The sequence below is a fragment of the Gymnoscopelus braueri genome (assembly GCF_963280865.1).
Source record: "Gymnoscopelus braueri genome assembly, chromosome: 11".
NCBI lineage: Eukaryota > Metazoa > Chordata > Actinopteri > Myctophiformes > Myctophidae > Gymnoscopelus > Gymnoscopelus braueri.
The window spans coordinates 27,589,026-27,661,114 of NC_137613.1; the positions used below are offsets into that span (position 1 = coordinate 27,589,026).

General features: G+C 41.9%; 4 protein-coding genes across 4 annotated transcripts; all 4 read left to right on the forward strand.

The window, feature by feature from the left end:
* Positions 1 to 6,434: 6,434 nt before the first annotated feature.
* Positions 6,435 to 7,703, forward strand: LOC308095771 (mannose-1-phosphate guanylyltransferase regulatory subunit alpha-A-like; the record flags this gene model as incomplete). Its single annotated transcript, XM_080442817.1, has 1 exon — positions 6,435 to 7,703. One exon carries the CDS (start codon positions 6,435 to 6,437, stop codon positions 7,701 to 7,703), a length of 1,269 nt encoding a protein of 422 aa, XP_080298943.1.
* A 6,215-nt stretch (positions 7,704 to 13,918) lies between these two features.
* Positions 13,919 to 14,272, forward strand: LOC308094722 (gamma-aminobutyric acid receptor-associated protein-like 2; the record flags this gene model as incomplete). The annotated part of the gene is made up of 1 exon (XM_080441535.1): positions 13,919 to 14,272. The coding sequence occupies one exon, from the start codon at positions 13,919 to 13,921 to the stop codon at positions 14,270 to 14,272; it is 354 nt and encodes a 117-aa protein (XP_080297661.1).
* Positions 14,273 to 22,843: 8,571 nt separating this feature from the next.
* On the forward strand, positions 22,844 to 42,104 carry scin (scinderin). Its single transcript, XM_080443283.1, has 16 exons — positions 22,844 to 23,163; positions 25,592 to 25,746; positions 26,205 to 26,366; positions 28,029 to 28,178; positions 29,755 to 29,847; positions 30,060 to 30,192; positions 30,802 to 30,890; positions 31,944 to 32,159; positions 33,874 to 33,995; positions 35,893 to 35,983; positions 36,357 to 36,527; positions 37,030 to 37,207; positions 38,914 to 39,035; positions 39,707 to 39,784; positions 40,088 to 40,148; positions 41,320 to 42,104. The coding sequence occupies exons 1-16, from the start codon at positions 22,974 to 22,976 to the stop codon at positions 41,481 to 41,483; spliced, it is 2,175 nt and encodes a 724-aa protein (XP_080299409.1). The 5' UTR covers positions 22,844 to 22,973; the 3' UTR covers positions 41,484 to 42,104.
* Positions 42,105 to 44,221: 2,117 nt separating this feature from the next.
* Positions 44,222 to 47,409, forward strand: arl4ab (ADP-ribosylation factor-like 4ab). Its single transcript, XM_080442263.1, has 2 exons — positions 44,222 to 44,357; positions 45,535 to 47,409. The coding sequence occupies exon 2, from the start codon at positions 45,643 to 45,645 to the stop codon at positions 46,246 to 46,248; it is 606 nt and encodes a 201-aa protein (XP_080298389.1). The 5' UTR covers positions 44,222 to 44,357; positions 45,535 to 45,642; the 3' UTR covers positions 46,249 to 47,409.
* Positions 47,410 to 72,089: the final 24,680 nt, after the last annotated feature.

The following is a 72,089-nucleotide window of genomic DNA, read 5'->3' on the forward strand; positions in this document are numbered from 1 at the left end:
TGATTGCCGATTGTGTATTTTATTTGACAAGCACTGTACTACAGCCCAGTTGGTATAGTTAAACTGTATGGCTGTATTTGATGTGTTAACAACGAAGAGGGGCTACATGCATTGAATGTGAGCATTCACCCTGTATGCATTTGGCCTCTGTTGTGTGTGCCTAATCTTTCTGCTTGTCTTTCCTTCTTGAGGGGGACCTGACGGCGGTGTGGAGTCCGTTCACATAGGCTCTATATATGTCTATGTGATTGATGATTATCATATACTTGTTTTGTTATTATCATTGTCATTGGTCCTGATCATATCGTTGTATTGTGTTTAGGTACGCTCCCCCGTTTCGTTGTGACACTAGGGTGCCACAAAGGGGGGAATATAGGATATTTTACAAGCTACATGTTACGTAGAACATAATGTGTGTGTCCCACTTCAACATGTGACTAGGCCTGTGCAACAGGCATGAGATCATTCTATAGGTTATTAGATCCCGTGTATGCAGGTTATTAGATTAGATCTAAACAGTATGTCCCATGTATGCATACAATTGTATTATGCAGGTTATTAGATTAGGTCTAAACAGTATATGAGCAGGCTACAACTGCTGGTCGCCAGACAGACAGCTGCGAGATCCTCCACGATTCGACCCACGGACAACATCTCAAGTTTTTGAACTGACTGTCTCCTTCCTTGACTGTAACAATGATGGAAGCTAAATAAAACTACGCAACTGCTCATCAACTTTGATCCTCTGAGTCCAAGTTCATCTTTTTCTACAAGCTGTTGATAATAACCAATAAGCTGTTGAAAATAACCCATAATACATTCAAAAGTGCAAGCCTATGTAGAAATAAACCAGTGTGGTGTGGGTGGTGGCTGATTTAGGCAATCACACCTGGCCTGAGTCAAAACTAATAGGCTCTATGCACAGCAGACATATTGGAAAGAAATTGGGCCTCTTCCTTACTTGCTTCACAGGCATTACCAATGATGCTAATGAAGGCTCTGGTCCATTTAGTGTAGCACAGTGGTTCTAAAACCTTTTAATTTCAAGGACCCCCAAAACTTTGAGAGAGTACAAATGGAACCAAATGTACCCTTATTTGTACACTGTCAGTGTTACACACCTGTAATGGGCCATTTGGAACCCTCTCAATAAACCATGAGGGTCCCAGGACCACACTGACCCACTGGTGTAACAGAGTGTTTCCAGTGAGCCAACATGCACAATATCAGCACCCTGACTGTGTTTGACTAGAATGGAACAGAGCCTTCATTAGGATCTTTGGAAGGGGCCCAAAGTTTTTCCAATATGGCTGCTGGGTGCTTGATTTGAGTGTGGTGCAACAGCACAAATGTTTTGGAGTAACACTGTCTTATCTGGTGGTACGCTACAAAGCATTTCCATTTTGGATTCAAACACAGGAAAACCATGCATTTCTGGCACCTTCATCTGGACACACCCTTTGGACAGAGTATGAGTTGTCCCTGCTTGTCACAGCAAAGTGGTCAATGTCCACAGTTGTCATAGTGCACATCTGGTTGTGGTTGTGATGGTCTTGTTTAGCGTTTCTTCTGAAAGGGCACCTGTGGTGGAGAGGAAGATGATGGCTTACCAACTATGAATGCTGGCTTGTTGACTTGCTTCAAACTGTGGACAATTGCCAGCCAGAACCTTTTGAGAGACATTGGTTTCCCGTTCAGTAGAACACAATCCCACTTGTAGAGGAATTTGAGATGCACAGGTGAAGGATGTATCCAAACAGGGGAAAGTACCATCGCCTCGACTTGGCTGGGCCTGGGGTCTTGTACCAGAACGTCAGAAAGATCAATGTCTCCCATTATGTTCCCCAGTCTCTTCTGCTTGTTAGAGTTGATCAGCATCATCTGTTTGGTCATCTTCTTCATCACACAGATCATCAAAATAGTCCATTTTTTATTTCAGCACCACTGCCTTTACCATTAAATGACAATTCAACCATTTGGTTGAGCATGTTTTTTTAGATAGGAATAAAATCATACTAATACATTTTTTTCAACATAAATATAATGAAATAACATTATATGTATTATATTAACAACACTGAATTAGCAAAAGCCCTATTTATCCATAGCAAATAGTACATTTTAATTACTTTAGTTTAGCTTCACTACTTTTACCATAAAGTGACAAACAACCCGTTTGGTAGAGCAAGTTCCGCTCCACCGCCGGCAGTCACTGCCGGCAGCTGTCGCTCCTCCACCGGCAGTTCCGCGGCAGTTCCGCGGAAGCTTCCGCTGCCGCAAAATGCACTCGCTCCTTCTGCATTGATTTTCACTTCCTAAAAAGTGGCTACCTGAGAATCCATGTGACTGGGAAACAGTGACATCTGGTGGACCTTTTTTTGCCATAACATACCTCAACCAAATGGTAGAAAGGGCTCAATCAGGTTGAGTTAAGTTCAGCAATGTTGTCAATGAGAAATAGTGACTTAAAATGTGCTCTACCAATTGGTTGAGTAGACTGTTAAAGGGTTAAAGGCAGGTGGTATGAATCCATCTTGAAACTATGCTCACACCTGAGAAAATCTGGAGGAAAACTGTCTTACTACATGCCACGGTCAGGGAGACTTTAGGAGGGTGAGACTGCATTTGAAAGCTTAGTTTGGAGAAGAAGGAGACTGCAAGAATGTCCTATGCTGGTGGAGGTTGATCCTGACAGGTTTAACCACACCAGTTTGATCACAGGAGAGTCCAAACTAACAACAGCAAAATCTCTTTCTTTGCAATGCTGCCAGTAGTTAATTTAGTCAGGAAATGAGACACAATATGCACAAAAAGATGCAATATAATCTGATCATTAACTAGAAAATTTGCTCCTCGGAGCACAAGTCTCCGCCAGCAGACCCGTGCTATAGATGGGTTTCCGCGCGACGTCATCACAGAGCAGAGTGTGCAATCTGCGCATGCGCGGGGGAGAACGAACCGGAAGCGCCATTCACTCTATTGTTATTTTCGGGATTTAGATAGGCATAATGCTGCTATTATAGGCATAATAGGCATAATGCTGCTATTATATACAAACAGATCCAACTTCCGACAAATCATTTTTATTGAGTAAAGAAGATATTACAAACTGCATCATTTAATCTACTTTCATTAAACCTGGTGAAGACCATTTATTTTATGGGTAATCGGGTATAGGATATTTTTAGGGTAATAGCGCCCTCTACAGGCTCATCCCGCCACTGCGCGCGCATCTTCCTCTCATGTTTACAAACAGGAAACCCATCTATTTTAATCAAATGAAATCACCTACCCTATCTTTAACCATAGTTCTCTAGGAATGTTCTAATTTACCTCATTTTGCCAATAGGCTGGTGAACCTCTTGTGTTTTTTAGGAATTTGAAGGCTATGTCTGTGAACAACATTGTTTGTACATTTTGTTGTGATTTGAATATGCCAGCATTAACCCTTTGATTTTGGAATGTCTGACCGCGGCTTTGTCGTAGGGATATCTGAATTTGATCTTTGACTTGTTGTGCTTCCACCATGTACTGAGCTGCCAGAAGATAGTCTATGTCTTTAGCAAAACGGCCATCATAATGCAAAAGGCGTTGGTTTCAGGAAGTCTTGGCAATAATTTGATAATAGTGTCTAGGTTAGATGGCACATTGACTGCATTACCATGGATTGCCTTTTGTCTGCCTCTTGGCAAGCCAACAAGTTTCATGAAGGCAATACGTTGACTTATCAACCTTTCTTCTAACGGGTGCAAGTCCTGCAGTTCTCGGGGTATGGGGTCGAGTAATAAGTTGTTAGCCCAAGCCTGTGTAGGGAGTTTCCCAAGTTTAATGGACCGATGACACGTGTGGCACATCCAAGTGTTGTTTTGCTTGATTGCAGTTGGGTCTTTGTCTAGGAGACTTACAATATCTATCGTTCCTGTATACTTTCCAGGTTTAAACTCTGCCACTGATTCTCTGTAGAGCATTCGTTCACAGGAACCACAGACATAATTGGGTCCACTTTCTGACATCTTCTTTAAGAATGCGAGAGCAGCTTCATCAACTTCTAGTTCTTGTGATCTGTACCGTCTCTTCTTACTGGTGTTATGTGCTTGTTGATGTTGTCTTTCATTACTTGAATACTTTGACCAGTTCCTTTTTTTCCTTTCAATGTTCTCTACAGACTCTTCTACTTTTTCTTCCAGAGATTGTAGCAATCTTTGCTGTGTCATATTGTCAGCATTTATGGCTAGTCTTCGTCTTTTGTCATTTAGCGATTCTTTGTCTCTGATTAATTTCATTCTTTCTCTATGTTTCTTAGCTCTGTTTAATTTCATTCCTTCTCTCTGTTTCTTAGCTTTGGCCTTCTGCGCCTTTGCGTCTTCATCAGGTTTCAGATGCTCATTTGTTGCTTCTTTAGTTTGCATAATGGGAGTTAGTAACATTGTGTGATCTCAGCCTCCTATTTATATATTTATATTACATATTGTGATGTCACGTAAAACTGACCAATGTTAGGTGTTCTCAGAGGAACACACACACGCACGGACGGGTGATTTGTACTGCAAGGTACTGTTGGTAGAATGTGCGTGGTTTTTGGTGTTCTGCAGGGGCGACTGAATATGTAGTGTTTGCATCTAAAGAATGTTCTTCTTGAAGCAATGTGTCATATGGGAGTCGTCGTAATTGACTGGTTTGTTCAAATACTTGTCTGTCTTCTTCATCTTCATTGTCTTGAACAGTTTCAGCAGTTGATTGGTGTGTTTGATCTATGTCAGTTTTCTCTAGTGCTACATAATGTATTTGATCAAGGTGGCCAATTGTTATAGTATTAAGACTTCGGCCTTGTTGTGGGATCAATTCAACTCTATAGTCCTCTTCTGTGTTACTGTTGTAGATGAGTATGCTTTCTTAGCTTTGGCCTTCTGCGCCTTTGCTTGACCAATGTTAGGTGTTCTCAGAGGGACACACACACGCACGGACGGGTGATTTGGACTGGAAGGTACTGTTCCAATCAAGACTGATTGATCCTGTCTTACCTCACAGTGTCTTACCTCACAGTGTTTGCATCTAAAGAATGTTCTTCTTGAAGCAATGTGTCATATGGGAGTCGTCGTAATTGACTGGTTTGTTCAAATACTTGTCTGTCTTCTTCATCTTCATTGTCTTGAACAGTTTCAGCAGTTGATTGGTGTGTTTGATCTATGTCAGTTTTCTCTAGTGCTACATAATGTATTTGATCAAGGTGGCCAATTGTTATAGTATTAAGACTTCGGCCTTGTTGTGGGATCAATTCAACTCTATAGTCCTCTTCTGTGTTACTGTTGTAGATGAGTATGCTTTCTTAGCTTTGGCCTTCTGCGCCTTTGCTTGACCAATGTTAGGTGTTCTCAGAGGGACACACACACGCACGGACGGGTGATTTGGACTTGAAGGTACTGTTCCAATCAAGACTGATTGATCCTGTCTTACCTCACTTCAAAAAACATAAGCGGCTTTTTGAAGTGACACACCTATTTATAGGATTTTATTTCGTCATGCGTCCCTCTAGCCAATCAAAGGCATTGGTGTCAACATATTGACACGTGTCACGTGGAGCTTGACCAATGTTAGCTTCGCTAGGGGCCATGCTCACACACGGCGGGACGAAGCGAAAACATACTCTCCACCTACGGCGGAGACGATAATGGTATATAATACTATGGTATACAAGTAGAACATTCACAAAATATACACAAATGCAATTAATTAACAATACATACACATTCTATACACTCTAGCCGCCCGGGATGCTACAATACATAAACAAAATTTGGACACTAAAATAAATCGTTTATACATGGAGCACTTGTTCAAATGCAGCTTATTTTGCAATAATAATAGCATTCCACTATGCATTGTACAGTAGATGGTCCAAGATCCAAAAATATGCAAATGTGTGGAGTAAGAGAGAATCAAACAAAAATCTATTTGTACAAATAGTAACTGAAAACTTTAAAACAACCAACTATTTCCCTGCATACAAATACAATGCAACATAACTTGTACTGTAGTTCTTTGTAACTGTTTCTCAATAATCCCAAGTGGGGAAGGTTTCATAAAGGATTTCCCAGCCTGACAACAGTGCACAGTGTTAGACATCCTATCCTACTGTATATCAAACTGCCATCAGTATGACCCAGTATAGTAGGCCTATGACCCTGGGGACAGCAGGATACTTTCAGGTATTATGGAAAATGTTTTGTTGGGTGAGAACATCTAAGCCAGTTTGCAGGTGCCAGCCAATCCATGTAGACCAGGGTGCAGATTACTAATTTGGGTAGTGACGTCACTCAGCTTATATAAGTAAAAACCTGCAGAGTAAAATATTAAACAATTGTACTTTTCCTATTAAGGGGCTTCTGATGAAGCAACAGCTGAGTTTACTGTCACTGTCATATTTGTAAATCAACATGTGGAAGGCAGTGATTTTAATTGGAGGTCCCCACAAAGGCACAAGATTTAGGCCGCTGTCATTTGAAGTTCCCAAACCCTTGTTTCCACTAGCCGGAGTGCCAATGCTCCAACATCACATTGAAGCATGTGCCAAGGTACCAAATATGAAGGAGATCTTGCTTTTCGGCTTTTATCAACCAAATGAAGAACTGACCAGGTTCCTTACAAATGCACAGCAGGAATTCAAAATCTCCATTAGATATTTGCAAGAGTACGCTGCCTTGGGCACCGGAGGGGGCATCTATCACTTCAGAGATCAAATTCTCTCAGGCAGTCCAGAGGCTTTCTTTGTCATGAATGTTGACATCTGTTCAGAGTTTCCTTTGCCAGAGATGCTCAACTTTCAAAAGGAACACGGAGAAGCTGGCAGCTTTGTTATCCTGGGGACAACAGCAAACAGAAAGCAGTCTATGAATTATGGCTGTATTGTTGAAAACCAAGAAACAAACGAGGTCTTGCATTATGTGGAGAAGCCAAGCACGTTCGTGAGTGACCTCATCAACTGTGGAATCTACCTGTTTACCCCAGACATCTTCCAGCACATCGGTGCCATCTTCCAGAAGAATCAACACAACATTTTGTTAGAGGAGCCCTCTAACTGCCGGCACCGGGCTGAAGCCATCCGGCTGGAACAAGACGTTTTCCCTGCCCTGGCAGGACAGGGCAAGCTCTACGTTTACAAAACCATCAGCTTCTGGAGCCAGATCAAGACTGCCGGCTCTGCAATATATGCCAGCCGTCTGTACCTCAACCAGTACCATACAATTCACCCCAAAAGACTGGCCTCAAACGAAGGGAGCGGGCCCGAAATAAGTGGTAACGTCTATATTCATCCTACAGCCAATATAGACCCCACTGCTGTGTTGGGTCCCAATGTCTCCATAGGCACCAGAGTAACTATTGGTGCTGGAGTTAGAGTGCGAGAATCCATCATCCTGCATGGTGCAACTCTACAGGATCACAGCTGTGTTTTGAATTGCATTGTGGGATGGGATAGCACCATTGGCAAGTGGGCGAGAGTGGAGGGAACTCCAAGCAATCCCAACCCCAATGACCCCTATGCAAAGATTGACAGTGAGACCCTGTTTAGTGAAGGGAAACTCACACCTTCAATTACTGTTCTGGGATGTAACGTGGCCATCCCTGCCGAGGTGATTATTCTCAACTCCATCGTCCTTCCGCACAAAGACCTCAACTGCAGCTTCAAAAACCAAATTATTCTCTAGTTCAGTTATTCCCATACAGTGTGCTCCCATACAAATGGTGTTCCTCACTTCCTTGGGATTTTGAGACAACATACAGTATTATTGCAATATTAACCTTTAACCTTTTATTTTTTTTCAGATGCAAGTCTTGTCTCGCTGCTTGTCGCTCCTAAAAGATGCAAGTAGACTTTTTGATACACATACTGTGCCAGTGGTTAAAACGTTTCTGCCGTAGTGGGCTAAAACATTTCCCCTGTCTTATTTAATTTTCATGATAATGTGGTGATAAAGGGAGCTGAACCCTAACCCTGAGGTAAGTGGAGAACATAGAACCCGGGGAACATAGGGATGACACCGTGATAAACTTGTTGTCACTGGTTGTTGAACATTTTCATGGAGCCATATTGACATGAAATGGTAAACACAGGTGTTTATCCTCCTATAATTTGCCAATGCTCTGTAGTGGTATGTAGGTAGGGTGGTGAGACCATCGCCATGGTTACGGGGCTGCCCAGCTGTGGGATGGCCCCGCGAGCTATGGGACGAACTGCCTCCCGGGTTGCCAGATCATGTGCCCATATCCCCCCACGGATGTGTCGACCGGGTTGGACTAGTTATTAATACATTATACTAATGAGGTTCCATTAGTGTAGCAGAGCCTTTCCAGTGAGCCAGCATGCACCATAGCAGCACCCTGGCTGTTTGACCTGGAACCATGGAACACAGCCTTAATCATCACCTGTTTACCCTAATATTTCTTGTCAAAATGGCTGCTCTGAATAAAGTCTGTTGTCAACTATGCTCTAATGCTATTAGCTATGTAAATCTTAGTCTATTGTAACTCTGTAGGCTTGAGTATGAAGTCAAAAAGTGATGTCAAATGTTGTTACAGTATGAAAAGAAAGAAAGTCAACAGCGCAATTGCGATTGTGCACCAGTTCCACCACACACTGAAAACAGATCATCAAGCAGACAAACACACAACGTGAGTGTGGCAACACTGGCGTGCAGATCTAACTTGACACTGGCAGGTACATACATGAGGTGACAGCTTCAGCTACACACAGTTATGTAAAAGCCTATAGTTCCGGATTTATCTTTAGTAAGCACTTATTTCTTTGCCATGATAATATCAATGACTTTATGGTTAATGTTGAAAAAGTGTCAATTATATGTGTAGAAGTACACCCTCGTCATTTAATTCATTGTCAATTATGTGTAGAAGTGCAGTAGCCTAGTCATTTCACTTAATTGTCATCTGGGATGGCCTAATGATTTGTCACACACCACTTAGGTAGCCTACTAAACTCAACATTATCTGCTTTCACTTAGGATGTTTCATTTTTGCTATACTGTACAGTGGCTTATACTTACTTTCTTATTAGAAGACCCACATGTGTGAAAAAGCTAAATATGACTCATTTGAAATGCAATTAAATTGATGCAACTGTTAAACCAGGTTCAACCATGTCGGGCAGGTATTCCGGGTAGAGTCCAGACAAAAATCAGCACCTGGCCCTCCAGGTTGGGGGTTGGGCGTGGGGCCAACGACCCCACCCCATAAAAACAAAACATGTTACGCAAACTAAGATGATAAATAATTCAACGGACCTAGCAGTGGACTTGAGCCAACCCATTGGCAGCATGAACTCTCCTGATGAAAGCTTCCAGCAGGAAGTCAGGACTCAGGAGGGGGATAGTCTACTCGGGCCCAAAACAAACATCCGCCTAGGTGCATGGAATGTCCGCACCATGTTCGAGACATCCAAAACAGCACAGATCATTGGCGAAATGAGGAGATACAGGCTGGACATACTGGGAATTAGCGAATGCAGATGGACCAGCTCGGGACGCAAAGCAATGAGTGATGGCTCAGTTTTCCTCCACTCTGGGCATAACGATCAACACATCCGCGGCGTGGCCCTCATAATCTCAAAGGAGAAGGTCAACACCTTGTTAGTGTGGGAACCCCTCAGTGACAGGCTAATCAGAGCCCGCTTCAACTCCAAGCATTGCAAACTCTCCATCATTCAGTGTTATGCACCAACTAATAAGCGGAGGAAAAGGAAAAAGGGAACCAGGAGACCTGGTACTGCCAGACCCCTAGTGGTTGAAAGATCAGAGCACTACGTCACGCTAAGCTTGGCCAATCAAAAAGAGGACAGAAGACAGACCTCTTTTATGCCCATGTATGGACGAAACCGTTTGGAGAGGGGGACCGACAAAGCCTCATGTAGGCCCCCCTCTTTTATGCCCATGTATGGACGAAACCGTTTGGAGAGGGGGACCGACAAAGCCTCATGTAGGCCCGACGGCCCCCCTCTTTTATGCCCATGTATGGACGAAACCGTTTGGAGAGGGGGACCGACAAAGCCTCATGTAGGCCCGACCCCCTGGGTCTGGCAAAAAGATAACTGGTACGAGGAGTTACAGCAAGCAGTCAACAAAGTTCCTCAGCATGACCTGCTACTGATCATGGGGGATATCAATGCCAAAGTTGGCAATGACAATACCAGCTAGACCCTCAAAAATGTGATTATGCGATCGCAGAATTTACTGCATAATCAGCAAAATGGCGCATAATTATGCAGGGGTAACGTTTTTCAAAAAGGCCGCATTACATCGCATAATATGCGCTTCGCATCGCATACATCGCAACTTTTCGCATATCACATATTTCGCATATTGCCGCATATTTCCGCATATTTCGCAACTTCCCGCAATTTCACCGCATAAAATTGCCGCATATTTCATCGCAAAATCAAGGATTTTAGCCTGCATAATCAAGAGTTTTAGCCCGCATAATTAAGGATTTTTGCCCGCGTTTTTCTGGAGGGTCTAACCAGCTGTGAGAGAGCTATGGGAAGGCACGCTATGGGAAGGCACGGATGCGGTGTGATGAACGACAACGGTGAACGCCTTGCTGACTTCTGCCTGAACAACAATTGTGTCATCGGAGGCACCATCTTTCCACACAAAACAATACACAAGCTCACATGGAAGTCACCTGATGGCTCCACAATCAACCAGATCGACCACATCTTGATCAATGGAAAGTGGCGCAGGTCTCTTCAAGATGTCCGAGCTTGCCGTGGAGCTGATGTCAACAGTGACCACTACCTTCTAACAGCCATTATAAGGCTGAAATTAAGGAAAGTGGCAAAGCAGAGCCAACACAGAAACAACTCGATGTAGCCAAGCTGAAATGCCCTAACACCAACAGAGATTTGGGATTGGAACTGAGAAAACGCTTCAGTGCTTTGGACGGACTCTACAGAAGAGGTCCCAGATATCAACAGCAAGTGGGAGGCCATCAAAAAGGTCTATGTAGAGATCAGCCACCAAGGTCCTTGGCTACAGAAAGAAAAATAACAAGGAATGGCTAACTCCTGGAACCTGGCAGAAAATAGAGGAACGTAAACAAGATGCTGAGCACCAAATCACCCAGGCTCCTAGAACGGGTCCAAAATGCCTACAAAGAGAAGGACAGACAAGTGAAGAAGAGTGCCAAAAGTGACAAGAGGGCCTTTGTAGAGGATTTAGCAGATAAAGCAGAGCAAGCTGCTGCAAGGGGCGAAATGAGTACGATCTACAACATCACGAAGAAACTCAGCGGCAAGTACACCAGCCAGTCAACCCCTGTCAGAGACAAGGATGGCACCATCCTCAGGACAGAGCACGAACAGGCCGCAAGATGGGTACAACATTTCAGCGAAGTACTCAACTGTCCAGAGCCAGATGACCCTGCTAACCCTCCACCAGCAGAGGATGTCCCCAACATCGACACCAGTCTCCCAACCCATGAAGAGGTAAAGCGTGCTATCCAAGCCATCAAGAGTGGGAAAGCTGCCGGCCTATATTCCATCCATGCCGAGATGCTGAAAGCTGACCTTACCACTTCAACAAAGGTGCTCACGGAACTCTTCAGAAACATCTGGGAAGAGGAAATAATACCTGAAGACTGGGACAAGGACCTGATTGTTAAACTGCCCCAAAAAGGCAATGTCCAAAACTGTGACAACTGGCGGGGATCACACTGCTGTCAATACCATCGAAGGTCTTTTGTAGGATTCTACTCGGCAGAATTGAAGCCGCCGTCGACCAAAACCTGAGGCAGGATTCAGGAGAGGCTGCACAGACCAGATCTTTGCTCTGAAGAACATCCTCGAGCAGTGTGTAGAATGGAACGCCCCACTGCACATCAATTTCATAGACTTTCGGAAAGCCTTTGACAGCCTGCATCGTGACACCCTATGGAAGATCGCAAGAGCATATGGAATTCCTCCAAAAATGGTCTCGCTGATAGGGTTGTTCTACCATCACTTTGAATGTAGTGTCATTGTCAATGGAAAAACATCTGAGCGCTTCAATGTAGAGTCTGGTGTGTGGCAAGGGTGCACCATGTCTCCCATTCTCTTCTCTTCCTGATGGCCATTGACTGGGTGATGAGGAAGACCACGGCCGATAAACCAAGGGGCATCCAATGGACTTTGTTCTCTGTTCTCCTAACTCGAAGACCTAGACTTTGCCGATGACCTTGCTGTTCTCTCCTCCAAATATATCCACCTGCAGGAGAAAACTGACAGACTAGACCAGTATGCAAAACAAACAGGGTTGAACATCGATGGTTCCAAAACACAAGTGATGTGCATTAATGCCACTCCAGATGCACCAATCATTGTGAATGGGGAAACCCTCGACTTTGTCGAAGATTTCACATACCTGGGAAGGAGAAAAAAGGACATCAGAGCAAGGCTAGGGAAGGCTCACTGTGTTTTTGCAAGGCTCCATCCTATTTGGAAGTCGAAGCAGTACAGCCTAAAAACAAAGGTCCGACTGTACAACAGTAACGTAAAATCAGTGCTGATGTATGGCTCGGAATGCTGCCGTGTGACAACACTTGACATGAACAAGATCAATGCCTTCCACAATGGATGCCTCCGTAAAATCTGCCGCATCTTCTGGCCTGAGAAGATTTCAAATAAAGAGCTGCGCAGAATGACCAGGTGCTCCAGTGTCGTGTCAGAACTCAAACGCCGCCGTCTACGATGGCTGGGACATGTGCTCTGAATGGCCCAGGATCGAATCCCAAAGGTTTCACTGAGATGGACCCCAGTAGGGAAAAGGAGTCAAGGTCGACCCAAAACCACCTGGCGACAGCTGAGCTTCAGGAGATGAACCTTACGTGGGGCGAGGCACAACATGCAGCACAAGACAGGTCCCGATGGAGGCAGATCGTCGAAGCCTTATGTCCCACTTGGGACGAAGAGGATTAAGTAAGTAAGTAACTGTTAAATTCCCTGTATTGCTTCAGGTGTGAGTCAACCACTCACACACAGACAATGGTACTGACAATGAGAAGCATTCAGAAGCAGTACCCTACCATGCATTATCACCATGTCTGTGGTTGAAACCTCATGAACACGTGGTGTGGTGACCAAATGTTGGTGGTGCGCTGACTCTTTGGTCTCAGTGGGAACTCTCTGGCCTCAACAGCCAATCCACGTAGAGGTGGGTGTAGCCTGCCCTAACCCGTCTGATATCTGGTCTAGAGGGGCGGATTCAAAATCTCCGGAGAAAACATCCGCGGGCTCCCATTGGTTCACCGATCTGTGCGCGCGCCCCTCCTCCTCCCCCAATGCGCAGCATTGAGAGCCCTGACGTCACAACATTTGGAGCGACGCCCACTGCACTCTGGTTGGTTGGAGAGATGAAAGGTTGACTCCCACCTCCTATGCCAGGAATGTCAACAGCCTGGTCCAGGCTCTTATTTTTGAGAAAAACATGAAGGAAAATAAAAGCCTGGAGATCGAGGCTAAGGTGGGTGTGACGTTGTACCAACTAGTGCTGTACCGTCATCCAAGCACTCGTGACCGGCAGAGCTTTTTGAAGCAGACTCCCCAAAAAAGTCCTGAAACTATATATATATCCGTACCTGTTATCAGAGTACTTTGAGGCCAGCCTACAGTACAGTATATGACGTCTGTCATGTATGACTTCAGTATTAAAATGTCACAATACTGATGTCATAGTACTGACATCAAAGACAGATAGATTGGGTAATGACATCGTATATAAGAGAAGGCCTGCTCATTCTTGGCACACATAGGTAATTATTCCACAAACCTAGGTTGTTGATGACTTGTTTATGTTCATTTAACATCTTTCCTAAGACCCAACTGTTTATCTTATCAATTTCCTACGACATCAAGCAAAAGAGTCCAGAATCAGCAATCATGAAAGGGACATTCAAAGAGGAACATTCCCTGGAACATCGGTGTAAAGAGTCAGCCAAAATGCGTGACAAGTGCCCAGATAAGCTTCCGGTTATTATGGAGAAGGTGTCACAGATGGTGGACATAGATCTTGATAAGAGGAAGTACCTGGTTCCCCCTGACATCACAGTGGCTCAGTTCCTCATGACATTCAGAAAACGCATCCAACTGCCTCCCGAGAAGGCCATATTCTTGTTTGTTAACAATATGGTGCCTCAGTCAAGCATGACAATGGGACAACTGTACGAGAACGAGAAGGATGAGGATAACTTTTTATATGTGGCGTTCAGCGGGGAGAACACCTTTGGTCTTTAAAGCCCATGATTGTAATCTGCATTTCCTCTCATGGAGTCACATGGCTGCCCAGTATTTTTATACTGCGCGCAGTATTGCTACTTTTACCTAAGTGATGTACTCCCATCACTGTTTGCAACTCATGAGTGCCTTAGCAGCCAATCAGCATATCTCTGCTGTCGGGCAGAAACCAGCTAACTCCAAAATACTAATTTTTCAGGAAATGAAAAAACAAAACAAAAAAAATTCAGGAAATGAATAAAACCTTATATATTTAAAACAAAGCAATACTTCCTCATCAAAGTTGGTATTGTGACTTAATATATTGTCAGATACCTGCATGTGTCATTATAGTATCACCACTTTACCCAAATCCAGCTCAAGTGGAGTTAGGAGTTTTGTCCGTCATTGATAAGAACAGCTGACAATAGCTCCAATCGCTCTCCAAGCTCATAATGCATCACGTGTGAATTTAGGGTTAGGTTTAGGTTAGGTCCTATATTCCCCGCTCTCCTAGGAAAGCGGGGAACATAGAACCTGGGGAACATAGAACCTGGGGAACATAGGTACGGTCCCGTTTTCGTAACATTAGCGTCAGTGCTAAGTTTGATAAACAGGTACACTGCATAGTTTTAACAGACTACAGGGGGAAAAGCCCTGCCTCGTTAGAGTTTGTTTATCTGCCGCTCCGCAGCAGGTCTTTCCTGTCCTCTGTGTGAGCACTGCACTGTGGAACGGCAGCATGGAGAGGAGAAGGGGTGGAGTTGTGTGGTTTGACCGACAGTTTGAGGATCCAATGGAGTTTGGAGGTTTTGTCAAAAGTTCAATATTGGTTCATTTATTCAAAACCTTTTTTTTGACAGACGTAAAGGGTGTTCAATAGCGTTGATTTATGACGAAAAAAAAGAAGCTGAAAATGGAGTTGGCTGGTTCCCGCCTGACAGTGACGTAGCTGTGGTGTTGTACTACTTGGGTAGTGACATCACAATCATATATATTTGTGAAAGCCCACTGTCTAGCCATTCACTGTTATCAGGAAACAAGGGGGAGAATATTTAACAGATGCGTCAATTGGACATGGCAACATCACAGCACACATCCATGGCTGATCTCAGACATGCCCATATGGTGTCTCAATACGACAAGATGAAGGATAGGAGGACAGTTGTGTCATCTTCCTCTGTAAACGTGTCTCATGACATGTTTATGTCTGATCTGATGAAATGGGCCAACACGCAGGCTAAACGTGACAATGAGATCCTTAAGGAGGTGTCAAAAATGTCACCACGCATCTCTGATCTTAAAGGTCAGTCCATTGTTGAGGCTGAAAAGGAAAAGCAGCACCTACAGCAACTGGATGACGCTCTGAACAAGAGCAACGCCAAACTTACAGCTCAGCTGGCGTCAAAACAGAAGAACCTACTCATCCTGGAGGAGGACTTGAAGGAGACTAAGGCAAAGGAGGAGCTCCTCCTTATAAATCAAAAGTTGCTGGAGGAGAAATGCACCTTGATGGAACAGGAAAGGACCGCCAGAGAGATTATTTGGGCAAGTGAGCGGAAATTGATGCAAGACAACTTCAAGAAAGACGTCGCTGTGAACGAGCAGAGCTTTAATGAATATATGGAAACTGTCAAAAACAAGTTCACGGCAAACGAAGAGGCCCTCCTCTCACGTCTAAAGTCGCTGGAGATTCAATGCAGTTTGATAGAAGAGAACTTCAAGGGAGAAATGGCTGTGAGAGAGCAGAGCTTTAATGAACAACTGCAGTCCCACAGTGATGAGATAGCTGCGAAAGAGCAGGCCTGGGAGAAGGAGAGAAAGGGACTTGCTTCTCAGCTGGCATTAAAACAGATTAAGGACAATAACATGGAGCTTATCATGGAGCAGGACAATGCGATAGACCCAATGGATACGAAAACTGCAGGCCGAAAGATACGAAAACTGCAGGCCGAGGTAGATCAGGGAAGAAGTGTGTGGAAAAGATGTAAGGCTGCAATTAACCTGCCTCGACTGTTAAGTCAAGTCAAGTCAATTTTATTTAAAAAACCACAAGAACAACAACAACAAGAACAACAAAGCCATAGTCCTGGATAAAAATAAAAATATAACATAACTATCCACTGCGCCTACCCAGGGCTGTGTGAGTCATGGGTTGCAGATGCCATGACCTGAGGAAGCTGTGGGGGGAAATAGCATTTCTACAACATAACGGTTCAACCTTTTGAATATTGGTGCCCGCATCGCGGAGCCTTGGTGTTTAAATACACTGCGGTGCATCTGGTTTGATGTCTATGAACACAATTGGCCCGTGTTCGGGAGAGAGAAGTCAGGCACTGACGGTGATCTATACTCTATGGGCTGGGAAGGTGCCTGTCAGTGGAGAATGTAGGATGGAGGCCCTGCGTCCTCCCGGTGGGGGATCCTCACTGACAGGTGAGCCACAGAGCTAGTAGGGTACAACAGCAGTGGCAACACAGAACATAACAGTGTGGGGAGGAATGATGAATTGGCATTACAACTACATTGGGAGAAAAAAGGGGTAAAGAAGTAATGGCTACTGTAAAAAAACAAATGAATTAAAAACATGTGTGGAGGCCCCTCAATGTGTTATTCAAATTTGGAGTCAATCAGACGATACTTTCATGATTTTTGTAACATCGAGCCCTCCCACAAACATCGAGTGGTTTTCCGTGCTTTTCCGTGCAGCCCGGATTGAGACAGGGGTGCATCATCTCTCCTTTTCTTTGTTGCCATAGACTGGATCACTACCAACACCACAGCAGACAGATCCAGAGGCATCCAGTGGACTCTTCTTTCAGCGGGAAGATCTTGACTTCACAAGACAGGTTGGACTCGGTATCAACACCTCCAAAACTCAAGTGATGTGTGTCAACTCCATCCCCACACTGTACCATCCTTGTTAATGAGGAACCACTTGAGTTTGTGGTAGATTTCCCGTATCTGGGCTGCCTCATCAGTAAGGACAGCAGGGCATCAAAAGACATCAAAGCAAGGCTGGGAAGGGTGCCTTCTCCCAACCCCGTTCCATCTGGAGGTTTAAGCTATACAGCCTTAAAACAAAGATGCTCCTATACAACAGCAATGTCAATTGTAAAGTCTGTTCTGCTGTATGGTTCAGAGAGCTAGCGAGTGGTCAAAAAAGACACGAGGAGAATGGAAGTGTGTTTCACAATGGATGCCTCGGACGAATATGATGACGACCAGATCTTTTGGCCTCCAACAATGAACTGTACAAGACAACAGGGAGCCGGAGCATCACCAAGGAGATTACGCACAGACGTAATCTCCTAGGACATGTGCTGAGGATAGAGCAGGACCGCACCACACAGGTCGCCCTAAGATGGACACCACCAGGAAAAAGAAAATATGGGAGGCACAAAACCACATGGTGCAGAACTGTGACACAAGAGCTGGAACAGTGCCTTATGTCCCAATTGTAGCCAATAGTTTTTTTGACAGATTCTGTAGGAGGTAGACGCAAAAAGTGTGTTTTTTGAGGAGAACGCAAAATGACAAGTTCTCTAGTTAGGCAGAAATAGTTGTGGCTTGTGGTTCAAGGGTTCCTTGGCCTACTGGCAGCATGCACAAAATAAATTGCAGCTGATCAGTTAGCGAGATTGGCTCCAGACACGCACGCACGCACGCACGCACGCACGCACGCACACACGCACACACACACACACAGAGAAGAAAATAACCTTTCTAATTCATGTTAAGTCATTTACATATTGATTATATAAAAAGGAAACTGATATTGCTGTCTAGATATTCTGTATCTGAAGTTGTACTATTCCACTACCTTTATTGAGTCACCCTTTCCCCACGTATTATGCTTCGGCGCATGATGAAGCTGCAAACGTTTGATTTTTTTATATTATGCATATATAATACAAATACACACATAAATCAAAAAATATAAACACAGCAAACCCAAAGGCTTATTATATCCATTGTGGTTTGTTGGTTCATGGTTAAGACCTAGTCCAATACGCCAGACATTCTGCCTGATGCTCTGTCCACAACACCTGTTTTTGTTACAGGTCGCAAAAACACAGGTGCAGCTTCATGTTGGTGCATGTGGAAATTCATGTCAACATGATTACTCCCAGTGGCAGATTTGCTGTACAAACAAATTGCACAAGAAACTGGAAAAGACAGTACTACCACAGATCGTGATAGACAGTGGTGGAGTAAATGTACTTGAGTACTGTACTTGAGTACAGATTCTGAGGATCTGTACTTTACTTGAGTATTAGATTTTTTTTTATACGTATTACTCTTACTTGAGTACATTTCGAAGACAAATATTTTACTTTTACTCAAGTACATTTCTAGGAAGGCTATAAAGTACTGAGTACTTTTAAGCCCACTCCACATCCACAACAATGTTTCGCCATGCAACTCCTTGCAACATGCAACTACTTGCAACCATTAACCCCAATGGCAGTTGCAAGGAGTTGCATTGGTGTGGTTGACCTTAAAACAGTTTTTTTGGAAGTTTTTTTTTTTTTTTTTTTTTTTTATCAAGCTTTTGCAGATACAGGCTTTATGAAAAAAACATTCAAAGAACCTATCACTGATCTGCAGCTACTCAGTCAGGGGTATGTATAAACTGAATGTTTGATGATTTAATGTCCTTGAGCTTCATGGGATTATAGTCACATACTACTGAGGAGGTGTTTGTTCAGCCTCTTCTTAAAGGCATGAATACTACTTGATGTAATGTCTCCAACAACCGCAGGGGGAAGGCTGTTCCATGTTGTGATAGCAGAGTGGAGAAAGCTCCTATCAAGGCATTTGGTGTTTGACTTGAGGATGGTCAGAGCGTGGCTTGGTGATACGACCTGGGATGTGAGCTTGGGTTAGCAGTGCTTTGAGATCCACTGGACAGCTGGGAGTGTGCATCTTATAAAGAACAGTTGTTGCTGCAACTGTTCGACGATGACTCAGCTTACTGATGGCATATTGCTGTAGGGCAAGGTCCTCATCCACCCGATGATTTTAGAGCCTTTTTTTGGATGATGTCTAGCTGCCTGAGAGTGGTCTGAGAGGCATTCATCCAGGCTAGGCAGGAGTACTCCATAATACTCCTGACCTCAATAAATCACATCTCAGACACCATTACAAGCAAAGAAGAGATCCAATGCTGATCTGAGACATGCCAACTGAACCAGGGCAACTATTAGGAACAGATATCTTCCATAACATATATATAAAACTAGAAAAAGTGCTCCTCTAGCACAGGTCTCCTCCAGGTCAGGTAGGTTAGTGTGGGCCAGCAATGTTTTGCGTTGCGTGATGTTTGGACACCATCTGTAGGAGTACTGTAAAAAAAAAAAAGTTTTGCAAAAAGCGGCCTCCTGGTGGCGCTATAACAGGCCCATGTGAAGAATTGGGCAGAGGTTCTCAATTGGCATCCAGGGAGTGTGTGTGCAAAGTTTCGTTGCGATCAAGCCAACAGCGCCAGAGATTAGCTGTTCACAGACAGACGGACGGACAGGGTGCAAAACATAGTCTCGGCCATGCCTTTCGGCCTGGCGGAGACAATAAAAAGATATATGCAAATATTCCCTGCCCCATATATAGAATATATACAATATATGTAATCCCTCTGCATAAAATATATTCAAACATATACACAGTAATCCCTGTGTAATTTCTGTTGGCTATATAATCCCATCTGTTTCTAAAGAGCGCTCTCAGGTGAGTAGGCGGTTCCTGCACTGAAACTGCAGTTTCAGCCAGAGCCAGAAACGGCTGTTTTCAGGATTTATCTGGCAGTTCTCCAGCTCTGCAGGAGGAGGTTAGCTCCTGCAGAGGGCAGCAATGTACAGCTTGATGAGAGCAAAGTAGGGCCAAAGCTCCATTGCAACCAAGTGCAATAGGATGCTGAATGAATGAAATTGGAACAAAAAGAAGGGGGGAAGAGGAGAGGAAAAACAGTGGCCAAATGTAAACATTAAAGCTTTACAGGGAGCTGGACAACAGGGAGGTTACAACTTCAAGTACAACAAAAAATGGCTCCTAACATGACAGCTGACTTATATGTACTGTCCAAACATCTCAGACTCACAGCCAAAACTTAACTGTGCATTTATTTTCAAGTCAATGAGGAACCTAGGCTGAAGGAGGGAAAGAAGACGCAGCAACGCTATTGATGTGTGAGAAGACGAGTATAGGACACATCATGAATGCAATATGGTCACCCCAACCCTGTCTGGTTGGGCAGATAGTGGTGGAGGAAGTAACCCTCCACGCAAAACTATTTTGGATACTGGGAACCGAAAACAGGTAATAAGTATTGTGTCACCAACAAAGTTTCAGATTTCTGCTTTAAAATTATGGCCCAATTTGAAGATGTGATACCAGCCTTATATTATGCAAGACCAGTCAAGGCATGTGATTAATTACCAAATATCATTCACATGCTTCTGTTCTGTTCCATTTCTGTGTGTGTGTGTGTGTGTGTGTGTGTGTGTGTGTGTGTGTGTGTGTGTGTGTGTGTGTGTGTGTGTGTGTGTGTGTGTGTGACTTCTTTTTACTCAATTTGAGATTATTTTAATCTTCCTTTGCCTCATGCTATTTATTCTGTTTTATCTCTGATACTACAGCCATTCAATGTCTCCCCGGGGTGCTAGAAGTGGAATTTCAGTAATAACTTACCGTTGGATGTAAAAGTGATGACAGGAATATTTACGATTTGTCGGCACTTTGTTGGACCTGCTGATCTATGAACTGCATAAGCCCACATTATTATCATATTATATCAAGGGTCAAAGTAGTGTTTCCCACAGTCAAATGATTTGTGCTTTACTGCTTAGATTTCCTCTTGAAAGAGCGGTAGAAGTTTGGTCTCCCACGCAAGAGACCCAGGTTCACATGACATTAAAGTAGGACATGACATTAAAGGATTGCAACTTTAATATAACATGGACAGCATATGACTGAAATTTCCCTGCGGCTGAATTGAGTCAAATTTAGAATGTTCAGATGAAGAGATTTGGCGAACCATTGTCACTGGTTGCACTAAACATTGCACAGTTATTTGGCAAGATGACAAGGAAGTGAAACCTTTAACTGTCAGTGAGATTCTGTGTTATGGCTTAAAGGAGGAGTTCACCCAAAAAACTGATTTATTTTCTATCAATTGCACACCCCATGAAGCCTTGAATACATGGATTAATGTTTGTTTTTGTCGCATTCCTAAGCCAATAATTTGATGCCCGGGTGTATTTCCGGTAGGAGACACAAATAATCTACTTTGTGTCTCCTACCGGATACATTAGCCGGTAGGAGACAGGAATCAAATTATTAGCTTAGGAATGCGACAAAAACACAAATAAATCCATGGATTCAAGGCTTCATGGGGTGTGCAATTGATATAAAATAAGTCATTTTTTGGGTGAACTACTCCTTTAATCCATTAACACGGCATAGATGACGACCGGTTGTGGAAATCAACAGCTCCACAGTCTTTATTACACCTTCAGAATGTAGCATTGGTGATGTGCCAACAATTGGGTCAAAGTCCAATACAGCACCTCACTTGATCTTACCAGAAGTTCAGTTTTCACGTTTCCCGGTTTCTTCAGCCTGATAAGAAGAAATGTTAGATATACAGTAGAAGATATTTAACATTTGGCAAATAGATCAGACTGGCAAAGAGATCAGATGGTAAAGAGATCAGATGCTATTCGTGTCATTAAGCCTGATTTATACTACTTAGTTACACAAAACAGAAAATAGCTGATCTACAAGCTCACAAAGCACTTGTAGTCCAGCAATTTTCATTACGGCAACTAAGGCTATAAATGATTGCCTATAAATCAGGCATTAACACAGTTAATTATCTCTCGTGACTTCACACAGCACAGCAATCAACTCTGCCCCCATTACAATTAAGATGGTAGTAATCCTGGAAATGACTGGGATCTGTCATAATGACTGTTTGTTCTTCCCCCTTTTGTTCCACATTGACTTTGTCATAATGGTCTATAATTCAAATAACCAGTTAAATAACCAGTGGTGGAAGAAGTACTACGATTCACTAGCAATACAACAAAATAAAATAAATAAAATGTTTTATTTTTGAATAGCCGGAGTATAATATAAATTTGTTTCATTCAGATAAGGACATCAGTTTAACAAAGGGAACTTACAGGACATAAATAGGTTTAACAAAGGGAACTTAAATGTCAATGTGGTTTTGCTTTTTGCAACCATGTGACATAAAGAAAACTCACCAAAATATAAATACAGTTGAAATGTCACGGAGGAGTGAGTAATTTCCCATATTTTTAGACTGTTCCATTTTGTGTGTGTGTGTGTGTGTGTGTGTGTGTGTGTGTGTGTGTGTGTGTGTGTGTGTGTGTGTGTGTGTGTGTGTGTGTGTGTGTGTGTGTGTGTGTGTGTGTGTGTGTGTGTGTGTGTGTGTGTGTGTGTGTGTGTGTGTGAAAAACATTCTGAGCTCCACTGAAAGCATACATGTTTGTGTCTGCGTGGATGTGTACTTTGGCATAATTTAGACACACCCACCCCTAAGCTCAGTGAAAGCAAAAGCCCTGCACAGTGGCTCTTTACAGTCAGTCAGTTCCTCAGGAACAGAAGCAGCACTGTGCCTCTCCAACACGACCCTCTCTCTCCTCTCACCACACCTGGGTTCCACATTCATTTTCTCTCCACCACCCCGGCTGCAGACATGGTGCACCACAAGGAGTTTGACAAGGCGGGCAAGACAGCAGGCCTGCAGATCTGGAGGATCGAGAACATTGATTTGGCTCCAGTCCCTGATGGTTTACACGGGAACTTCTACAGTGGGGATGCTTATGTCATTCTGAAGACTGTCAAGGCAAAGAACAGTGATTTCTATGACCTGCACTACTGGCTGGGTGAGTTGATGAGTTGATGCAACTTACCTGGCTGTATTCTCTGGGAATTGATACGGTGGAGGTGATAGATAGATAAGCATAGCACAAAAAGTTCTGATTTTTTTGTTTGGTAGATTATTTCTGTGTTTGCAGCTGTTCTGTTATACCATTAAAGCATGTTTATTTCCCTTTTAAATGGTGCTCTGTTTGTGGGATACATGCATTTGTGGGATGAACAGCTGAGTGTGTTGCGCCCATGATAAATGGGCACAACCTTCTCTGCCAATGCCTTCTCTGCCAAATGAAAAGCAGCTTATTCTGCTGTTGCTACGGACTCTTGTTTTGAGCTTCCTACCCAGGTGTCCCCAGGTATATACCTGGGGACACGGAGGTCCTATGCTGTTCCCCTATCCCCTCTCTGGGGAAGACCTCCATAAAATCAGAGGGACTCAGGGCAACAGGTGTATGTGAAAATGCAGGCATGTCCCTCGGATAAGATTAGTGGAACGGCCCCTTAATGGCCTGTAGGTCTGTTGGAGTGAGATCCTATGGGGAGACACAGAGTCCCCCAGCCATCCCATGTACCCCGGTGAGTTGTCATAATGTGTTTCATAATATTCAGTCTTCATCGATTGATTGATTGGTTAATTGATTATGGGCTCATTACGCTATGTCAGCATGTGTTGTACGATCTGGGTCTAGAATGAAAAAGAATAGTGATTCTTTTTCATTCTAGTCACAGAAAATGTAATTACAGTTGTCTTTACACTTTTTCAAATGAGGGCCTCTGGGAAGAGCAAAATGAGCGGGCACTGGGGACATTATTAGGATGAACCATATAAACCATATGAACCAAGTTACTTTCAAGTTATTACATGGTTCCAGTTTCATTTATCTTTCTTTTTCTTTTTTTTTAGTAGAATTCCAATTATTTTTACCCCTTTTTCTCCCCCATTATGCCAATGAATTCCTCCTCACACACATTTCTGTGAGTTGTCAATGCTGTTGTACCCTACTGGTTCACCAGATGATATGTATCCAGAGGTGGGTACATCTCTGCTCCTTTTCTGCAATACAGACTTGTTTGAGTGTACAGTAGTATTACTGTGTGATACCTGATGTTCCGCATTCCACAATGAGTGACTTTTGTATAGAGGCAGAAAAGTGATGAAAAATGAAGTCATGCTAGTTTGTCATGCTTGACACAAGAACATAAATACATTATGATTCATACTGTGTAACTGACAGCTTCCTGCACCAGAAGGGGATGGCCTGAGATATTAATCATTTCTAACAAGGAATAGGACCTTTAGGCAATATGTGGTTATGCATATATGCTGTTAACTTTACATTTTATTATGTTATAAGTATGGACATAAAAACAGCTTTTGAAGAAAGAACAGATTGTTTTCCTGCAGAGAACACCTGCTAATGTACTGAGAAGAAATGTGCAACACTGCTGAGCAGTGATCAGTATTCAGCAGCCACTTCCTTCCTGTAACCACTTAAGCCCTATATAGTTTGTCTTACGACGAATAGCACAAATAACTGATCTACAACCTCACAACATGCCCCAAATAAGGATGCTGAAAGTGGTTAATGCATCTCTCTGTCCATCCCTCTCACTATCTCTCTTTTCATCTTTCTCTCTCCACTTCCTTTCCCAGTACCAGTTCAATACCACTAAAATGTTTTATATAGTCCCTACTATCTTCTTAAAACCCACCCAGCATGAATCATTAACCATCTGACATGCAAATGGACTTCTAATGCACTTCATTTCCATCACAACGCACTTTACTCCAACGAAACACCATATGTCCACTTCTAGTGAATGTATTCACCCTCATAATTAATATAACGATAATGAGTGTATGAGGCTGCTGCTGAGAGCTCCACGAAGCTCCAGTGCAGGCCAGATGTTTGTCAATGTTGGGGTACCCACCTGCTCTGCTGTGCTTCGCAATCTTATGTATAGATTTATGTGTAGGGCATCTGAGTCAGTATGACATCATTGCTGTCATAACAAACCCTATACGTAGTTCTGTCAGGTTCTCCTCTAGACTGTGGAACCATTGGCGCACTTGTCCGTATGTTCGAAACTGAACATGGTGGAAGTCTTTTATTGTATTTCTTATTCTGTTATTTTTCTTTTTATTGTGTTGTGTTTTTATTGTGATATGAATCTCCCTTGGGTCTGAAATGAAGATTGATTTGAATCGAATTGAAGACATTTGACAGAGAGGGTAACGGCTGGATGAAAAAACTGCTGGAAATTCTCACTTTGTGAGTTGTGAGATGGCAAAGAACTGCTGAAAAGTCACACTTTGTGATCTACGAGATGACTGATAGTGTCTCATGAACATACTGCAAGTGTGATTCTCAAGCAAATAAGTGGTGGTAAGAAGCACTTCCTCATCTCACCACTTCCGTTTTTGTACTTGCACAGGCAAGGAGTGCACACAGGACGAGAGCACAGCCGCAGCCATCTTCACCGTGCAGCTGGATGAGTTCCTGGGTGGAAAGCCGGTCCAGTACAGGGAAATACAAGGGTTCGAATCCACATCCTTCACCAGCTACTTCAAGGGAGGGATCACATACAAAGTATGGCACAATCCCATTCCAGTGATCTCAAGTTATGGCAAATTTCACAATAGCATGGATCGTATTTCATACTGCTCAGGCTCATTCACTGTGGTATACTTGCTTTTGATAACATCTATTTTTCCTTAACCTCTTAAAACCTACTTTGACTGACTGGGGTCCCCCAGGGGTCTATACTAGGCCACCTCCTTTTTCCCCTCTATACCAAAACTCCTTGCCGAAAATAGCCGATTCACTGCTTGTAGATTTTCTATTTTTGCCAAAGGTTCGCCTCAGAATATGGACGCTACGGTCCATCATGAACCGTTCATGTGGTTAAAATGTGTTTTGATTCCACAACATTATGTTTGGCCATGGCGGGCGGTGACTCATGGAATGGAGCGTTAACTTGAGAGCAGGGGAAAAAGAGGAGCAATGGAAGAACATTAACAGCATGTGTGTGTTTCTCTTCCACACAGACTGGAGGCGTTGCATCAGGCTTCCATCATGTGGTCACCAACGACCTCTCCGCCCGGAGACTCTTCCACATTAAGGGCCGGCGTGTTGTCAGGGCCACAGAGGTTCCCCTGAGCTGGTCCAGCTTCAACAAAGGAGACTGTTTCATTGTTGACCTCGGAGCTGTAAGAGAACCTGCCGCATGCGTTTCTCATTCCACTGAATTAGATGAGCAATTATGAAACACAGGATAGATAAAGAAAGATAGACACAGCAAGGGGTAACACATAATATACTAATTTAGAAAATAAAAAATAAAATCAGCAGATAGAAATGCACGGTGACTTGCACTTGTACGACTTAGGAATTAGCTTGGTGAAAGAGCTTTTAACGTGTGTAAAGATATACAGTAAGTGCAGTCAAAGTGCACTAACAGATGTATGTATATAGATGTATATAGACCACACATGGGCAACATACGGCCCGGGGGCCGGACCCGGCCCTTTGACCATCTTAATCCGGCCCGCCAAGTCCTCAAAGAAAAACAAAATGACCCCCACCAAGAATGTACATTATAAAAGGCTGCTGTAAATGTTTTTTAGAAAAAAATATTTAGCTAGACTCCAATTAATAGTAATTCATATTTACCATTTGAGTACTATAGGCTACCTACCTGCATTTCTCCATCCGTATGTACTCAAATATTTTGTTTATAATGTAACAGTCAACCTTGAGTCCATATTTATAACATAATGCAATGTGTTTGATCAGTGACCTATGGAGTGGTGCATATCAGATAAGATCCTGTATACATTTATAGGCTCATTTAAAAGTTGATACGGCATTGACATGGATTGTTTTATGCAAGTCATCTTTTGTAAGGCCAGTACACCAGAGTGATACAGTATAGCTGTAAAAAAAAAAAAGGAAATGAACAGAACAATTTTCAGTTACAACATTTTGTAACTGAAAATGATTGTTGTGAAAGCAAGTACCTTATTGTAAAGTAGTCTGGCATGTCTACCAAATCCATGCAGTTTTAACATAATTCAGCACTATGTGTTTCAAGTTTCAATTCAATTGTACAATGTGTGGCCCCTCACTCACTTTATGGAAGTCAGTATGGCCCCCTGGAAAGAAATCTTGCCCACCCCTGATATAGACGGTATACCCCAGTAATACGTGTAGAACAGAACAGTCAGTCTACAGTGCATGGACAGTGAGAAATTATCTTTGTGAGACAGTGAGTCATTGTTATCTTTAATGGTACAAGGTACTTTGTAAACATCATAATCCAACATGATGCCCCCTGCATCTGTGGTATCTGTGACTGTCATTGAAACATTGATGCCCTCCTCTTTGTACACAAGCCCTCTTACACAGACTCCTCCTGCTGCATGTTTACGAAAGGAGGGTTTATTTGAGCTGATAGTTTCTTTACAAAAACAACATAGGGCTGCAACAGTCAATTGTTTTCTTAGCGATGGCCTTGTTTGATTAACCGAATAATCGAGAAGCGTATTTTTGAAAATATTTCTTTGTTATTTTTTTTATATATATCAGAAATTTCAGATATAAGTAGCAGATCAACAAGCTCACAAGGCGTCACATCGTGACATGTTGTGAGCATGTAGATCTGCTATGCTCACTAATTTTTACATTTTGCCTATAAACACATGCCCAAAATAGGGATTGATTATTAATTGATTCTTTTATTATTTAAATCAATTATCGATTGATTTAATCGAATTATCAATTATATCAATTAGTTTGATTAACTGTGGCACCCCTAAAGCAATATTTGCATTTGTCTGTGCTCTTGTCTGTCTGTCTGTTTGTATCTTCAGGTGATCTATCAGTGGTGTGGATCCCTGTGCAACAAGTTCGAGAGGCTAAAAGCAGCACAAGTGGCTGCCGGCATCCGTGACAATGAGAGAAATGGCCGAGCCAAGCTTGTGGTTGAAGAAGAGGGAAGCGAAGCCTCAGAGTTGATCACGGTTTGTTACACACAACACAGTGAGGCCTTTCCAAACATGACTTGAGCTTCTTGCATGTCACAGTATATAAGAATTCTAAAAAGAAAAGAAGGAATTAAAGAGATTTTACATTTACATGTTCTGACTTTGGAAGTCAGAATGTTTTTAATCCTATATATTCTATACAAAATGTAGCCACTCTAAATATATTTTAATTTGTTTATTCTTTCTAAAATATATAGTATGCATTAAATAATTGTTTTTATTTAGAGCACATTTAAAAGAAAATAGAACTATTGCTCAAAGTTCCTTAAACGTAGTTAAAGGAGAATTTTGGACTAAAGTTTTCTTACCTTTTCTATGACGTTATGATATCTTAGGATGAATGGTACAGTAGAACATTTTCATAACTCCACCCCTGAGCCGCCACAGCTTAAAAGGTGCGCGGATAGGCCTTAGGTTAGATCACATATTTTAATAGCTTTTTTTATTTATTTATTTTGTGAGATCTGACGTTCATAGTGACAGAACACTATGCAACCAAAAAAAAAAAAAAACAGAAGTCTCGCTAGACGAGACTGAAATCTCGAGATTTCAATCTCGTCTAGCGAGACTTCTGTTTTTTTTTTTTTTTTTTGGGACAGTGTTCTGCTTTTTTTTAAAAAGCTATTAAAATGGAAAGTACAGAGGACCCAAAAGCAGGACTCGAGGCAGGCAGGATAAACTCAAAGTATGCAGTAGGTGTTTATAACTTCTGAAAGCTAACTACCAAACATAGACTCTCCAAACATTAGGAACATTGCTACAAAATAAGAACACCAAGGCAACAACAGAGTAACAGAATGCAAGACTAATACAGAACATACTGAACAACAGAAACAGGCCTAATAAGTCCAAAAACAGTCAAAGTTCAAGGGCCGAGGAGCGGACCCTGACAACCGATAAAAATAGCTTGTTGTGTGTGTTCTGCAGAACTACTCCCTTTATCAAGTTATACATTAATTTGATGTTTCTTGTATGTGTAGGATTAGGTTTTGTGAATTATACTATGACATTATGATATCTTAGGATGAATGGTACAGTAGAAAAATGTCATAACTCCACCCCTGAGGGAAAAAAAAAGAAAGAAAACAGAAGTCCACCCCTGAGAAAAAAAACAGAAAAAAAGTCTCGCTAGACAAGATTGAAATCTCGAGATTTCAATCTCGTCTAGCGAGACTTCTGTTTTTTTTTTTTTTTTTTGGGACAGTGTTCTGTCACTATGAACGTCAGATCTCACAAAAAAAAAAGCTATTAAAATATGTGATCTAACCTAAGGCCTATCCGCGCACCTTTTAAGCTGTGGCGGCTCAGGGGTGGAGTTATGAACTTTTTCTACTGTACCATTCATCCTAAGATATCATAACGTCATAGAAAAGGTAAGAAAACTTTAGTCCAAAATTCTCCTTTAAATATGCTCCAGCAGGACCTTAATAAAATAAATGCTTGTGATGACGTTTTTATTTCATGTAGGGGGTTCAACCCTCATTTGTCTTGGTTTGCCTTCCTGTGGTTTTAAGCGTTATTTAAGACTACCTGCTCCTACTGGTTTCAACAGGTCCTTGGCACTAAGCCAGAGCTCCCAGATGGAGATGACAGTGATGACACAGTAGCAGACATGTCCAACAGGAAACTGGCAAAGCTTTACATGGTACAATATCTACAACTACTACTACTACCCCACACACACACACACACACACACACACACACACACACACACACACACACACACACACACACACACACACACACACACACACACACACACACACACACACACACACACACACACACACACACACACACACACACACAAACTTGTCCCTACCAGTGCCTCATCATTGACATCTGTTGTCACCAGATTTCTGACGCATCGGGCTCCATGGCAGTGACCATGGTGTCTGAGGAGAACCCGTTTCAGCAGAGTCACCTGCTGTCAGATGAATGCTTCATTCTGGACAATGGCAAGAACAAGATGATCTTTGTGTGGAAAGGTACAACACCTACTGTGTGCGATAACTATTAAAGAACAGTTTTTTTTATGGCGTGGCTCTGTAGGAGGCTGGTCGTCTATAAGAGGGTCTGTGTCTGTGTGTCTGTGTGTCTGTTTGTCCGGAGCTAATCTGGCAAACTGCTGGATCGATCTTTTCCACATATGTTTTATACTTTTTGAAATATTGTACTTTTATATTTTATAATTGAAGTCAACAGGGTTTGGGTCAGGTTGTAAACCTTACCCAAATTTGGAGTCATGTGTCATCATAGGTATGTCATGGACATAGACAACTTACAAACACATAGACGTCAGGGGCTGGTCACGTGAATTCTGAGATCCACATTGGACCCACACTGTGCCCATGTGGATCCTGTGATCCACTTTTTTTTTCCTTTTATTGGTCAATGGTCATCCATTATCTCTTGAGGTTGCATTCAGACTCCTAAGCTAACCTAAATCATTGTGTATATATTATGGCCTGGTGATATTTTAGTATGCCCCCGAGGCTGCATCGTTGTTTCAAATGGGCTTATCATCGTTCTGACAATGCAACAGGCCGTGCTGGTTTGCATATCAGCATTGATCTCATCTCGTGTATATCCTGCAGGTCAGAAGGCCAACCCCAGTGAAAGGAAAGAAGCCATGAAGACAGCGGAGGGTTTTATCAAACAGATGGGCTACCCAGCAAACACCAAGGTATATGAATGTTATCAGCCAGTAACACTGATGCTTACATACCAAAAATAGCCGATCAGCTATTTTCGGCATGTAACAATGTCTTACAACAGATTATAAATCAGGGTGTGGCCCATAGATCAGCGTGAGGCAGCTTGGTGTGCAAGTACACCGCCTGGACATGCCGCTAGTATGTCAAAGGGACTTACCCCGATTCAAACCCTTGATGCTGAGTCCAGTGATGCAGGGAGGCATTGGTTACCATTTTTATAGTCTTTGGTATGACTTGGCTAGGGATTGAACCCTTAAGGGCTGACACCCTAACCACCAGGCCACTGAGCTGTCATAAATAAATGCAATAAATCAGGGTTTAGCTCCATGTTACCCTTATTTTGTCTTCACTGTGTATTTTGATTGATTGATTGATTGATTGAATATTTTATTAGAAGTTTGCAGAAAAAAGCACATGAAAGTACAGTTCAATACAAGGTCAGCTAATAGGAATTAAAAAACCAAGAAAGCCATTGGCTTGTTTCCATTGGGGTCCCTGTACTCAATTCATAGTGACATTAAATGACAGACAGATATACACTACTATGCAGAACATCATATAAACAGTTCTCAAAATACGAAAAACAAAAACATATGTACAGTAAACAGCTTGAGGGGGGGGGGGGGGGGGGCTAGGTTATGACTTTTCAAATTGCAGCCACCTGAAGGTACTCTTTAGGGCAGTTTTCAAGGAGAGTAGGGGTTTACACTCCTTCACAACTCTGAAGGTTCACAGGTATGTTTCAAAGCATTGTCACCAAAAAGATATATTCTAAATACAATTTGTCCTCTGATAATTTATTTTTCTTGTTTGTATACATTAGATAAAAGAATAAACTATTGCTCAAATTTCCTTATACGACATTGCACCACTATAAATAGCTAACTTGTCTGTGTTCTCCAGAACTTTATCATGTTATGAATTGGATTATTTTTTGATTTTTTTGCTTCTTGTGACTATAATTTGGTTTCACTGTATGTGAACTGGACTCCTTTAGTTCACCTCTAATCACCCGCCTACAGATCCAGGTTCTCCCAGAAGGTGGGGAGACTCCCATCTTTAAGCAGTTCTTCTCAGGCTGGAAGGAGAAGAACCAGAGCCAGGGCTTTGGGAAGGTCTACGTCACAGAGAGGATCGCCAGGATCCAGCAGGTGGAGTTTGATGCCTCCAAGCTCCATGAGTCCCGTCACATGGCAGCCCGGTACAACATGGTGGACAACGGGACCGGGGACACACAGGTACTATGTAAAACCATGTTAAAGTAGAATTTTGGACTAAGGTTTTCTTACCTTTTCTATGACGTTATGATATCTTAGGATGAATGGTACAGTAGAAAAATGTCATAACTCCATCCCGGGTCCGCCACAGCTTAAAACGTGCGCGGATAGGCCTTGCGTTAGATCGCATATTTTAATAGCTTTTTATTTAAAAACATTTGGTGAGATCTGACGTTCATAGTAACAGAATACTGTAAAAGAAAAAAAAAAAAAACAGAAGTCTCGCTAGACGAGATTGAAATCTCGAGATTTCAATCTCGTCTAGCGAAACTTCTGTTTTTTGTTGTTGTTTTTTTTGGGTTGCATAGTGTTCTGTCACTATGAACGTCAGATCTCACACCAAAAAAATGAAAAAAAGCTATCAAAATATGCGATCTAGCGCAAGGCCTATCTGCGCACGTTTTAAGCTGTGGCGGACCCTGGATGGAGTTATGACATTTTTCTACTGTACCATTCATCCTAAGATATCATAACGTCATAGAAAAGGTAAGAAAACCTTAGTCCAAAATTCTCCTTTAAGCAAACTAATCACTTAAGTTCATTGTAAAAAATAAAATAAAAAATCTATTAGATTTTTTTTCACGTCAATTAGGCTAGAACAAATAATAATTGTTGCTGGTAACCTGTTGTTGCTGATGACAAATGTATACAATCCAACTGGTGTAACTTGGATACACAGACGTTTGCTGGCTTTAGGACTGCAACTAATTCATTTATTTAGTAATTGATGAATCTGTTGGTTATTTTTCCTGTGCTGTTCATTTAGGCCATAAAGAAAATTATTAAATTATGATATAATAAGGTAATTGGGGTAAAAAAAAATTGTAAATGCTCAACACAATGAATTATCATTCTAATTCTTGTTTTAGTTATCTGACCCCAAACACAATTTTTTTTATTGTCTCCGCCAGGCCGAAAGGCATGGCGAGAGAGTATGTTTAACCCCTGTCTGTCCGTCCGTCCGTCCGTCCGTCCGTCCGTCCGTCCGTCCGTCCGTCCGTGTGTCCGTCCGTGTGTCCTGTCCGTTTGTTACCAGCTAATCTCTGGCACCGTTGGCCCGGTCGCTGCGAAACTGTGCACACACACTCCCTGGATGCCAATTCAGAACCTCTGCCCCAAATTTTTCACATGGGCCTGTTATAGCGCCACCAGGAGGCCGATTTGTGCAAAACCCATTTACTCCTACAGATTTTATCCAAACATCACGCAAATCGGTACACAGTAGCTCTATAGTCATGTGATCAAGACGGATCTGTCCGATATTTCATATTCCATCCTGATTGGCTAAGGTTGGCTTCCAAAGTTTGCAGGATTGGTCCGTTTTGAACAAAATGTCTCAAATCATGAACACAGCGTGCGATTTCCGTGAACACTTGCACGCACATTCCCACTAGACCGAGGAAGAAATGCCACCCTTTTCACATTGGCCTATTATAGCGCCACCAGGTGGCCACAATAACCTACCTGACCTGGCGGAGACCTGTGCTCCGAGGAGCACTTTTTCTAGTTGTTGAATGTGTTTACCCAGCAGTTGCCATTTTTCCACAAATCCTTACATCACTAAATGTATTATTCAATTAGCCTACCACAATTTAATTCCATAGATGTTTTGTCAATCGATGAGATTAGATTATCCAATTGACCGTTTCACCCCTATCATTTTGTTGTTGTGCAGATCTGGAGAGTGGAGAGCAGTGGCAGGGTTCCTGTTGACCCCAAAACCTACGGTCAATTCTACGGTGGAGACTGTTACATCATTCTGTACACTTATAAAGGAGGACAGATTATCTACACCTGGTAAAGCCTGAGTTATTACTTTTAGATTTTCTGATAATGTTTATGCCTATAAATAGGATATAGGATAGGATGGATCTTTATTGATCCCATGAGGCTAATTCAGTCACCATAGTAATTACAGCATTCACATAACACAGAACAATTAATAAAAACATACCAGATAGAAAATAGCCAGCCAGATAAAAAGAGAGAGAGAGACAAAAAGGCCAAGAGCATAAAAAAGAGGAAAAAGGTCATAGCATGAGCAAGAATCTCATTGATATTAGTCCACAAACTGGGCAGAACGCCTGGTAGTGGAGTGTCCATTAAGCATCATTGTACATCTTCCTGGCTACCGGCACAAAGGACTGACTGAGTCCGGTCCTCTTTGGTGTGAGGGTGAGTACACCGCTGGTACTCAGCCGCCCCACAATTTCCGTCTGAAGTGGGTGGAAAGGGTGGAAAGGGCCACCAACTTCTTCCTTGATCTCACCATCACCACCACAGATCCACCCATCCTATTTTGCACCAACGACTACACCACTGTCCCTTATTGCAAGTGTGTTAACACTAACCGCCATTTATGAAGAAAAATGCTGTGTAGAGCATTTTGTTGTGCTGAAAATGTAAAAAAGGAGTGGGGGGTGGGGACGATCGACTAAAACAGACTTCATATGTAACTTAACAAATATTGAAAACACAGTTTTAAACTAGTTGGTGTAGATGTGAAAGTAGTCAAGATTGAGTAACTGCATGGCACGTTTATCACCTAAAATGTATCAATATTTTACAGACAAGGTGCCAGAGACGAGCACTGAGCTCTTTATTTTTTCTTCCCCTGCCTGTCAGCTCTGCTGCTGGACATGGCTGCTTGCTTTGAGTCACCTGTAGCTCACGCTGCTGGACTATGTAGGCCTGCCTTTAAAAAGATTACTCCACAATGAATATGATGTAATTATAAAAGGTTTAATATACTGTTTTGTTAGGTAGAAGAGGAGGAGGTACACCGGTGGTAGTCCAGTGTGTGTGCCTTGGTGGTCGATAGTGGGGCATAGGGAAACCATCAGCTCAGATGAGGAGCTCTGCATTTGTGTACAGTCGTGAATGGACAGCTGAAGCAGTCTACGTCTGAACACATTTTACTTTTCAGTGCTCCTTTCAGACAGAAAAGGCACTCTGATCAGCACCTTCTAAAAGCGGCCACTATGTAGTCACATTTTGGTCATTTCTCATAGTGTTTAATGTAAAAAGGCGGTGCCTATTTTACTACATAGGTGCTGTGAATGCTACATAGTATACAGTACTGTATAACGGAAGCATATAACGATTGATTTGCATACCCTGCATGGTGTCTGATCTTCTCTTAAGCTCTCCATGCACTGTGCTGCTTCCTGATTTGTCAAACAATCAGTAATTGTAGTCAATGGTGGACAGTAACTCAATACATTTACTTGAGCACTGTACTTAACTTAAGTACATTTTGTGAGTATAGAGTACTTTACTTGAGTATTTCAAAGACAAATATTGTACTTTTGACTCCACTATATGTCTGGGAAGGGAAAAAGTACAATATTAATTAACCTTAAGAAGCCCTATTTCAAATAGATCTATTGAAAATACCAGATCTACAAGTTCAAAACACGTTGCAGAGGTTGTAGATCTGCTAGTGTCACTATTATTGAAAACTTTCTGGAAAATCTTAGATAAAAAAATAATAATAAGCATTTTAATAGCATCTACTTTAGAATACTTAAGCAATTTTAAAACAAAGTACTCCAGTACTTAAACTGAAGCACAAATTTGACAGAGCTACTTTCACTTGTAGTGGAGTAATAATTGACCTGGAGTACTTTGACTGGAGTTGTATAGAAAAATGTGTCCAGCACTGGTTAATTACTTAAATATATTTTTATTGCAGGCAGGGCATGAGCAGCACCCTGGATGAGGTGACAGTCTCTGCCTTCCTGACGGTGGAACTGGATAAATCACTAGGAGGACACGCTGTGCAGGTAAACAATGAAAGAAACATGTGTGACACTTACTGAACAAATCGTGTCTGTCATCCATCCTTCTTTAGGTCGTTGGCTTAAATGAGATTTTAAAATGTTTTTTAACACAAATACTACATTGTCCTAATTTGACAGTCATGTTACGCCACTTTTCTTCAAAATAATAATAATTATTATTATTATTATTATTATTACAAATATTATTATTATTATTACTTGTATAGCACTTTGCATATCATTAAATGTCAGGAAATCATCAAAAATCCAATCACTTTGTTTCTGTTCTTTTGGACTGCATATTGAGCAGTTCATTGTGCTAAACCGCCACCTAGTGGGTGCTTTTAGCATGTATTCCCCTTCTGTGTGACCTCAGGTCAGAGTATCTCAAGGTAAGGAGCCACCACATCTCCTGAGCCTCTTCAAGTCCAAGCCTCTCATCATTTACAAGAACGGCACCTCCCGCCTGGGAGGTCAAGCCCCCGTGCCACAAACGCGCCTCTTCCAGGCACGCAAGAACTTTGATACCATCACAAGAATTGCTGAGGTAAGGATGATATTTTTCAAGGAAGTCATGCAAGAGCATATTTATACAAAATCATAACAATAAGGTTTATTTATATAAGTTATTGAGTTTGTACAATTAAATTGGGTTACAAATGTACATATAATATTAAATTAGGGCTGAGATAAGGACAAAATCTAATATCACAATATCTTTGACCAAACACCTCCATAATGTATATTGTGACGATAATAGTGTATTGTGACAATAAATGCGAGCTCACAATAAACAAGCTCACAAAGCGTTGCAATGTGACACGTTATGAGCTTGTGGATTCGCTATTTTCAGTATTAAAAATATATAACGTATACAATAGGGCCTAAGTGATTAAAAGCAGGAAAGGACAACACTTCATGATATAAAGATATTTAAAATCTCAGACGATATCTAGTCTCATATCCTGATATCGATCTAATATCAATATATTGCCCAACCCTATATAAATTATATTGATTTAATGATTTCCTGTCACACTTTCTTTCAGGTGGAGGCCAGTGCTACCAGTTTAAATTCCAACGATGCCTACCTACTGAAGATGCCGAGCGGGCAGGGGTATCTGTGGGTGGGCAAGGGCTCCAGCACTGAAGAGGAGAGAGGGGCAGAATATATGAGCAAAGTGCTGAACTGCCCCGCCAAGCGCCTCACAGAAGGACAGGAACCAGGTAGTTTATCCTTATGCTTAATTTTATAGGCTACCCCGTTATATGATGGTATCGCGCTACGAACATAGTCGATCTACAAGCTCACAACGCATCACGTTGTGAGCTTGTAGATCTGCTATTTTAGGCACACAACACCAGAGGCACACAACACCAACGAAGTATAAATCAGGCCATGTAGCGCATTAATTAGGTTATGTTTTTTTGTTTTTTATACCTGTACTGTATTTGCCAAGGTCAGGGTTTATTAAACATGCATGCTTTAAGCAACATTCTGGTTTACACCCATACAGATCCCCATAAGCTACCCTGTAAACCAGACAAATCTGCCAGATACTGTACACGCGTGTATTAGTCTGGCTATGCCAGGCTAACAATAAACGCTCTTTCACACGTCAGGGCTGCTTACAAGACAACCACAATGTTCATAGTCGTTGTTGAGCACCTCCCCTGTAGCAGTTGGGGCTTAAAGGTTCTATGACATTCTATGACCTCAATTACACCCAAAAAATCTGAACTTTGAACATTCAGTGGATTTTCTGTGGTCTGGGGTTTTCTGAATAATTAGGCTGAAAAGTAATCTGAGCTTGGCCCTTCGGCAGTGAGGTCACAGTCGATTAATCCCACCCACTCTCCTCCTCGCCCCTCCCCTCCCCTTTTCTTTGGGGGGGGCGGAGCAGAGGCGATGATTGACAGGCAAAATCCCTCACCAGCGACACCCGCAGGCAAAGATTTCTTTTTTCATTGCAGTTGAAAAGGCTTTAGAAATGTGAGAGGAAAAACACCTGCCATGGATCAATGGAGTGGAATTTTTTGTTAAAACTTTCTATACACGTTTGAAGGACCATGACAAAGACTTTTAATGTGTGGTAAAACTGAACGTCATGATACCTTTAAGTACTTTGCATTGGTACAGTACTTCATTGATAGTTGTTGATTGAGATTTGAGCAAGTATTTGAGCCAGCAACGTCTGGTCACAGTCCACACTTTACAATTATGGGTTCGTACAATGATCAGTTTTTCAAAACAGGCTCCCTCAGACATAATGGTACATTTGCATTGAGGAAATGATATCAAATATATCAATACATTTTCAACATTTCATGCAGATACTGTAGTTCCAGGTTATTTTATTCTGGTAACACAGCAGAAATGATACTGTACTGTACGTGTTGTGAGTTATTTTTAGTTGAACAAGTGAAGCACCCGTTCTAGTCTAGTGCAGTGGTTCTCAAACTTTTTCATGTCAAGGACCCCCAAATTGATATGTATTTGGCTGCGGACCCCCATCTGAAGATACCCCCAGGGATCCTTAGGGGGGTTTCAGGGGGTCCCAAGAATTTTTTTTTGATAGTTAGTATAGGACCCAAATGGACACTTTAGGGTCTACAACCCTAACAGGCCTATTTGGTTCAATTTGTACACTCTCAGAGTTAAACAAACACTGAGGATTTTACTGTGTGGATTGGTGTCCCAGAGATCAAAATTGTATGAAATGGGGGTCCATGGCCTAATAATGCATATGATACTGGGGGTCTTTGATATTAAAGACATTGAGAATCACTGCTCTGTGATTCTTTAACCACTTAAACCCCATAAAGCTCTATACTACTGTAGGTACACTTGTATTATTTTACACCAATTTTCCACCGAAAATAGCCAACCTACAAACTCCATAATTGTGAAGTTCTCTGGTTTGTATTTGCAGCTGATTTCTGGGCAGCGTTAGGGGGTAAGAAAGAGTACCAGACATCAGCGAGTCTGGAGAGTCAGAACATCTCTCAACCACCTCGTCTGTTCGGATGCTCCAACAAATCTGGCAGGTTTACCGTAAGTACCGCCATGTCGCCAGACAACACAAAAGACAAAACCACTTCATATACCATTGAAAATATCGAGTGGAAAGCAATGACAAACATGACAATTTGGTGGTTATGTGCTTTATCTAAATTATTTCACCATAACCCTGTGCTGTGACCCACCATAGCTAATATAAACAATGTTACCGTGACCTGTACAGCGTTTGGTAAGCTACTTTCAAAGGATACAAGAAGAGTGGGCACCTCAATGTACAATTTGCTATTTTGTCCAAAACGTAAAAAAATAAAAAATACATTAAAAATGGTCTCAAGTAATGTAAAGTATACATGATTTTAACATGCACACTACATCATTATCAGACTTAAATTTACCCTTCAACTTCTTGTTTATGATTGGATGTACAGGTGTTGTAGCAATTGTAGAAATATTAGACCTTATTTGTGAAATGTTCATTCATGTTCTAATCATGTATACTCAACCTAAAGTAATTAGTTACTTTGCAGTATTACTTTCTGTGCTAAGTAATATGTTATTATTACTTTTGCACTATTCTTTTGTTACGTTCACAAAACATTTCCTTCACATAAGTAACTGTAAGAAATATTACCCCAGTATTGAAATAAGCATTGTATTACGTCGTTACTCATTCAAGTTATTGTGTTAACACTGGTGCTGTGCAGGTTGAAGAGGTTCCAGGAGACTTTACGCAGGCTGACCTGGCAGAAGATGATGTGATGCTGTTAGATGTTTGGGACCAGGTACTGAGCTGTGGAAAAACCCCACACAGAAAATGTATACGACGCTGTAAAATCATGAGTGTTCATTTAACTCTGAGAGTGTACAAATGTAACCAGAGTTTCAATTGCATAAATTAACACTGAGGATTTTACTGTGTATTATATGACATAGTTTCAAAATATGCCAAATGAATGTCAATGTGAAATAAATGTGAAATGTATGACAAATATGCATGGGTGTATTGTATTGGGTGAGCATGGGAAGTCAACCAAACCCCCAGAGGGACTACATTCAAACTAATAGTGTCCACCTGTCTCTTGTAGGTGTTTGTCTGGATTGGCCAGGATGCCAATGAGATCGAGAGAACAGAATCCGTCAAAGCGGGTGAGTTTTCATTGATTGATTAATTTAATACTTTATTAGACAGAAATGGAAACAGCACGAGGTACATTTGGGCTAAAAGGATAACACAAAAAGTACCTGGGGACTTGTTTCCATTGTGGTCCTACAGTATCTATTCAATTCATCAGCATAGCATAAAAATAACACCAAAATACAATGTAATCGACAAATATTAAACACTATATGTACATATGTAGAAAAAGGGAAAAGAGAAAAAAATGTCAGCAGTGAATGCCATCCCCCTTTTTATGGGAAAAGTGAGTTTACCTCCCCTTGTGGTCTCCTGAAAGATGGATTTTCAGGCCTGCTTTGAAGGAATCCAATGGAATCCAATGGATTTTTTAAGGGATGGTGTCAGGGCATTACACATTTTGGTGGCAGAATAGAAGAAAGAAAAATTCCCCATGTACAGTAGATGGGTGGTACCAGATCGTTGTTGTTGCTCCCTCTAGTATTGTGGCTGTGGGTGTCACTCACTTTTTTGAAGTGGTTTGTCAGGTATGTGGGTATTGAGGGCATTGAGGGCAAAGCCCCTTTGACCATCTTAATTCCCATTTTAATTGCTTAACCCTGTCTTCTACCCTGACCCATCCCAGACTTCATAACTCACTTGACCCTCATGTGTACACACTGTTTTTGTTTTGTTTTGTTTTATCATGTTTTCCTTAAACATAATAAAACAAAATATGAGTGTGCATGACCTCATCAAACTGAACCAAACGTTGGAGGCTTCAATGTAACTGAGACTTTACAGCTGTAGTCTGGAACTTATTTTAATGACTAAAGGTTATTTTACCCAATCTGTACTTTGTAGAGTATCAGTAAAGGTCTCCCTATATATCTTCCTATACTCTTCCATTGAGAGATGTGACCCTTTCTAATCCCGGGTACGACAGGAAATGTACGTAATGCAGGATGTAGCCTTTAAGAAATGTTCTGAAGCGCAACTGTAGCTGAACTCATTGTTCATCTACCATATAATCGCAATGTGTGGTGCAGTTGAACCTGTTCTGCCCCAGTTTCCTGTTACCTCTACACTGTCCTCTCTAAAAAACGAATCTTCAAACATAATCTCAGAACCCCCGTGTTAGCTCAAACAGGATGCTTTTACCTCCTGTTGATCTTCTTTGAGACTTTATTTGTTTCCTTGCAGCCAAGCAGTACATTGAGACAGACCCAGGCGGTCGTGACAAACGGACTCCAATGGTGATCGTCCAGCAGAATCATGAACCACCCACATTGACCGGCTGGTTCCTGGGATGGGACCCCTCCTACTGGAGCCCAGAGGCCGCAAACATGAGGGGACTCAAACTTTAGGGACTTTTTTCCTCCATCATAAATTGTGAATGTGGACTGAGATGTAGCCTATATTTTTTCTCCCATCTAATTAACAAACAGAAAAATACCAAACAGTACATGTGCAGGAAATTATTGAACCTTTTTTTTTAACATTTTAATTTGTTTTCTTAAGCCGTTTCTTCATATGGCTTTCACTGCAATTAAAACGGTGCTTATTTGTCTTTTTCTTTTTTTTACTCTGATGTATTTTCATGCTTGCAGAACTGTTTTTATGTTTTTATATGCTTTTGTTTTATTTTTTACTCTGATGTATTAAACTGAAGTACATTGTATTATATGTAGTGTAGCTTCTTAGCCACGGGGTGGTGCTCAAGTAACATGAATTGCCACGGATTGAACGTAGTAGGCCTAAATAAATACTGTAATCCCTCAGTTTGTCAGTCTGGGGGTGGGCGGGGGAATATGAAATAAAAAAGCTGATTGTTTTGTACTTTGAATATCGACAATATTAAATTCGCTTTGTTAACTCTTTTTTTTCTCCACTCACCCTCGCGTTTTTTCTTTTTTAATCTAAGCTATTCTATCCAGCCTATCCAACTGTTAAAACCTCCACTTCAAATAAAGTGTTGTAGACAGTCACCCCACACCACAGTGTCCATGTGTACAGTCAGTGGTGGAAAAAGTACTCACATGTTTTGCTTAAGTAAAAGTATCAATACTGCAATGTAGATATACTCTGTTAAGTAGAAGTCCGGAATTCAAAACGTATGTTGAGTAAAAGTACAAAATTATCGCCATCAGAAGGTTTAAGCATTTTAGCATTAAAGTACCAAAAGTAAAAGTAGCCTACTCAAATATTGTGCAGAATGTCCCATTTCCACGAGGTCAAAAGGATTTTGAATATAGCCAATCTACAAGCTCACAATGGTTGCATGTGTTTTGTAATAATCAAAATCTACAAAGTAACTAGTAACTAAAGTTTTCATAGAATTGTAGTGGAGTAAAAGTACAATATTTTTCCTCTGATGTTGTGGGGAATACCTCAAAATTGTACTTAAGTAGCCTACAGTACTAGAGTACATGTACTTTACACCACTACATGTGTATTCTTATACGGGCCATGGTCAATGGCCCTATTTCCTGGGTGATTGTGATCAAACACTTGTAAATCTAGACTGACGTCAGTCTGCAATCCGACCTGAATCAACACTCACAGCCCACCCTCTTACTGAAATATGCATAGGCCTATCAATGTACATAGGCTAAGTGCTGGCGTTCAACGTGTAATCAACACCAACGTAGGCTATGCTAAAGCAGTGGTTTTCAATGTGGGGTCCGAGTACTCCTAGGGGTCCATGAGGGAGTTCTATTTGGGTCCCCTAGAATCTAGGACAGCCAAAGGAGGAGTAGTTTAATGTCACTATACCTCAAGGCTAGCTCTGGTCCATAGCGTTAGAAGGAGTTCTCGTTCTAACGCAATGGACCAGAGCTAACCTCAGTAGCCTACTATTCCAGCGCTTATTTATTTCCACTATAAATAATAATAATAAACAAAACTGTGTTACAAAGTGATTTAGGCCTACAACAGAAGCAAAAAAGCAAACACAAATTGATCATAACCATGCATCCAATTTATTTCTCATGTTATATAGGCCTACTTGACGTTTACGGCTTCACGGTTGAATTTGATCATTAATAGGACAGAATACTTTGAAATGGGGGGGGGGGGGTCATGGCCTTATGAAAGTAAAATGTTTTATTTATTTTTTACATTTCTTTCATTTATTTATTTATGTATTAAATTTAGGGGAGGGGGGTAAAAAAGTTTGAAAACAGTGCTAAATCATTAGGCTACACATCTTTCACCATAGGTTTAGCAAAGAGCAATCTAATCTACATTCCATCATTCCTAGCATACTACTAAACTACTATAACATACAGTACTTTCTTTCGCGGTTGCTTCAAAGTTCATGAGTGACAGAAACAGGTGGTGTTGTAGGTGTGTCCTTATCACAAACGACTGTCGTCTCTCTCCGCCAATCAGATGCCCCGCACGCTAACGTGCGCCGTGATTTAGCCAATCACCGCGGGCTGGGAGGAGGGTTAAACGCTTTTACATGATGCTTCGCCGCGTCACGGTGTCGCGCAGGAAACACAGCAGATCTACAAGATCGCAGTGCGTTGGGTCACTGACGCGTTGTGGGCTTGTAGATCTGCTGTGTTCGGTATTGGCCCCTCCCTCTGGTGCTGGGTAGCGTTGCCATGTCCGCTTATTATAAGTGACTTTGGGATAATTTTTGTAAAGTTGCTTGTAAATATTGGTAGTTTGGGGGTTGCGTTTTTTTTGGGGCTTGTTTCTAAAGTGTAGTTGCTTATTTAGGCTTTCTTCCACATTTTTAATTATTATTTAAACTGGTGGTTCTCAAATATTATCATGAAAGTGTTTTGTGCCTGGGAGTATTTGTGTTAGAATGTTTCAAAAATATTCCAAATATAATTTGTATATATAATATTTATTGCAAGAGTTTTTGAAAATAGAAGATCTAAAAGCTCAGAATGCGTTGCGTTGTGAGCTTGTAGATTGGCTATTTTCAAATAGCCAATGTATATAGGTTTAAAGTGCTCATGTGGCCTAGTTGCTTCTTTTGGGCTTGTTTTCATTGATTTGGTTGCTTATTTCTCTCTCGAAACCTGGCAACACTGCCTGGGAATGGAGAGGGGAGTCACAACGGACACGCCAGACGCACTTTACCTCCCTGGATGAGTGGATGTGGATGACAATCAGCTTCTTGAGGATACATTACATTACATTTACATTACCTGCCTGCTGCTGCTGCAACGTTCACTGTTGTTTCTGCTGTTTTATAATCGGAGGATCAAATTAATTAACAGGTAAGAAGATGCATTTATAATATCTAGCAACGTGCACCACGCAAAATATTGTAAATAAATATTTCGCTGCCTAATTTTTTTGACAGTTTAATATTGTACAATGTCATTGGGTTTTAGTTGTAGTTCGTGTGTCATATTAGCCTATACGTGCCAGACCCCCTCCTCATAAGGTCGCTAATTTGTGTCAACCGTTTATTTTCTTGTAACACTTGTTGAAATATTCGGCTCAAACCAAGCCGTATGTGGGTATGTTGCTGAGCAACAGCTTTCCTTTTTTTAATTTATGTTCTCTTCTTTTTGATCACCTTTAACAGAAGAGCCGTTAATGTTTTAGACTATAACCGATAAAAAAACAAACTTCTGATATCGGTATGTTACTGGGGGGGAAAAGGATAAGACTATTTAATGAAAACACGATCTGGGTGGAATTAAAGAGGCGCCCTGTTGACTTGAGTCTACCTAGTGAATAGGAATTAGCGTATCAAATCCCTGTTGCAAATAGGCTCCCATACGCCCCGCTGCTTTACTTCTCATTCATCTCCTGCTACCGAATAACGCCTAGATCAGGGGTCTTCAACGTTTTTCAGGCCAAGGACCCCCTTAGCTGATAGATAGATGAACCCCCCCCCACTCTACATATTGTATAATATACAATACATAGATTTCATAGATAGCTTCATAGACCTGACAGCACTGTCATCAGTGTTGGATTCATGTTAATGTGTATTTTCAGACAGTAATATTAACCACTTAAACCCTAAATACTTAGAACACTTGTACTTTATCTGCTCTTTTTCCCCCTACACCAAACCTCTTTTCCGAAAATAGCCGATCTACAAGCTCACAACACGTTGTGAGCTTGCCTTGTAGATCTGCTATTTTCGGCTAATCCCCTCAGAAAATGAATTCTAGGGTTCAAGTGGTTAATGTAAAAAAAAAATTACTATCACACAAACATTTGGTGGCCCCCTGTAGTAACTCTGAGGACCCCCTAGGGGTCCCGGACCCCCTGTTGAAGACCCCATGGCCTAGATTGCTTTCAGGATGTGTAGTGTTCTAGAATGATAATGGGAGATGGAACTTTCATTCACTTCTCTTGATTATAAAGCAATGGAGTAGTAGTTGTAGTTGTGTGTTTTTACAGTTGCTTTCAGTGAAACCTCTTTTATTTTTCCAGGTTCCTGCTGCAGCCCCCTGGGATTAAGAGCAGCCTTGGGAATATCTGGTGAAAGTAGAGAGACCTCCCCTAGGCTCCTGTGTCCTCAAACGCCGTCTTATCATCAAGATGGGGAACGGATTATCGGACCAGCATGCCCTCTTTTCCTGTCTCCCGTCATTCCAGGCCCTCCACATTGTCATTCTAGGACTGGACTGTGCGGGAAAGACCACCGTATTGTACCGCCTACGCTTCAATGAATTTGTGAACACTGTCCCAACGAAAGGATTTAACACAGAGAAGATCAAAATGTCGCTGGGTCCTAGCCGGCGGACAGCGTCTTTCCACTTCTGGGATGTAGGTGGTCAGGAGAAGCTACGGCCTCTGTGGCGATCGTACACTCGCTGCGCAGACGGCATCGTGTTCGTGGTGGACTCTGTGGACTCCGAGCGCATCGAGGAGGCCAAGACAGAGCTCCACAAGATCACACGGCTGGCAGAGAACCAGGGAGTGCCAGTTCTGGTGGTCGCCAACAAGCAGGACCTCAGGAATTCTCTTAGCCTGGCTGAGATGGAGCAAATGCTGGCCCTGAAGGAGCTGGGTGCTTCCACGCCCTGGCACCTGCAGCCCACCTGTGCCATCATCGGAGAAGGTCTGCAGGAAGGGCTGGAGAAGCTCCACGCCATGATCATGAAGAGGAGAAAGGTGCTTCGGCAGCAGAAGAAGAAGAGATGATTGGCACCCACAGGAAGGCGCTCATTAAGAGCTGTCTTAGGACTGAAATGGGTGGTGGAGCCTAAGTGAACGCCCCACAGTGGCCCTGAGCCAACGCAGCTGACTTCTCTGTGAAGTCTGTATCAGTGGCTGATCGATGAGTTTGATCAGTCCATTTGGAACTGTTTGATCAGGGTTATTACGGTGTTGTTGTCACCGGGGCCAGCGCGATTGATTTTGCCGCGTGCGCCGTGGACTTTGGATAGTGACAATCCAGTGTCAGTATAGGAACACTAATGTTGTTAAAGGAAGTATTACGCCATACTGCAGCCCTCAACAAAGACCACAACAAACATGTGTGTCAATGCTGGACTATGGACTCCAACAAGACTCTTGACTCATGTTTGTAGCCTACCTGCTGTTCTGCATTTTTACTGATAAAAAGAAAAGAAAAACAGTGTATTGTTTTGTTTACCAAAGCTAGTGTTGAGATTCCAGGTAGAGTTGTGTATTAGAGAGAGCGATCAAATTTGCAGATGTCAATCTTTTTAATGTAATGACAGATAGTCCTGTGTATTTTGTCTCCATGTTGCACAATGGGAAGAGGGTCCACAAAGTTTACATTAGATTTGATGAAATACTAAGTTAAGAATGCACAGATGGGGCTCCTTCCTATATTATATTAAAAAATGTTTTGTCGGTCATGGAGTTTAAACATTTACAGCGACTGTGTGACTATCATTATGGGGGGGGGGGTTGTGTTCAGCACCAGCCTTGCTCACAGTGGATGCGTCGTGTGTAATTCTGTTGAGTGATAGACTCTGTTGGCTCAGCAGGAATATTCATTGGCTGCCTTGTCAAATCTCCATCCTCGTACTATGAAGCAGGCTGGTGTCAGAGCCAACGTGTCTAAAAGACAGTCAAGTGTTCAATCAAGACAAGAGTCAAAATGCACTTTATCGGTCCTTTTCTTGACCTTCAAGCTTACATGAACAAAAATGTTATATGAAGTTTATGAGACTAAATGAAGAGAAATAAGGCTTCAAAAGAAGTGGGGGGTTTTTGTACTTAAAGAGAGATTCTGTTACATGTGTCACCCTTTCACTCTGTGTGTTTGGCAGGGTGTTCATGAATGTGAATGTGTTTTGATCCAATGTATTGACCTTGAATAAAGCAACCGTGTGGCACAACTATACAACAGCCTGTTTCTTTATCTTGTCACAGTACAGGTTACTTGGCACACTAGTGAAAAATGGCATTGCTCCTCCTCAGCTGTCTGTGTACCTGCATAGGTGGCTGTAATTAACCACCTATGCCATGTTTTATACTTCGTCCTACAATGGTGTTGGTTAAAAAAAATAGCAGATATACAAGCTTTGAAAAATAGCAGGCCTACAACAATATTTGCCTATGTTCTGCCGTTTGAACATTTTAATATAATATTCTATACATTATTTTGGCAGCGCCCACAGTAGCGACGCCAGGTTGAAAGTGGTTATTAAGCTGTACACAACACAGTGTAAATACAGAGAAAGGGTTAGGGGTTATGGTTATGTTTTCAGAAGAAAAGGTTACAGGGCTCTTTCTGGCCCTGAAACAGTCAAGCAGAAGACAGCTTGAACAGATGGAGTCAGTCATGTGTTTTTACATGGGTATTGGGTACTACCTTACATTACATCACTGTGTATTTACTGCCAGCCTACACCCATCCACAGATCTCATGCTCTGCACTGAAACCAGCTCAAGTTAAACAGTGACAGCTAGAGGTTAAGTACTGTAGGGAGTTAGTCTGCATGCTCATGAATATTCCCAATAAAAATTGTCGAGGGGACTTGTTTCTATTTCTGTATTGCAGCTGGCCCTTTCAAGTTATTAGCTGATACAGCTAAAACAGATTCACCAGGAAATGCATTTGTAACAGTCTAAAAAATTTTGAAATCTGTAGAATATTTCTGGGTTGCTTTGCGATAACCAGTGTCTAAATATACTAAGAGCCCGTTATCAGATTTTGGGGTATTTTATTTGAGAGGTAAAAAGGTTCCATTTATTTTAGATGTTTATCCTGGACTGGCTTCTGTTGTACTAGGATGTTGGTTTTGGTAGCTGTGGGTGTTTTGAGAAGAGTGGGCACAGCCAGTTCTGGCCCAGGACAAGTTCCTCCTCCTGGAACAATAACAGACATGGAGGGGGCACTGGTCAGAGCAGAGACGACCGCTTAACCACGTGAACACTAGTTCAACATTCTGTCAAAATAACAGATCTACAAGCTAACAATGTGCCGCAATGTGACGCGCTGTGAGCATGTAGATCGGCTATTTTCGGGGAAGAGATTTGATGTGTAGAGGGCAAAAAGGAAGGGTCTAGTATAGACCCTTGGGGGACACCGGTCAATGAAGTATATAGGGTTAAAGTGGTTAAGGAGCCACAAAGAAATATACCTTATAACTTACAAAACAAAACAAAAACATTAATTGCACAGAATGCACACAATGATAGAGGTATGCAGTTAAAAAAGAAAGAATTACAAAGAATAATAGAAATGTGCAGGAGTAAGAAACCCAAGTGGGCTTATACAAAGACAAATGAAAAATTGTAAACTAAACAGTGAAAAACAACAATAAGGTTTAGAATGTTTATAGTAAATATCATTGAGTTTGAACGCCAAATTATTTATCTTTTAATGGTGTTCAGGCAGGTTGTTCCAGAGGCATGGACCATGGTATCAAACTTTAAATTGACCATGAGTATTCCTAGAACAAGCATTAAGGAAATCAGAACCAGTATTATAATTGTGTTAGAATAATAGCCCAATATTTTTGAGAATGTATGTGATGGGAGTGGGGAGGTTTAACGGAGGCAAACACACCCAAAAAATATGCTGTTTCTTTTTTTTGGTCTCAAACCCTGCATGCAGATAGGGATAATCAAAGTGAATATGATGATAATATTATAATAGTCTCAGAGACTCTCGTAGACTATGCAAGCAGATTGGGTGCCCAGCATGCACAGGCAATGTACTCCCAGAAACCCTGGTGCTGTTTGTGATGCCAAGCCTTCCAGTCCAGCAACTCAAAAGAGAATTCAAAATGCGGATTAAAATATGCAGCCTTGTTTTAATAAGTTCACAGCAGCTTTTCATAAACTTTGCAACCACATCGAGGGTGAAGGAACACAAATATAGAACTCTAATATGTTAGTTACTGAAGGAGCATTACATTGTTAACATTAGTTAACATTTCATTAAGGTAGCTTAGAACCAGCACATATAGGGGCTTAACAGGTTTTTATGGCAGTGGTGCTACATAGCACCTCAACCACCCCAAAGAACCACTGGAGAACCACAATTTTAGTGTGTGTACAGTTTTTCCATTACAGACGGCTCATGCAGGGCAGGATGGCACGGCAGGTTAAAACTCTCCCTGTTCCCATGGCCTCTGGCTGAGAGAAGCCAACCCAGTTCATCAAAGTGACGGAGGCTGCCGCAGGGTTCAGTTGTTCCCATACCATCGTATCAGCCCCCTTCTCCTTCCTGCAGCAGCGCAAAATCCTGTCCCAACCCCTTCCCTTTGATCCAGTCTAGTAATTATCAAGAGATTAGTCCACCAGCAATACTAGTGGGCCTATAGAACTGCCAATTTGTTGTGGGCTTGATCACTGGCCCGTGACACACTGCGTCGAGTCAGAACCTTGTAGAGCCCTCCCTCACACTTCCACACTGGCTCCGGGCTCGCCCATGCTGTGTGTAGTATTGTACACCACTGTGGTCATAAATGTTGGAGCTCCCTGTAATAAACAAGCGGTGCACATGGTCATTAATGACTTCCAAGAAAGAATGTTGGGCATATATCTGGAGGGTTAACCTTTGCACAACAGGCCTTAAATGGAAGCTCTTCCTGCTCTTGCTCAAACAGTACATACTGTACCTTCTGTACACTGTCTGTACCTGCTGCCACACAACTGAGGCAGCATCTCTGCATCAATGCCAGAACGAACGACCTGTTGTGTGTTAGTGGTTGTTTGTTTCTGAAGTCAAGTAAAGTTCACACTCTGGTTCACTGGTTCTCAACGTGAGAGACCTTAGGATCCTTTTTGGATCATTTATCAAAGCTAAATGATTGATAGTTAGGACACCAAATGGACTGTTACAGGTCTGTAACTCCAACTTGTACACTGTTGGACTGAGAATAACACAGAGGACTTTACAGTGTAGATTGGGGTCCCAGAGACAAAAGCCTGTCTGCAATGACAGTCTGAGTCTAGGGCAGTTCTCCAAATGGGTGTGAACGGCTAAAAGTTGTACATGCTGAATGGTGATTTGTGTGAACTGCTGATCTGGGCCTTTTGCCTCCCCGCCCTCCTCCTCTTCTGTGTGAATTGTACAGGGTGTGGACGGTATCGTCGTCAGCGCAGGGAGGAAGACATAATAGTGATAAGAGAGGAAGAACCGCTCCCTGTGCCCTGGTCATGGTTTCCTGACCAGAAACCTGCTGCCTGTGAGTAATACTACTCACCTCCAGTGGTTGAAAGCAACTAAGTACATTTACTCAAGTACTGTCTGTACCTAAGTACAATTTTGAGGTACTTTTACTTTATTTGAGTATTTCCAGTTTTGTATCCTTTTTTTTATACTTTACACTAGGCAAATATTGCAGAATTACATGAAAACTTAGTTTTGTAGATTTAGATTTATATTATTACAAAACACACATTAACCAATTCAGCCCTATTTTATACTTTGACTATTTGAAAATAGTCATTCTACAAGCTCACAATGCGTCCCGCTGCGACACGTTGTGGGCTTTTATATTGGCTATTTTCTAAAGGGTTTTGAAAAATGTGGGTACATTTACTTTGGTACTGTAAAGTATATTTGGTGCCATTGCTTTTGTACTTGTACCCCAGTAAAATTCCGAATACAGGCCTTTTATGTGTAACTATGCCTCTGTGAGTCTTTTCTATACTGTGGTATTGCTGCTTTTACTTAAGTGAAAATTCCACCACTGCTCACCCCATTGGCCCACTCACCCCCACCATGCTGGTCCAGAGAACAGGAAGTGACATCAGGCCTTTTTACACTTTGCGAAAGTATGCGATCATTCTTTTCTCCCACCCTCATATCTTTTATTTATGTTTTTTGTTCTTTTATCTTAGAAAGACATTTTGTTCTAGACTCTAGAGTATATTATTTAAAGGGTGTTTTCCCTTATTGTATGTATACTGTGGCATTAATCCAAAATGACATATCAGTCTTAATGTGACTAAAATATGTGTGTGTGTGTGTGTGTGTGTGTGTGTGTGTGTGTGTGTGTGTGTGTGTGTGTGTGTGTGTGTGTGTGTGTGTGTGTGTGTGTGTGTGTGTGTGTGTGTGTGTGTGTGCGCGTGCGTGCGTGCGTGCGTGCGTGCGTGCGTGCGTGCGTGCGTGCGTGCGTGCGTGCGTGCGTGTGCTCTTTATTGTAGTATAAACTCAGGAAGAAATAGTCCACTAGTTTCAAAAGGGACATCATTCATAGGAAGAAATCATGAACTAGGTCATTGTTGCATAATCATGACCTTTGTAGCCAGGAGCAGCAGGGATCTCCCAATACTGGAGAACTGCAACTGAAACTTATAACCACTCAAAGTTTAAGTGGTTATGTTTCAGTTGCAGTTTAACTAAGGTTTAAGTCTGATCGGGGTCCCCTGGGGGTCTCTGCTATGCCTCCCCCCCAACAAACAAACAAACAAACAAACAAACAAACATGGCACATTGAAATGACCACAATGGAAATACGTTATTGAGCTTTTTTGTGTTTTATCCACATTTTATTCACAAATGCAGGCCTATATGCATTTAGTTAATAAAAACGTCCAGGGTTCACGTGGACAAAGTATGTCATGGCCTCCTCATCTCAACTCATTCATTTTGATATGTGTGTCTTGTACATACAACCAAACACACTTGCTGCCGGCAACATCGCTGTAGGCCATTGGTTCTCAAAGAGGGATCCGGGTTGAGGGAGTTCCAGGGGGTCCCCAGCTAAATGTGTTAATACATTTTAAGCCCTTTATCCATATTGTAATTGTATGCATTGGCTACAAAAAAAATACAGATGTACAAGCTCGTACAAGCTTGTACATCTACTATTTTTGAACATGTTCTAAAAATCTTGTAAGTGTTTGAATAATTTTGCATTTTTTAACACAAATCTTCTATTCAGGGGGTCCCTGGAACAAAACATTCACAGATGGGGGTCCAGGTCCTTGGCGCCAAAAAGTTTGAGAACCGCTGCTGTAGGCTACTGCTGGAAAATATGCTTAACTGGCAACCTTGCACCTGAGAGCTGTCCATTGATCAATCTATGACGCTGTTGGGTGGAGCCATTCATACGTCCTCTCACTGAACAGAACAGAAGATGTTTACAAACATGTTGAAAACAAGACAAGAACAAGTCAACGCACAAATGAAATGGACAGAGGAGGGAACCAAGGCTACAAAGAAGAGGTTTGCTTGTTTTGTGTGACACAAATCAAGTGTGTGTTTATATTCAGTGATTTCAGTCCATTTAGCTGTCATAAAACGTCCCAAAGTGATAGTGAAACATGCTATGTCAAAGTAAGCTAGGTTGCAGCAGTAGTTGTAACCAGTGGTGGAAGAAGTACTCACATTTTTTCTTAAGTAAAAGTATCAGAATACTGCAATGTATATATACTCTGTGTTACATGTACTTGAGTAAAGTACTAAAGTATCGGTATCAAAATATACTTAAAGTACTAAAAGTACTTATTGTGCAGAATGTCCCATTTCACAGGTTCAAAATAATGTATATAAAAATTTTGGGAAATAGCCAATCTACAAGCTTGCGGCCGAAATATATATATAGGGCTGAAGTGGTTTATAGTGTGTTATTAAATTAAATCTACAAAGTAACTAAAGTTTTCAAATAATTGTAGTGGCGTAAAAGTACAATATTTGCCTTTGAGATATAGTAGAGTAGAAGTAAAAGTACTTAAATGTGGAAATACTCCAGTAAAGTAAAAATACCTCAAAATACCACATCAAACTTGAGTACATGTACTTAGTTACTTTACACCACTGGTGGTTGTATCCGTTATTTTTGTTCTTACTGAAAGAGAAATTTACTCTAGCTGAGACAAATGTCAAAGAACAGGGTTGTGAAAGAACACAGGGTTGGCCAACATAATGACAATAAAGTGTAATTTGGGTAAATTAAATTGGCTATAGTTGAATAGGGTACCATAGTATTCAATAGACAATTTAATTTAAGTTAGACCACACCATGACATTTTTAACATGCGATCTACTGTAAGTTGACTTAATTTGCTAATAAATAGAACATGGCATTAATTATGACATGCATTTTATTCCATGTATTTCCATAGCTATAGAGAGCAGCTGAAGCTGCAGGACACATGACATCATCTGCATTGACTCAGAACCATGGTGGAGACATCCTGGCTGGTAGGTTTTTAAAACAAATTATTTTTGAAAATGTAATTATACTCATTTAGTTTTAAAATATAAGGTTGGACAATAGCTTTCCCACTAGTTTTGTCTGTCTGGGCCGTTTCAAATTAAACGGCATAACAAACTTTCAAAATACCTCTATTTTTGTTTAGTTTGTTTACACAGAGGGCTCTATTTTTGCTTGTGGCACCCCCAAAACCTAGAACCAACCCTGCAGAAAAGACCTGCTTCAATATGCTCAGAAACGTAATAAAATGCTGCAATTCAGTATCCCTATTTTGGGCACGTCATAATGCCAAAATCGCTTATAAGCTAACAAACCACTGTATTTATGTGTTGCATCCAATTCAGATTAAAACTAGGCCTACAATTGATTAAAAACATGGCAGTAAGCAACACAGCTGCACAATGTCTGTGTGTGTTAGATCATATGCAAGTCAGAGCCATATGCAAGCATAGACAGTATTGAGACACCTAAATCTAACACACCCACATTAATTTGAATAGCTGCAGCTGTGTTGCTTCACGCTGACGCATTCTTTTTAAGGAGGACAGTCTCATGGATGTCATGTTTTTTTAACCTGTTGTAGGTTTTAACTTGAACTGGAAAACAAACTGTAATATCAATGTCAACCTAGCCTAGAGTTTCACTAGTTGGTTAAAGGGCAAGGCCACGTACTTTAGTAGAGGTTTGGGTTGAAGAAATAAAAAATAATTGAATTAATCAAAATATGCTCTTCATTGACTAATGAAGTCTGCTTGTCTACATTGTATGCTGAAACAGCTCTCAAAGCCACTTTTTTGCCCATAAACGAACACAAACAAAGTTGATTCAGTCAATATAGAACATCAACAAACCTAGTTCTGTTTGTTTTTTTAAATAACAATGTTAACTTCCTGTTGATTTTACTATTTGATGATCCGGATCCGGATCCGCGGATCCAATCCGGGTTTTCTTCCTAATAAAAATAGCAAAATCAACAGGAAGTAATTTTTTTTATAAAAAACTAAAACAGTACTGGGTTTGGTGATGTTCTATATTGTCTGAATCAGCTTTGTTTGTGTTCGTTTACAGGCTAAAAGAGTGACTTTGAGAGCTGTTTTACCGTACAATGTAAGTCAATGATGAGCATAATCATCATCATTCTAATCAGTGGAGCAATTATTTTTGGTTTCTTGTCCACCTTTGGAGTTACATCATGGCAAGGTAACTACACAACCCAAACCTCTACCAAAGTGGTCTTTCCCTTTAAGGGGTGAGTGTCTCTCATTGATACGGAACATCTCTAAACAAGAGATGAAAACTAAACATTGTTGCATAATCATGACCTTTCTAGGACATTCCAGCAGTGTTTGTATCCTTAGAAGCCAGCAACTTGAATCAAAGGCCTTTTGAATGTTTACAGAAGACTCCGAAGGGGCTATTCTATTTGATCATTATACTCAAACCAATTTTCTTTTAACGCTTTAGTGGCCCACACATTCTGTTGAATGGCATTGTCACTTTGGACTCAAGTAGAGCAGGGGTTCCCAGACTTTTTCAGCTCGAGACCCATTATGAATTAATCACTTATTTCCAAATTAGCAAAAATAGCTGACAGCTCACAATGCATCGCTATGTGACACGTAGTGAGCTTGTAGATTGGCTGCTTTCACTCATGTTGAATTCTTATTATAATTATATATAGATTTTATATTCTCAAAATCTTTTGAAATTGTTTAGAAGAATGTGTGACCCATAAAAACAGGTCCACGGGCCACGGCCCTATGTTTGGAACCACTTTAGTAGAGGAAAGCGGGTTTCCCTCTCTGGGTCAAAGGGAAGAGGTGATAGTCTTTCTATGGCTGGGGATTATTTTTCATGGTCAGGGGCACATGAAAGCTGGCACACTGACTGATGGCCTTGTTGAGAGTAGAGTTTCTGCAGAGGCACACAGTTCAGGAAGCAGGGTTACACACCACCTTGTTCTGTTCTATAGCTGCAGCCATGTTTTATCTTAACCCTCGTAGGGTCTTCGTGTTTTAGTCACACCCAGGGCCTTCGGGTCACTTTGACCCGAAGGCCCTGTGTGAAATTTTTCATTTTCATGAAAATGAAAATGAAAATTTTCATATCACATGTTTAGTACAGTAAATAAGGCAAATAGAAGAAGTTTCATAGAGAACAAAAATGTTTTACATACTTTTAATTCATGTTGAAAATGTTAAACCGGGTTAAAAGGACCCGAGGACCCTACAAGGGTTAAATTGTCACTCTCACAATCTCTCTCTCACTCTGCGTTTGTTGCGACTGAGCCCTACTTCAAAGACATTATTACACTCATACACCCTATGTGTAACTGGACATATTTGGTTTAAACATCTATCAGATGTGTCATTGACAAAATAAACTATTATGCCAAAATAACCTATAATGCCTATAGCTAATTTGACCCCACAATCTTCAAACAATAGTTGTATACACAATAGTTCTAAAATAGAACAATGTCTGTGTGGGTGCACACGTGTATTGTGTGTTTTGGTGTGTAGAGACAAAACAAATGAGCTTGAACAAACCAATGCAGTCAGCAGTGATTCAAACACAAGTGTACAATAGTGTATTTTCTGCAATATATACACTTAATTTACAATCTTGCCACAACAAGATAATAAAATCGGATTTGACGCCGTAATCAGTTGAGTACAGATTACAAAATGAAACAGCAAAATATATGGAATTTATCAAAACTAATATCGGATTGGAATGGATGTACCCTAGAATCCTAGATCTACAGAATGCTCTGCCTAGTTGGTTGGCTGTGGATTAGATTGGAAAGTGACTGAGGTGAGCATGGCACCATTCTGTATTCAGTAAGGAAGTGTGTGTTCTGTTTTGTCTGATGGGGCTTTGTTAACTTAAAGGGTGGGAACATCTTGGGTTTCCTGCCCCAGTCCGTGCTGGGTCGTCCTGTCCTGACTCCTGACTCTGTCATGTCCTGGGGTTCAGGGGTGTTTTCTTTCTCAAACCGAGAGTAGACTATAGTCTCCCAAGATGGCAGTCGGGATGTTTCCACTTCCTCCACAAAAGATAACATGCTTGATGTTTTGATTTATTATGATTGCATTCAAATCAAGATCCTTAACCAATTAACCACTTTAACCCCGGCGTACCTATTTTGAGCATGTCATTATAGGCCACAACCCAATTGTATAATTCTTTATTTAAAAATAAATGTTTAACAAAAATGTCAAAAGAAATTCAAAATGTTAAAAAACAGCAAGAAAATAGAAAATAAAATGGAAACTGAAAATTGGCTAATGGCCGACCGGCTGGCTGGCAGGCGGGTCGTTGGACCACGTCGTCACGCTCATGTGACTCAGCCATAACTACAGTATATAAAGAGTTCCCAATGCAGCTACGCCCAAATATGAAGTGTGTTGTCTAACCTCAATGTGTCGTCATGGCATCAGGCGCAAACAAATCAGTCAGCTCCATATATGGGCAAAAAAGGGGATATGCCCATATATGGGCGTATACTGATGACATCAGCGATCTCCATATACCTGTATGGGCATAAAAGGGACAAGGACTGATGGATACAGAGATCTCCATGTATGGGCATATTGGTCGGATCGGCAGTGCGACGTAGGTGTGAGGGCCGTGTAGCACCCCGAACCTCTAGTAATGGTAAAATAGCGGATCTACAAGCTCTACAAGAACACGTGGCATTAACACGACGCCTAAAATAGGGACAGCGGGGTGAAAGTGATTAAGATAATACAGGAATTCTCCTTAAATATGACAAAGCAGCATCTCACTAGTACGTTGGTGTTCAAGAGGATTTAAGTCATCATTAGCAAATTCTCCCATTCACTTTCTTATGTAACTTCTTCCTAATTTTGCACTTGTCACTCTCATACCTCTGCTGTTTTATCATAGAAATCTATACCTTGGGCGTGTGAGTCCACCAAATATATCATCTTTATTTATCACGCCACCATTGCAGTGTTTGAATATTTTAATAGAGTGACAGATATGCACTCAGCTAAAGTGCTTTTTAATGTTTCGCTCCTGCCCACAACCACCAATTTACCTCAGATGCCACCTCTCCTCCTATTCTATGCTGCTTTGACTTAACTACTACCTAAAGCTCACACCACGTTGCCACACTACGTGGTGAGCTTGTAGATCGGCTAATTTCACTATTTGACGTATGACAAAGTATAGGGTTTAAGTGGTATATTTTGTCGTATGATGACTAGAAAAAACTGATCTTCAAGCTCACAATGTGTCACATGTGATGCGTTGTGAGCTTGTAGATTCTCTGGATTAGCAAATTATGAAAGGGTTGAATTTCAGAGTTTTCTTTAATTTTATTGCAGTTTTTGAAAATGCCCAAAACAGGAACGCCAAGGTGAAAGTGGTTTAAGTCTGCCCGGCAACAACGATCAAGGCAGATGGCCTTTTATGTCATTCTGTCACAGATGCACTTGCGCACTATCCATGTTTCATTGCTTCTAACACAGTATGGAAATTATTTATAAGTGAGGGATAAATGTTATATATTTAGCCTTGGTTGGCGTGACCATCTGGTGAACCCTAGTGAAAAACTACAGGAACGTATACAACATGCAGTCACAACACCCCAGCACCACCTGGCCAATCACAGTGGAGCAAATACTGACCGAGCTCGCTGGTGAATGATTGACAGCCGTCATGTGACGAGAAGAGGGTTGTTTGTCTTGGAACGCTGTGTGTGTGTGTGTGTGTGTGTGTGTGTGTGTGTGTGTGTGTGTGTGTGTGTGTGTGTGTGTGTGTGTGTGTGTGTGTGTGTGTGTGTGTGTGTGTGTGTGTGTGTGTGTGTGTGTGTGTGTGTGTGTGTGTGTGTGTGTGTGTTTTGCATAGGGGAAAGGGGTGTTGACAGGAGGGTGTTTACTGAGGTGAACCGACGGGATTATGTTCTCGGCAGGTAACAGGGAGCCATGTGACGCTTAATTAGCACCTCTGATTGACACACACAAGGGGTCTTGTAGCTGATAAAAGCCTCTCGAGTTGCTCCTCCTGCATCAGTAGATTGAGATATCTCACCCCCTTCCTCCTCCGTTTTCAAAGGCTCCAGCACAAACAAAACACACCTGGGAAAGCTTAGCGCACATCTTGAAAAGTCACAGCACTGACACAAACCCCCAATCAGTTCCTTGTTTCTCGCCCATCCTGATTCCTGAATGACAGCCACTGTATTTCCTTATGGTTTAGGAGAATACAGCAGGAAGACGGTTGGTCAGGGGTGTACGTCAGAGTTTGATTTGCCGGTCGTTAATTTCTATGGCCTGTGGGGAACATATCTCCCGCTTCTGGTCAGACTCAATTAAATACAAGCATTTCCTTTTGGGAAATGTAGCCTGTCTGATGTTTGATAATATCACAATTTAACAATTTAAAAAAATGTATTTTAATCACATTAATCTCCCCCCCCCCCCCCTTTTTCCTTCTTTTTACTAATTGAACCCTGGTTTCACGCGAATACGTCAGGAAGAGGGTCGAGTGCATGGGTCTGAGGGAGGCGGCAGCGATGGCAAGAGGAACGGCAGGCGCTATCTGCAGCGGAGCAGATTACGTACAAATTCTGGGAAATGTTGCTCTTTGGTGGCATGCCTCTGCAAACGCTTGAGCGTGTTCCAACAGGAGGCACCTGTTTAGCTGCGAGATAGGCCTCGAGGCCGTCCAAGTGCCTCTTGGCGCTGATGGAGCTACTCTCTCTCTGCCTTTAAGCATGCGGGAGCTGTGAGGAATAATATTTTGGACAGCTTGAACACTTCTCACGCCACGTTTAGACAAATTGTGTGTCAGTGTTGCTGTTGGCTCCCAGTTAACAAGTCATAATAATAATCTGCTAAATGCGACCCTGATATCCACGGGAGCAACAGATCACATTTCGCTTGTTTACTAAATAATATATTATATGATGACAAGCTGCGAAGTGAATTCAGTCTCTGTCGATATTGCAACAAACCCTAATCCTGTTTCTACTGACATTTCGGATGCTTTTCTTGTCCTCCATGAGAACCTGGTGGACTGTGAAGACACTGAGAACACAGCTCAGAAGTTTTGTGAGACGGAAATTAGAGCCAAAGTCTCTCGAGGGTTGGTTGCCCACAACACTACTTGGCTTATACACTACAGTAAACACTGGCATATGAGACTTGGTTAAATGTTTAACCACTCGAACCCTAACGTCCCTATTCTAGGGATGTCACAATAGGCAAACATTCAGAGAAAATAGCCGAACATTTGCAGAAAATAGCCAATGTATAAACTCACAACATGTAGCAACACGACACATCGTGAGCTTATAGATTGGCTATTTTATACATTCCCTCATTGGGCTAATTTATGGCTGGTGAAATAATACCTATGTAAATTAAACTTTCCTCATTTTGCTGGGGACCACCACCCTGGAACCCCCTCAAGTACCCCTGGGGGTCCCCCAGATCCCACTTTAAGAACCAGTGCTTTAAGCTTTTAATCCATAAAACAAATGTTAAACTTTAAGCCACTAATCAAATCTTAACGCCACAATGCGTCTCCAGGCTTTCACAGGAAGAGCCACAGTTCCTAGACCTAGACCCTTCCTCTAGTGTCCTGTGTCTCCCTCCAGCTGTGTTCATGCTAATGACCTTAGTGTGAAGAGAACAATGGAAAGACAGGGATGGGGTTTCCTCCGCAGAGAGTGTGCTGACAGGCCCCAGTGAGGGTCCAGACCGCTTGTCATTCCCAAACCAATTTCTTGGAGGAAGCGCTTGTTTTGGAGTAGTGTAGTATTCCTAAATCTCCGTTGGTTTGTGGTACTTCCTAATCCCTGTCCATTATTGTTAACTCATTATTTACAACAACAACAAAAAAAGACAAGTCTCTCTTCTTTCCATTGGAAAAAAAAAACATTGTAAGCGCAATCGTCCGTTCTGTAGTTTGGCATGGTTGAATATAGCTTGTTTTCACCAAAAATGCAATCTGGGGAAAGAAATCCAAGATACATTTATTTTTATAAATCTGATAACATTGAAGCAGACGGGGTGAAAATGTTTTAGATGACGTCATTTCCGGGTGGATCCTTCTCTCGAAGTCAAGGCATCATTCATAGGTTGGCGAAGAGCGCTCTCTAGCGTAATCACTAAAAACACCATGATGACGTAATATTACGTCTTTGGCAGTGAAGCGTTGGATTTGAGATGACGTAATATTGTGTCCTTGGCAGTCAATGTGTTAATATTATTATTATTGCCAGACCCAGGGGGTCGGGCCTACATGAGGCTTTGTCGGTCCCCCTCTCCAAACGTTTTCGTCCATACATGGGCATAAAAGAGGTCTGTCTTCTGTCCTCTTTTTGATTGGCCAAGCTTAGCGTGACGTAATGCTCTGATCTTTCAACCACTAGGGGTCTGGCAGTACCAGGTCTCCTGGTTCCCTTGTATATTTTTACGTGAATACAATGATCCACCTGTGTGATTGACGCATCACCAAATTAATAGTTTGATGTGTACTTTTCGCTGATGCATTTTCGCATCGTTTATTTGTCAAGTGTACAAATGTAATAAAATGTGTAAATTTATATTTTACTGTGTATGTTTGAGCCCAGGGTTCAATTACCGTTATCTCTGCATCGCTAAGACTTGCTAACGAGAGTATCATTTGTTCTCATTCATCAGCCTGATCCACACAGCAAAGATATTCTATGTGATATGTGTTAAAATATGCAACATGCTCATACACACTGTTTGAAGTCAGTCGGTCCCATATATGGACATGCCCATATGGGCATAGCAGTCGGATCAGCGGTTCTGGACAACCGCCTATCCGACTTGATGCCCGGCACGGCACTCCCTCCGGTCGTCGGCGACATATCCTAGTATATATGCAATCAATTGATATTCTTTCTCAGCTTTTGTTGTGAAGTAGACCTGTGTGGTGATCCTCTGGAGCCTCTGTAAGCAAGCACGATGTCAGAGAACAAGATGACAGCAAGGTAGTGTCACACAGCATGTTCTGAAGTGTATTAATCACATTAATAACAGAGATTTATATCCAACAGCAGAGGTCACATACTGTACACGTGGCCGAAATATATGAGTCATCATGACTAAGAGAGGTAAGCTAAACTAGGCAGTGCAGGAACAGACAGATGCAGTACAAACGTTATGTTGGGCATACTGTTATGCGATAAAGAGAGAAATATAGACACGGCAGGACAGGAACAGACAGATGCGGTACATACTGTATGTTGGACATACAGTTCCGTATGTGATAGAGGAAAATACACAAGCGCATTATCTAAATTATATGATTACACAGCTTAACCACAGGGTTCCTGTGTGCCCTGGTGTCCCTTTTCGGGCATGTCATAATTGGTGAAAATAGCTCTACAAGCTCACAACAACGCTGCCAAGAGATATGGTGTAGAGGGTAAAAAAAGGAGGAGACCAAGTATATACCGCTGGGGGTCCCCGGTCAACAAAGTATGTAGGGTTTAAATGATTAGGTATACTGTAGGCTACTTATGTGCATATGCTGGGATGGATCAAGCGTCAACTATTTACAGTGTTCCCTTGAAAAGCCAATGTTTCCACAGAGGACGACCCTAGAACCAAGTGATATTCACGGGAGGAGAACGCGACTGAAGGATTCATACAAGTTCTTCTCTTGCTTATATGTTATATTCTGTAGGCAGTATTAGAAGATGAATTGTCATAAGCTTTAAGCTTAATTTATACTCTGTCTCTTGCCAAAAAGAATCTGTATAGGCTAACAATGTGTCATGTATAAATTTGGCTTTACCCCGTCTATCCCGAACATATGGTGGCACAGACCAATCTGTCATCATCTGAGTAGTTCTTGTTCATTAGTTCACAGTTATGAATAGAATCTTCCTCTAGGCTGTGTGGATGTTAATCAGACTTTGAGGCCCAGATGTTATGTAACTCCAACGGCTCCGTGTTAAAACCAGGGAATCATGGCTGGGCTCAGTCATGTATACAGAAAGAGGGAGAGAGAGAGAGACGGGTCAGGCAAGGATTGCCTTGAATATGAACAAAACAAGCGTACAGTTACAGTACATCGTCCCCCCTTCTCTTTATTGAGACATTTCATTAAGCGCTTTCATTACTGCGTCTGGAGCTGCTTGTGATGGAGAAGACAAACTGGATGGCTGCCAGCTGTTACATGGCTACTCAACAGCTAAATTGTAACTCGCAGGGTCCCGATTTAGTGTGGCTGCATATTTGAGGAGATGGGGGGGCTATAAAAAGAACAGAGAGGTTCTGATCTCTCTGTGTGTCTGATCCTAGATTCTAGATCCTGCTTTATTGAGCCTTAATTATATTCTTTTAACTTTAGTATGATAATCAGGCATATAGTGTGTTCCTGTACTATGTATGCCCCTGCACCCTCTATGAAACATCTCTTATGACAGTCTGCTACATTTGAATGCTGCTCCTTCCTCTTTTTATTTTTTATTATTGTTAAATGTGAAGCCTCATTGTAAGTTAGTTCTACTGTCTATAAAACATCATTACAAAGATAATGCTGAAAATGGATGAAAGTCATAATAGTCATATTGATGATAGAAATGTAATATTGACCTCGGTGTAGCCCCACTCCATGGTGTCTAAAAGAACAAAGGCCAAGTCAGGCCTGTGATCAGTGCTGTTTTACGTCATGCCAGGCCCCTGCTGTTATGGCCGTTCCTGCTGACCCCCTGGGCCCTGCAGACCCCACAGGAGGAAACTGATAAACTCCAGTGCAGTGTGGCTGGTGATAAGACCAGAACCCATCACTCAGAGACATCTGAAGCCCTTTGAGCATCCCTCTCTCTTACGTTCACACGAGGGCTGTCTCACTCCTTTTTTTCTTTGTTTGTGTGTGTTGTTCATGCTCTGCTCAGTACATGTTTGTGCATATGCACACTATACATGCAGATATGCGTGTACAAGAGAGAGTTTACGGATGGTTGAAGGCATAGTACTTTGTGTTAAATAAGAGACTGTTTCCTTGTGATTTCATCTCACAGTTATATAACTCCTATCGCCGCGTTGCAGCGTCAAGGGAACCCAGACCTATTTCTTTTAGAATCCCCAAGGTGTTGGTGCAAAGCTCATCAAACATTAAATACTAGAGAACCAAAGATTCAGTAATTAAAGGAGAGATTATGTTTCAAAGCGGTTGATCTCAGCATTTCTTTATTTCAATGTTATATAATGTTATCAAGTAATCTACCGGTAATCTCATCTAAACTCAAATTTACTTGTGTGGTCCAAACCTTTCATATGCATAAACTCTAATTTACTTGTGTGGTCCAACCTTTTATATGCATGAGTTTTGTGTTGTTGTTTTTTGTGAGACTATGTGATTCATTCCAGTTTTTACTGCATAACTGCTGCACAACCAATTGTCCCTCTGAGGCTTTGCTTTACAGTAAGGTCCCTCTGGAACCTTACTTTACCTTAATCTGTTTACAACAGATTGCTCAATTTAAGGCTGTACTGTTTTGTAGTTAAACATTAAACCGCTCACTATCTCTGTCCTCATGAAACATGGTCACACTTGCAGTTAAACATTAAGCAGCCACTTTGTGCATGGCCCTGTGTGCCTGTTGTGACTCATATTGACAATGGCAACGTGAGTTTGATAACAATCTGGCATCTGTGCCTGCCTTCAAGGATCGAATCAAAAGTCTCCTAAATGATGTCTGTAATTATTAGTGTGTCACATGTCCTATTTGATCTAGTCTTCTCCTGGGCTTTGCTGTCCTTTTTAATAACTTACTTGTTTACTTACTTTTTTAAATCATTTAATGTTCTCTCGCTCTTTTATGTGTGCGTTTATATTTTTTTTCAAAGATTTATTTTGGGCTTTTTATGCCTTTTATTATAGTAGATAGGACAGTAGGCTGACAGGAAACGGGTAGAGAGAGATGGGGAGTGACACGCAGCAAAGGCCGTCAGGATCGGTGCCTGGACCGCTACGGCCCACACATTTGTGTAATGTTGTCACTGCTGACTTCTACTGGTTGGTCCCAAGGATGGTATTGAAAACACGTGCCTTCTCCGATACGAATGAGGAGTTGAGGAACACCCTATTCCTCACAGTTCAACCCCTCTGTTGACAGGCGCTGGTGCAGCGACAAAGATTGCCCAACCCCGCCTGGCTTCCCTCCCACAAATACGGCCAGTTGTGCTATGGATGCCCTGCCAACCTGAAGGCACTGCGGAAGATGAAAACCCCTTAAGCGTCTGTGGTGGTTTTCAGGAACCCTGTGCCACCCAAGCACCCAATGTTCTCTATTTTAATGTCTTGTTTTTGCCATGTGGCCCAGGTCGTTTATTGTAAATGAGAACTGGTTCTCCATTAATTTACCTGGTTAAATGAAGGCAAAATAAATAAACAAATACATGTTTTTTTTGTGTCAGGAGATAAGTAAAATGATCAAGGCTGCATGCATAGCAATACAGAGGAGTATTGTTATGCTCAGATTATTCTTGATGTGTTGACAGAAAACAATTGCCTTACTTAACCATCTCTGCCCACGCCTTCATTTCACCCTTCTGCCACAAAGTGAATAATGACATAATTGCCATGTCTCGCTGGAGGACTGTAAAACCTGGTGGTTTCCCTGCCTCCTGTTTATGATATATAATGATTAAATGACACCTCCTGACATACAGATGTTTCTGAGCCTCTTGTGTGAGCAGAGCACAACCACAAAACATTCAACTCTGCAGCTAAGATTACCCCACATTTTATCTACAGGGGGACACAGTCTGGTTGAAGAAAGTAATTTGAAGTTGTTTGTCAAAGAATGCAGGCCCCTGAAAAAATCACCTGAAAATACCTCTCGGAAACATATGTTCACAGACACAAAAACAAAGAGCTATTTTTACTCCTCAGCCTGCGCTCTATCCTCTGTGACGAGTGTGTTTCGCTGTTTATCGGGAGTGTGTGTGTGTGTGTGTGTGTGTGTGTGTGTGTGTGTGTGTGTGTCTCGTTATTAGCAAGTCTGTGTGTCTGGACCGGTGTGTGTGTGTGTGTGTGTGTGTGTTTGTGTGTGTGTGTGCACACACACAGTTTGTTTGTGTGCGTCTAATTCCTAGCTGAAATGATGGAGAGGAAGGCAGTGCTTTGGGCCTGCATCTGCTCCTCCCTGATAAAGATTCAGCACTAATTATCTTCTAGCCTACTCCAGCAATCTGCCCTGCTTTTGATTATTATTATTCTCATCAAATCATCTATGCCAGTGGTTCTCAAACATTTTCATGTCAAGGACCCCCAAATTAACATGTATTTGGCTGTGGACCCGCATCTGAAAATATCTTGTGCCAGGGACCCCCATACAAGAGTTGTGGTGTTCAAAAATATTAAAATAAAATAAAATAAAGACTTTTTTTTAAATAGCAATTAGCAAATCTACAAGCTCACAATGCCTAGCATCATGAGGCGTTGTGAGCTTGTAGATAGGCTATTTTCAAAAAGGCTATTTTCAAAAAGTCGATGTATATATGGTTAAAGTGGTTGAACTGATTTTGATGCTATATTAACTAATTTAGCTGGGGATCCCTTGGAACCCCCTCAAGGACCCCTCGGCGTTCTGGAACCCACTTTGAGAACTGTGTGTGTGTGTGTGTGTGTGTGTGTGTGTGTGCGTGTGTGCGAGTGTGTGTGTGCGTGTGCGTGCGCACATATTTATGTTTTGTGTATTTGCGTTCTTGTGTTCGTCCACCACCCACTTGGCTGGCACCCGTACCAAGAAGATGTCTCTATAAATGAAGGTCTGGATGGTAGCCAGGTGGCTTACAAGGAGGAGGAGTCCATCTAAGGCCCGGGTACAGAATAGGCCTCATCTCTCTGCCACTGGCCAGAGCCCCTCTGTGCCCATGCATAGTGGTGGCGGGCCAGGCTCCCTGCCAGTGCACAGAAGCCAGTGGCCTACATCCCAAACCAACTTTCTATTCAACCCATCAGTCTGTGGCACTGCCCACCATGGCTGTTAGCCTCCCCCTCGCCTTCTCTCTAACCAATCGGACCCTTTTTCATTTTCAATATAGACACACTCAAATTCACAACAATAATATTAATTTCCACATCTTGCATCAGTAATATTGGGACTGGAATAGTTTGCATCAGTTAATAAGACAATTTATTACCTTTCATTTGACCATTTATTTCACCACAGCTGTTCAGTGAATGGGTTGTTTGACTCATAGCTGTAAATGGAAGAGATACAGAAATGAGAAGAGGCTGGGTGTGGAGCCCAGAACAGCGACTCCATAAATACAGCCAATAAATTGGAGAGACGGCTATTCTGGGGAACTCTCCTTCTCCGGTTCCGGTTTCAGCAACATCACAAATGACTATCTATCAATCTGCTGACTCCATCCTTCACTGTGTGAAAAGTTTTATAAATAAAATTATATTTATATAAGACAGCTATCACTCTGCAGTGTTTCTCAACGATGCAAGACAGACATATGCTGCTCTGCTACCCACCATGAATAAAGGAGTATGCTACATTCCTGACACTATCCTCAGTTTAGAGAGAGAGAGAGAGAGAGAGAGAGAGAGAGAGAGAGAGAGAGAGAGAGAGGAGAGAGAGAGAGAGAGAGAGAGAGAGAGAGAGAGAGAGAGAGAGAGAGAGAGAGAGAGAGAGAGAGAGAGAGAGAGAGAGAGAGAGAGAGAGAGCGACCTTGTATATCTGCTTTTTTCAATCTTAACGCTGTGGTGTGTCCCCACTGTAGTTAATTCAGCACATTAATAACCATCTGAGACCCTAATCTTCTCTTTGTTCATCAGCACGTCCTGGTCAGGATGCAGAGAATGACAACAAAGCAATCGGCTAAAATAGGTGCTGTATCAGTATTTATGATCCTCAACTGTTGCGTCCATTTGTAGATCACACTAGACTAGACGGTTCTGCACAGAGTGAACTGACAGATACTTTTTTAAGTCCTATTCAAATGGACACATTGAACAAAATACTCCGCCTTGTTCTGAGAGATCGACAGTATGCTGTTGACGCCACTGCTACTTTTGATCATCACAAGTCAACTTCAGTGCTCATGAACGAAAAGTCCGGCAGGATTTCTCTTTTTGTATTTTGTGTTTTTGTCTGACTACTGCAATAATTGTAATCCAATTATAATTATTTAACCTAATGTGTGCTTCAGCGAAAAAGTACAAAACACGTTTTGCAAAAGCCTAAATTTGGCTTTAATCTAGATTACCAATCTGAATCTCATGCCCACTTAGGCTTGTGTCAGGATTTGGCATGGAGACATTTATATTACGAGACCACTGTGTATAGATAGAATAGTTATAACCAGGGTCCACTGACATGCAGTCTGGCCAACAGACCCGTTGACCGCTCACCTCATTCAAATACTGTATCATTCACACATACTATGCATGGATTTCGAGGAACTCTCAAAATGAACTTCCTGACAACTGCAAAGCAGCAGGTTCTACTTTTGTTTGGGGGGGATCTGTTCGTCTTATCTGAACACTCCACCACCACCATATAATACACTATATTAGATCATTCCCCTTTAGTCCCCTTTAGTTGTTGTTGTGGTATTTTCTACTGTACGTTTGCACATACGTAGAATTTGTCCTCTGCATTTACCCATCCTAACTATTAGGAGCAGTGGATGTCATTAATATGGCACCCAGGGAGCAGTTAGGGTTAAGTGTCTTTTTAAATGTGACACTTCGAGACACAGACTGGTCAGGCCTGGGGGAGAACTGGTGGCCTCTCTACCTATACTCAGATACCACCGCCGCCGTCATCATGTAGAGATCCTGACATAATGCACTTAATGGCTCCTATGGTTAATGCAGCTCTTAAACTGCAATTCCTGGGGTGTGCCTGTAGCAGACAAGATAGTGTGTCGACATCATAAACGCAGCATTCCACGTTTCAATTCGGCTGCAGACCTGTGTTGCATGTCCTTCCCCTTATGCCTGCCCCCAGTTTCCTGTCTCTCATTTCCTATAAAAATAAAAGAAACACAAAACAAACGCTAATTCCTACAGGCTAATAACACGGCTACAATTTTACTTTACCAGAACTACACCCACTGTCTTGAGCTTAGGCTTAACCATTTAAACCCTATACAGTACTTCATCATATTATGAATAGTGAAAATAGCTGATCTGTACAAGTAGATCTGCAATTTTCCCTATTCAGTTTTGTTTGTGAAATCTTTTGAAATGTTTTTATTTGCCCAAAATAGGGATGCAGGTTGAAAGTGTTTGAATCACGCAGATTCTACTACATTTTGGCTGCAGTTCCGTCTCAGACCATAGCGCAGTGGTTCTCAAATATGTTCATGTCAAGGACCCCCAAATTGATGTGTGTTTGGCTGTGGACCGGCTTGACCCCCATCTGAAAAGATTTGTGCTGCAGGGACAAGATTGTTTAATATTTTTTCAAAAATTGCCGATCTACAATCTCACAACGCGTCGCAATAGCTTGTAGATCGGCTCCGTTCTGAATAGCCAAAGTATCAATTAGGGTTCAAGTGGTTAAACTGATTGTGATGCTATATTAACTACTTCTGCTGGAGACCCCAGGGGGTCCCCAGACCCCAGTTTGAGAACCCCTGATATAGCGACTTCTTCGTTTCTGCGGTCATTGCGTCTGAAAAGAGCTGTACTGTGGTAGAAAAAAGGCCTGGCGGGAGACCAAAAATAAGAGTTGAATAGACGGAAAGAGACCAGTGCACAGACAGGAAGCCAATCAGCCTGCAGGAAATATGCGGACACACACAGGAGTAGGGATAACATAGCTGTGTGTGTGTGTGTGTGTGTGTGTGTGTGTGTGTGTGTGTGTGTGTGTGTGTGTGTGTGTGTGTGTGTGTGTGTGTGTGTGTGTGTGTGTGTGTGTGTGTGTGTGTGTGTGTGTGTGTGTGTGTGTGTGTGTGTGTGTGTGTGTGTGTGTGTGTGTGTGCGTGCCATCCTATGCATTCAGACATGGCTGTTGACAGTCTGTTCAACCATGTGGACTAAATGTGGATGCCGTGTTTCAATTATTTAGTCCAGTCTTACACCATCTATCTCCTCGGATGTAAACTTTTACCCTCACATTCAGTGTACACTTCTGCCACGAGTGACACGGAAAGCTGGACGCACACACACACACACACACACACACACACACACACACACACACACACACACACACACACACACACACACACACACACACACACACACACACACACACACACACAGGTATGCTTTACTATACTTGTGAGGACATCAAACATTTTAGGACAGCAATTTTACGCCATTTTTAGAATGTTTTTCAACCGTAACCCAAATGCTCACAAGCTTGTTGTGAGCTTTTAGATCATCTATTTTCATGCACAACACCACCAGCATGCAACCAAGTATAAATCAACTATAACTCGATCCAAGACTAACTCCTCAACCTAACCTCTAAATGTCTCATCCTAACACTAAACCCCAATCGAAATCTTTTCCCAATTGTAAGCCTATCTCCCCAAATGTGTTTTAACCACAAAACAACCATTTCTCTTGTGAGGACCAGGAAAATGGTTCTCACAATGACTTTTTTAAAACTCTCCTATTCTTGTGGGGACATTTGGCCCTTACAAGTACAGTAATACAAGTACACACACACACACACACACACACACACACACACACACACACACACACACACACACACACACACACACACACACACACACACACACAGGCCTCAGGAGAAGTGTGTGCGTGGTTTCTAGGACCCAGTAGCGGTCCTGCACTGTGTGACTGTGACAGCAGTCCTATATATATACCTCATACAGTATGTACCGTAGTTGAAGGCACCGCATCCAGGGCATGGATGATGTACGTACAGTACACTATGTCTTTCCAGCTGAACACAGGTCTAGACACAGCCTGCAGGTGTGTTTGGGTTAGACACCCCATCCAGTGTCAACAACAGCCAAGCAACTTTCTCTGGGAGCAGGCTTGTGTGTGTGTGTGTGTGTGTGTGTGTGTGTGTGTGTGTGTGTGTGTGTGTGTGTGTGTGTGTGTGTGTGTGTGTGTGTGTGTGTGTGTGTGTGTGTGTGTGTGTGTGTGTGTGTGTGTGTGTGTGTGTGTGTGTGTGTGTGTGTGTGTGTGTGTGTGTGTGTGTGTGTGCGTGCGTGCGTGCGTGCGTGCGCGCGTGTGAGAGAGATACAGATGGACAGAATGAATTCGGCAGAAAGAGATATAGGGAGAAATGGTAAACATACAGTCAAAACAAGTTGTGCTTTTTGGGGGTTGGCATTGGCTGATGTGTGTGTGTGCGTGTGCGTGTTTGACAGACAGATATACAGAGAGAAAGAATTAGGTAGAAAGCGATATAGAGACAAATTGTCAACATTCACTGTCAGCATGGAGCATGGGCTGTCAAAACAAGTTGTGCTTTTTAGGGGTTGGCAGCGGCTGGTGCGTGCGTGCGTGCGTGCGTGTGTGCGTGTTTGTGTGTCAGTAGTGTCTGTGTCGACAAGTACAGTCCAGACCAGGATGAAGGCGGGCGGGGCTGACAGTGTTTGCTGCTTGAGAAGGTCATGCAGCAAAACACCACCAGTGTAATAGTCACGCTCTCTCATCACAGCTGGAGACACACATGCGTGCTCGCGTTTGTATTGCTATACTTCTAAGGACATAAACATTTTAGGACAGCAATTTTATAAATGCCAATAATGTTTTTTTGTTGTTGCCATTTTGAACCCTAACCGTAAAGCCAGAGTGGAAATTAGTTGTGCGCCGGTGTCACGCACCAAAAACAGCTGATCTTTATACTCACAACGCTTGTCGTGAGCTTGTAGATCAGCTTTTTTCTGTGTGCAACAATGGCACGCAACTGCACAAAGTATAAATCGGCACAAGTCTAACCTCCATCCCCAACTCATAAACATAATCTCCGAATGCCTAATCCTGTCAGGCTGGTACTGTGAGGAAAGAGATGCTTTAATAATATCCAACTGAGAAATAACATGTGAATGTTAGTTGATATGTCAAGATATCACAGATATCTGTCGGACATGAGACGTAGGCTACAGTAATTCTGACGGCCATGCACTGTGTTTGGGCATCTCTCCTTTTGATGTGATGTTTTGGTATGCATTTTTGGTTTGCTTTTGTTTCACCCGCGTCTCCTGACATCTATATCACATTATTAATGCTGCTTAAGCTTGCGTCTTTTCACTTCATGCACAAAAAGGTTTCGTGCATACCTGAATCGCAGGTATGACATGGTTTCGTCATTACTGTAGAAAGCATTATCTCCACCACTTAGGACTGCGCTTTGCGCTAGGCGCAACCTAGTTCTTGAAGGTGATGGCACCCGACACTCTGATTGGTGCCTGCAGT

Coding starts and splice junctions, on each gene's coding strand:
- arl4ab (XM_080442263.1), top strand. CDS start 45,643: ATGGGGAACGGATTATCGGACCAGCATGCCCTCTTTTCCTGTCTCCCG.
- scin (XM_080443283.1), top strand. CDS start 22,974: ATGGTGCACCACAAGGAGTTTGACAAGGCGGGCAAGACAGCAGGCCTG. Junction 28,179..29,754: donor AAGCCTCAGAGTTGATCACG/GTTTGTTACACA, acceptor TGGTTTCAACAG/GTCCTTGGCACTAAGCCAGA. Junction 39,036..39,706: donor ACAAATCTGGCAGGTTTACC/GTAAGTACCGCC, acceptor GGTGCTGTGCAG/GTTGAAGAGGTTCCAGGAGA.